The 61751-nt window shown below is 52.3% G+C and overlaps 1 protein-coding gene and 1 long non-coding RNA gene across 3 annotated transcripts; one reads left to right on the top strand and one right to left on the bottom strand.

Annotated features, from left to right (window-relative positions):
* Positions 1–2863: 2863 nt before the first annotated feature.
* On the bottom strand, positions 2864–13508 carry PHB (prohibitin). 2 transcript variants are annotated; one of them, XM_032321468.1, is made up of 7 exons: positions 13419–13508; positions 12058–12172; positions 10325–10486; positions 7872–8014; positions 7615–7731; positions 5287–5382; positions 2864–3964 (listed from the first exon to the last, which is right to left on the bottom strand). In XM_032321468.1, the coding sequence occupies exons 2-7, from the start codon at positions 12143–12145 to the stop codon at positions 3752–3754; spliced, it is 819 nt and encodes a 272-aa protein (XP_032177359.1). In that variant the 5' UTR covers positions 12146–12172; positions 13419–13508; the 3' UTR covers positions 2864–3751. The 2 variants fall into 2 exon arrangements, with proteins under 2 accessions (XP_032177359.1, XP_032177360.1); XM_032321469.1 differs by lacking the exon at positions 13419–13508 and adding an exon at positions 13253–13274.
* A 24710-nt stretch (positions 13509–38218) lies between these two features.
* LOC116578251 lies at positions 38219–43508 on the top strand. The gene is made up of 3 exons (XR_004280791.1): positions 38219–38352; positions 41531–41932; positions 42396–43508. It is a non-coding gene; the product is annotated as an uncharacterized LOC116578251 (long non-coding RNA).
* The last annotated feature ends 18243 nt before the right edge of the window (positions 43509–61751 follow it).

The following is a 61751-nucleotide window of genomic DNA, read 5'->3' as shown; positions in this document are numbered from 1 at the left end:
GACTGGGGGGAAAGATTGGGCAGTGGTTGGGGGAAAGAAGAGGAAGGGGGAATGCTTAGTCATGAAAAGGTCCTGCCCTTTTTAAATGTAGAGTAGGACAGAGAACACACACCACACACTACAACCTGACGCAGAGAGTGTTAAATGCCTCATGGGTATGTGGATAGGAACCCTGGCAAGTTAAGGTAAAGAATAGGGGGCAGAAGTGACTTCGCAGATGATCTGTGGAAGAGAAAGTCCTGGATGGTGGGGATATCTGGACCCGTGAAATGTGGGGGGAGGGCTCTCCGGTTGAGGTGACACTGAGCCAAGAGGGTGCAGGGAAAGCATGGGCGAGTGTAGACAAGAACTCAATCTGTGTTTTCACTGGGGGAGGGGTGTTATTGGCATTTCTTTGGGGGCAATTCTTTAGTAGGAGTCTGTCCCATACAAAGTAGGTCTTGTAGCATTCCTGCCACCCTCCTTCCCCAAAACCACTAGGTGCTGGCGTTCTCAACACTCCCCACTCCACTGGAGCCACTAAGTTGGTTTGTGAAGGCAAGTAGGAAACTATGAACTTGAACTAGAAAGGTAGTCCGTGGTTAGCAGGACCAGGGAGGGCCTTGAATGCCAGGATAAGAACTTGCACTTTATGAAGTGAGCAAGGAGTCACCACTGAAGGTTTTCCAGTAGGGAGGAGAGAAGGTCTCCTTTAGAAGAATGAAGTTTAGGGGTGCCTGGGTGGCTCAGTCATTAAGCATCTGCCTTTGGCTCAGGTCATGATCCCAGAGTCCTGGGATCGAGCCCCGAGTTGGGCTCCCTGCTCAGTGGGAAGCCTACTTTCCCTCTCCCAACCCCCCTGCTTGTGTTTCTGCTCCTGCTGTCTCTCTCTGTCAAATAAATAAAGAAAATTTTAAAAAAGAAAAATGCAGTTTGGAACAATGTGCAGGATGAATGGAAGGCCTAAGAAAGGCAGGAAAATCTGTTATAACCTCTTAGGACCTTTTCACCCAAGTTATTTTTAATCAGGGTGGGCTGCTTAGCTCACAATTATTGGTGGATGTCAAAGGTCAAGGGAAAAAAAAAGAAAAAAAGGTTAAGGAGACGTCCTAATGGCACGTCCCCCCTGCCTATCGCTGAAATGGCCTATTAGAATAGCACTTGCTAAATGAGGATTTGACTACTATTCCATTGCCTCTTCCTGTCTTTCGGATCAACCCACCTGGGCATGCCCACAGTGCAACTCCTCCTCCCTTGGTCCACACTGGCAGAGTTTGTGTCAAACTAGCAGAAGGAAGGAAAAGACAACCCTTTGAGAATTCTTCTCTCCCCTGCCTATCCAGGGTCCACTGCCGCCTTAGTAAGCAAGGACCTCTCAGTGCCAGAACAAGGAGGCAATTCAGCCTGACCCAAGGAGAGAGGGAGGACAGCACTCCCTAACTCTGGCCCTTCCCTGGCTGGGACAGGACATGGCTTTTGATCCAAGGCCCAGAGAATCCCAAGCTGATAAAGGCCCATTGTGGCAGCTTCTGGAGAAACCCAGAGGCCATCAGGGGGCTCCGGGACTAAGGAGCCAGTTAACATCACTTGAGCATTTGTGGAAAGAATGACTTGGCGGAAGTCAAGGCAGAATGAGGCCCCTGGGCTGCCAGCGGCCTCCTCCGTCCACAGGCCAAACCAGCAGGAACCTGTCTGCAGCTAGAAGAGCTGGCCTGGAGGCGGAGGGGACCCACAAGCTGTGGAGGGCTCCCCTGCAGACACCTGGAGGAAGAAACCCAATCTCCCACTAAATGCAAGAAACACAACTGCTCTTTTTATAAAGTGCCTGGAGGTGGTGGGGAGGGTCTGCCGCCCTGCCCCTTGCTGCCTTCTCCCCCATCCCCCAAAAGGGGCGTCCACAGCAATAAACAGCAGGAAAGGAGGAAGCCTTTCTGGAAGCTATTTAGGAATTCGGCTCTCTGCTCGGGGTTGTGACCTGCTTGGAGGGCAGGTACCTAATTTGCAGGCCTCACTACTCTTACAGCAAGAAGCAAGTAGGAAGAGACACCCGGAGACAAAGGGTGCCAGGGCAGGTGAGGGAGTTGGGCCAGACAAGGGTTCATGGGTGTCAAGCAGGACCAGGCTTTGGGGGGAGGGTTAGCTAGGCCCATTGCACTTTCGGAGTGCTCCAGGGGAATGGGAAGGGACTGGACCCCCACTCGAAAGCCCTGGGAGGGGAGCAGGTGCAGGAATGACCACTGACTACTGACCGCCGGCCCCCCCTCAGGGAGAGGGAATGTGAATTCAGGTCAGAGACCCGGCTGCAGAGTCCTCTTAAAAGACCGCTGTCCTCGGCCAGGTGGGGAACCCAGGGATTAAACTGAGCACAGGGTTAAAGCCGTCCACTGAGTGCTCGCTGCACTGTGGTTTCTGTCTTGCTCCTGGAAGGATTTTTGGTGGGAGACTGGTCCATTTCTCAGTGGTGGGTCTGCTTTCCCTCCCCATCATCCAAAATGCACCAAGTTCGCCCCCTCAAATGCCAAGTCATTTCTAAAACAAGGCAAAACAGAGTAAGCCATATAAACCCACCACAGACACCTGAAGCCATTTACGGAACATTGAACTCGTGGGCACTGAACTGCACGTGTACCCCGTGCCGCTTGCCCCTTCCTGCGAGGGGGAAGGCACAGTGGTCCCAAAAGCCACACACAGTGGAAATTCATTTCAGGCTGGGGAGGATCTAGAACACAGCACAAAGCTAGATTTTCTAAAACCAAAGCATTCTCTGCCTTGCTGGAGATTGTCCCAGCTGGCGATGCAAACATGTGCAAGTGGAAACTGCTAGAATGCTCTGTTCTGAGCCCACGGCTCCCACAAACAAAAAAGCAAACCCATAAGACTGAGCTAGAAGGTTCTGGGTGTCATTTATTGACTGCAGTTTACACACATTTGTTTTCTTCCCATGACCATTTCCTTCCGAGCACACAGAGCCTCCTGGAAGCCGCGGTCTCTGAACGAGAGAGCCAGGAACGCAGGACGCACACGTCTTTGGCAGGCGTGTTCAGACTCGGCAGGATGCGATCCTTCAAGCTGGAATTCCGTCGGGTGTTCTGAGACTCCAAGGTTGGGGGTGGAGAGGAAGTCTTCAACAGGACTCATGTCTCTGTCCAGGCCTGCTCGCTCGCTCTCCAAGTCCATCCTGGAGGCTGGCCCCTGGTTGGGGAGTGCGTCAGGGCCACCCACCTTCCCAAGGGCAGAGTCTCCGGTCTGTGCCCTGCTGTTCACACCTGCTTCCACTGGCCCCGCAGTTAAAGAGAATCAGCCTTCTGGTAAGAGACAGATGACTTCCTCTCTGACCCTGCCCATCAGCTCTTCAGCTGGGTCTATGGAGAAACCGCTGGGAAACATGGAGACCTGTGCTCTCTGTACAGCTGCGTGTGCCAACTTCCTCACATCTCGCATTAAGGACAGACTGGCGGCTCCCAGTGCTCCCGGCCCACGACACCGCAGCCCAGCTGATCTCCTGCCGACCACCGCCGGTGCCTAGGTCCGAGCGCCAGCGGGCCCCGGGCTGCGTAGGCACTTGGCAACTTGGGGGAGGGAGGTGGATCAAAAAGTGGACAGAAATGGGAAGAATGAAAAAGCTTCATCTGATAATTAGAGATCTGAAGTGATTTCACTTTTATTTCCTTCACTTTAAGCCAATCATGAAATTTCACAGTGATTTCTGGGGCGGGGGCAGAGGGACGGCGGTGCGGAGAGTGCTCAGGGCTGGGCCCCGGGTGGCCGGGCCTCACTGGGGCAGCTGCAGGAGCACGGACTGCCCAGCTGGCAGGTAGGTGATGTTCCGGGAGCGCGAGAGCTGGTATGCGATGTCCTCTGCGGCCTCCAGCTTGCGCAGCTCAATGAGGCCGTCGCCTGCAGTGGCGAGCGAGTTGGCAATCAGCTCGGCGGCCTTGGAGTCGCCCTCAGCAGAGATAATGGCCGCCTTCTTCTGCTGCTCAGCCTAAGGCAGTGGAGGTGGGGGGAGACCAAGATCACACTTTAGGGTGCTGCCTGCCATCCAGCAGCCTTGGAAGGACCAGGCTACACGCCCTCATTGGCTCCCGCAGGAACTCTGGGAATCTACCTTCATCTCCACCAGACAGGCTCAACAAACACTACCCACCCAACCCTCCTCTCTCCTGCAGCACACTGCCCACTTCTCGTCCTCCTGGTGACACATCTCTGTCGGCTGCATAACTGTCTTATTTCAAAGTCCTTGTTAACGTGAACAGCAATCCCGCCCAGCCGCCTTACTCTGAGCTAGGAGGATCCAAACCAAGGAAAACAGGAGAGAGAGAAAAGGTAGAAGCCAACCTCAGGCTCGCCTGCCCCTCCTGTCCCAAGTCCAGGAGACATTCCTCTAACACACCTAAGGAAACAGCAGCTGAACAGGAGCTGCAGGCACATGGGACGCCCCACCCGTGAGCTGCCCCTGGGTTAAGCTGGTTCCTGACTAGGAACCCAGGTGACAGAATGAGATCTCTAGGCTCTCCCTGCCCGCATCAACAGGATGATCTCCTTATGTGTGATGCACAACTCAGTCATGGGAGGAAGGTACCAACAAATGTTAACTGAGCATCTACTAAGTATTCCCAAGTAAGATCTTTGACATGTTCTAGGCTCTGGAGATGGCGGGTGGGGGGATGTGGGGGAAGCAAGGAAGTCCCCGGCGACAAAGAGTTTACCTTCCCTAAAATTAAATGTTGGCCGCCCATATATCGCTCTTTTCTCTGCTTCAGAGGACCAAGGGTTCTTGGATGAGAACCCAAGAAAAACTAGCAGTGGGAAGAGGGAACAAAAAATAACACTTTTGCAAAGACCAGAAGACTAGGCTGCTGTGCAAATACAGCGTGTCCCAGCACGCTCCACCACATCTGGATGGATTTAGGGCTTGAAAAAACCCAGTGACGATAGTGCATCTGGCACAACGTTTGATCCTTTTTGCTGTCAGCTTTCACTGCGTGACCATGGTTAAAAATGACTTTGCAGGGAAGCTGAAAATATTCCAGGAGAAAACATTTTTATTTGCAGGAGAGTGTTTTTGATCTTAGGGAAGTGGAAGAAAAATGACCCTTCGGTGATTTCGGAACATAACTCCACATATCCCTGACTAACCCCCAAAGACTCTGGAACCAATTGCAGGAGGACGGTTCCTTCAATCCCCTTCCGATGATCCCGGAAGGACAGATGACAGATGATGAATTTCCAGGCCACCCAGCAAACCAGGAGGCTGAGCACAGGAGAGAAGGGAAAGAGGCTCCTGCCATCTGGTTGAACGCTCACCTTTTCCACCACAAATCTGGCCCTTTCTGCTTCCTGCTGAGCCACCTGTTTGGCTTCCACCGCTTCTGTGAACTCCTTCCCGAAGGTCAGATGCGTCTAAGGGGAGAGAGCGCGCGCGCGAGATGAGGCGGTGTAATTGCTCCGGCAGCGCCGTCGTGAGGCCCCCTGACCCCCTGGCCTTGGGAAGGAAGAGGCTGGGAATGGCTCTAGCAGCTGGAGGCCTCTGGAGGCCAGAACACCCTTCCACCTCCACATCCGTGTCCAGACTGAGCTCACACCCCAGAAGCCTGGGCTGCCTCCACAGTGCCTGCAAGTCACTCTGTCGCCTGCGGCGTGGAGCACTCAGGCAGAAAATGGCCCGTGGGCCCCAGAAGGTACCTGCTCGATTGACCACCTCCCCAGGGGAAGAGACTGTGGGTTCTCGGACCCCCACCTCCAACTAGGGCTCATCCAAGGTCCTTTGCTGGCCTGTTCTGAGCCCTCAGAGAGGCCAGATGGAAAACTGAGCCCCTGAGAGGGAAGGATGCAGCTGGTTCTCAGGGATTCAAGGGTGTGATGTTCTCTGCTTATGGCTTAACCAGTCCACTCCCTTCTCACGGCAGCCCCACCGCAAAACAGGAAGAGGACACGGGACGGTGGAACGCAAATCATGGTATTATTCCCCATGTGTGAGTGCTTCTGGTAAAGGGTTTAAGAGAGAAGGCAGGGAAAGCTATTGCTTAGGGTGAGGGTTTACAACTCTGACTACCCACAGACCTTCCCCACTGACACGTTATCACTGAGACTTGGCTGAGGCGATGGTGTGCAGTGACAGCGGAAATGGGACAGAACTCAACTCCTGATGCCTGGTCTAGAGCAACTTACTCCTTTATCCAACATTACATTAAAAAGGAAGAAATGCAGGGAAGGGTGGCACTGGTTTTGCTATCAAAATCTATTTGCCTCCTCTACTCCCCGACCCTCCCAAACTCGGCTTTAGAAAAAAAAACAACATAAGCCGCCCCAAAACTTCTCCTCAGGAGTCAATCCTAGTCCCACTGTCTTCCACAACTTTTAACATGCCTCGCTCTTAAACTGCAGCTGTTGTAGCTCGCCTGTTCCATTTCTGGACTCGGGTTCAAAGTCTGGGGAGGAAAATATAGTCCTGAGAAATAAAAAATGAGATGCGTAATTATGGAATAAAGTTTCTTTCTCAAAAGGCCAGGTGAGGGCAGCAAATTCCCCATGAAATCTAATTTTCTTCTCACACCTCTTAGATACGGTTTCTTGCGGTCAGCCCACATTTCCCCAGAATGGAGCATGTGGTTAAAGCCTAGCGAAATGCCAAGCTTCTCCTCAGGTTTTTACTTAGGGTTTTCTCACAGCCGAGGTGTTTGGGTTCACAGCCCGAGGAATTGCTCTCCCGGGAGATGAGCGGCTGCAGCCTGGCCTCCTGCCAGTAGAGGGAGCCCGGAGGCCCTTCTGCCGCCCGCGACTACCACAAGGTGGACCTGGGTGGGCGTTGGGTGTCTGGATGCCGTGGAGCTCGGCTGTTTAAACAGCTGCAGAGATGTTGGGGGGGAAATGGTACCTTTCCCCGGCGATGCACAGGAGAGCGAACAGGAAACACCCCACCTTGCTATCCGAACAAATCACTCCAAGTGATTTTTCCCAGAAAATCTAGAAACACGACCCCTTCCCCTCCCTCCTTGATCTGAAACGCTATCCTGCCTGTACTGCGTTCTGAGTTACGGCATTCAATGTCCTATAAATACACACACTATACAGTCTCCGGAGGCTACCTCACACCTCAGAGATGTCCCTTGCCCCCCACACCAGGCGTTGGGGAGCAGAACCACTCATTCACACTCTATCACCTTTCACCGGGGGTTCCCAGAACTCACTTCACTGAGTTTCAGACCCTAAGTGTCAGGAAATTCCCGAGGGTCAGGCTGGAGGTCTGCACTGGGGACAAAGACTCTCTGAGCCCTCTCTAGCCTCATTAGGTGGTTTCTTCTTACATCAAACGGGGCTAGCCAGACACTGCTTCCTAGGAAGCTCCGGGGAACACTCACAGCATTGGGAAGGTGGAAAATCTAGTGCTTAGGGATCCTAGGTTGGGTAGGGCTGGAAGTCAGAAGAAAAATGGGTGTGGCAGAGGAGAGCAAAAGAAGCCTCATTTGCAAACAAAGCCGAGAAGACTGCCTGAGAGTCGAGAAGGTTCTGCATTTTCGAGCCTCACATCTAGGGAAGTGAAAGGCCGCACCAAGAGCGTCCACCCAGAAATGGAGCCAAGCCCCTGAACAAGAACCGCAGCCCCTTTTCCCACAGGCTCCCTGCGGAGATTACCAAGGACACGTCGTCCAGGATGAGCCCGAAGGTTGCTGCTCGCTCCGTAAGGTCATCGCTCACCTGCCTGGACACCAGCTCTCTCTGAGTTATCAGTTCGCCAGCATCAAAGCGAGCCTGGTTCCAAAGAAGGGCAGAGAAGCTGGTTAAGAGGACGACGAAGCAGAGAGGCCACGAGAACTACTGGCCAGTGCCACTCTCCTGCCCCCTCGCCATCTATTGGGGGCCGGGCTCCAGGCCGCAGCCCCGTCACTCACCACAACGGACTTGAGGATCTCTGTGGTGATGGACGGCAGCACGCGCTCATCGTAGTCCTCCCCAATGCTGGTGAAGATGCGGGGAAGCTGGCTGGCAACGGGCCGGAAGAGGATGCGCAGGGTGATGTTGACATTCTGTAAATCTGAGGGCGGGGGCAGACACTGGCGTTACAAGTAACAACCACAGTGGCCTTCTAGAGGACCTCTCCTACCCTCAATCTGCTGTGATTTGTAAGTAAAGTTGCTGCTGTTAAGATCCTAGAGGGCAGGAGCCCTGGGCATAGCTTCCTCGGTACAGAACCCAGCCGAGCAGCAGAGCTAGAAATTCCTAAAGGCTTGTGGTGATGACAGCTTTTTGTTAAGTACCCGATGCCCTCTGATAGACGCAGTCCAGCTTCCGTGTCTGAGAGCTAGCTACCACGTGGTGTTTGAAACAGCAAATGTTCTAAGGAAACAGGCCAATGGCAAGAATTTTCTGGTGAAGACTTTCCAAGGCCCCTGTCAGGAGGATGCCTTGGAGGTCATCAAAGGTCCAGCGGAAACAGTCCACTCTGGCTGGACCAGCCATCCGAAGGCCTGGGCTGCCGTCCTACCTTGCTGTTTACGAATGATGTGACCTCAATGAGCCTCAACCGATCTCAGCCTATTTCCATGCCTGTCAGAATGGGGATGATTCCATCTGCCTTCCTGGAACGTCTCGGAAGTGAAGGAGGACCGTGTCAAACGCGCAACAGCTAGAAGGGGCCGTCAGATTCTTCTGGAGCCTGCCTCTCATGACTTGGCCCAGGCAAAGGAGCAGGAGTTACAACCTCCCCCCGATGAGGCAGGCCTGCCTGAGGCTGAAGCGTGGTCAGTGTGCTTGCAGTTGTCCATGACAGAGACCAAGTGCCTACGGGCTAGTCCCGAATCAGGCAGCAGAGAAGCAGGAAATGCACGCCCGCCAGTTCCCAATCTCTGGAACTGCCTACCAACAGTTCTGAAGATAAGTAACGTATCCTTATAAGGGCTGTACAATGGCAGAGAAAGCACCACTAAAGAGGAGGAAAGCTTAGAACTACGCTCCTAAGTTAAAATTTTATTTTTCTCGATTAACCCCACTCCACCTTTGAGCTCCTGTGGGAGGCCAGCCAGACCCTTGACCGGCCAGGTTGCTCAACGCCGGCTTACCCCTCCCCGCCTCTGCCTGAACCGCAGGGCCGTCCCAGCCCAAACCCAGGTCCTCCCAGGTGCCTGCGCAGCTACCCGTGGGGCTGGTCATTCTCTTCTCTGCTCCCCTCCGCCGCACACCCTTGACTCTAGGACTCCCCGCACACCCTTGACTCTAGGACTCCCCGCGCTCACTCTAACTGCGCATTCATGTCTACGGCCCTAGGGGGACTGAGCTCCCTGAGGCCCCCGCTTCAGGTATCTTTGAACCGCCCTCCTACCCTGCAACCCAACACAAAACCTGACGGTCTCAGTAAGCACACATATGTCGGGGAACAGCCCTGAAGGCATCAAATGTTCCCGAGATAATAAACCAATATCCACACGACCCTCGCCTCTTGCAGCGCAGTCACTGCTGGGCCACCGCCTGCTACGTGCATTTCTCTCTGCACGCTGGTAGGAGACTGGTGATGGCAGTTCGTTCTGGGCTCCCTGGCAATCCAGTGGCACGTCAGCCAAGGGTCTGCTCTCAGGGACTCAGGCCACTGCCTATGAGATAACAGTGCAAGGGGCCCTAGGGTGGTGCAGTCCCAGCTCAGGTCATGATCTCAGGGTCCTGGGATGGAGCGCTGGCTTGGGATCCATGCTGGGCATGGAGCCTGCTTAAGATTCTCTCTCTCCCTCTCTTTAAAAAAAAAAAAATAGCTGTAAGTGACAGTGTGAGGCCAGCACTGCTGGCAACAGAGGCCTCAGAGAACAAGGCAAAGGGTAAGTGGGCTGTGAAGGCGCACAGAAGGGCTGTAGCCCGGTTACACAGTCACTGCGGGGAATGCGAAACGGGAAGGGACAACCGAGGGAGCAAAGGCACTTTTAGATTTAAAACTGGAGCACTGGGGCACCTGGGTGGCTCAGTGGGATAAAGACCCTCCTTCAGCTCAGGTCATGGTCTCGGGGTCTTGGGATCAAGCCCCACATCAGACTCTGCTCAGCGGGGAGCCTGCTTCCCCTCTCTCTCTGCCTGCCTCTCTGCCTACTTGTGATCTCTGTCAAATAAATAAATAAAATCTTTAAAAAAAGAAAAAAAAAAAAACTGGAGCACTACACAACTTTTGAAATAGACCTTTGTGTATTTCTCTAAATCCGTACAGCTGTCTGTGTGTCCACCTTGGGTACATATTTCTATGAATCTACGTTAAAATTCTCCAGAAAAAATATGCAAGGAATTCTTATTAGGGGAGGGTCAGCTTCCTCGGAATCCTACAGCAACCCTCACACCCTCCTTTATGTGGCCCACAGGCAAGACTCACCTTTGCTACCAGTGATCACTGGCACATTACGTGGTCGAGAGCGGCAATCAAAGATAATAGGCTTCTGTACCCAGGGGATGAGAAAGTGAGTCCCTTCTCCCACCACAATGTCCTGGACTCCACGGAACCGGTCAAAGATGACAGCTCTGTGCCCAGCATCCACTAGGAATGAAGGATAATGACAAGTCGGCAAAATCTCTTCAGGGGCACCTGGGTCACTCCGTCATTAAGCATCTGCCTTCGGCTCAGGTCATGATCCCAGGGTCCTGGGATTAAGTCTTGATCGGGCTCCCTGCTCAGGAGACAGTCTGTTTCTCCCTCTACTGTTCCCCCACTGCTTGTGATCTCTCTCTCTCTCAAATAAATAAAATAAAAAAAAAAAAAGAAAAAGAAAATGAAAAAGAAAAGAAAAGAAAACTAAAAATCCCTTCACCTTTTAACCAAAAGGCTATCTGTGAAAGTACCTTGGTGCTTTCTGTTATTAAGTCTCCCCTCTCCTGCTCTGTCTTCCCACACTTGTGGGCCCTAGCAGCTTCTAAATAGCCACAGAACTCAGCAGTCCCCTCCCATTCTAGGGTCTTCCCAAGGACTCTGGTAAGAGGAGCTGCTCTTCAGCATCCTTTCTCTTTGAAACAACTTGATGCTGATTTTCTGATTAACTATCCCGTCCCCCAACACATGTTCAGGAAATCGCCTCCCAAAACTTCTTCCTAAAACTCACCCAGGTCTTCACTGTTACTACATTCCATCCTAGTTCCAGTTTAGGCCAGTGTTTCCAGAAGCAGTGCCCTAACTGTGGAAATCCTAAAATTTGGAAGATCCTGCTCTTTCCAAGAACTTGGTTTCTCTCGGGTTTTAAGGGTTAACAGAGCTGTTCTTTTGATTCAAAAGGAAATCAGTGCCAGTAATTACGGTCTAGTTGTGCGGAGTGGCTAAAAGATCAGAGCACAGAGCCGTGCCGTTTAAACCAAGTAAGCTTTTCTCGTCAGGGGCTCTCTGTCTCTGCCTTACTGGACTTTAGAGTTGCTCCAAATATGTTCACTCTCAATGCAATCCTCCTCTTGCCAGTCACACATGAGGTAGGTCCATTTATTGCTGCTTTCCAACCATAAGAGCCAGAGACTACCAGAGTTGGAAGATAAACCAGTTCAGTCCTACCGCTCAATCAGAGAAGCAGCTGAGACCTCCAGAGGGGGAAATAGCTTGCCTAAGGTCACACAAGAAAGTTGGAAGGAACGTCAGCTTAAGCCACTGCCACGCTGTTAAAAGCTGGGCAATGCACCTTGAAGATATTTTGTCTGGAATGACCCACGTGCAGCAGAGCAAAAGCTCCTGCTTGGGTAAAGGCACCAGAGCTAAAGCCCTTGCTGAGTTACTCCACACAGAGGCAGAAGGGAACAGATGACCTCTCCTTCGCAGCTAGCCAGTGAGATCCCTGACACAAGGGAAGTTGCGGCTTCCCTTCAAACCAACAAGAGCAATGGGGAATGTTTCATTAACAAGCAGGCTGGGAGGCTCTTTGGGAAGAAAGGCTCTGAGAGAACCGATGGCTACAAGGAAGGACAGAGGCCCGACTGACAAGGCAACCATATGGTGTGGGATGGCAGCAGGTGACCCTTTTGGTCACAAACACATTCACAGACAGCGGCTGCCACCAGAAGTGTCGTATGGGCTGTGCAAACCAATGGGAATCCTCCAGCAAAGGGCAGTGACCCACTACCCCAGTGCCTCACCATTATACAAGGCAGAGTTCACTACTCCTCCTGCAACAGCTAAGGCAAGGCCAAACTTGCCGATGGACTCAAACACCTTGGCAGCCATGTCTCCTTCGGCTGGACCCACTCACACCTATGGGAATAAAAACAAAACAAAACAAAACAACTCGATCCCAAAATTCAAAGAGAAAACCCTCTCTGAGACAACATATTCACTTCTCACGCTGGCTATTTCTTTCCCCACTTGTGAGAGCTCTAAATCATGCAATGAAGGACCCCCTCATAAGTAACTTTACAGCTTGGAAAAGTGTAGTATCGATTCTTCTGCTTTTCACAATTTTCCACTTCTTTCTTCTTTTTCTACCACTAAGGAAAAGCGGTCTGGGGCACCTAATTCAGTAAGGGGAATGAGGCATGGGCTGGATATCCACGGAGAACTCCGCACCACACTAAACCACCCTTCCATTTGCTGGACAAGCAGGACCCCAAGATGAAGGCTGTGTGGTTGGTTCTGGACAATTCTGGTTTGGGAAAGTAACTCAAAGAATGCGCTACATGGTGATTCCAACAGCAAAAATAACACTAACAGCTAGCTTTTATTCCAGGAGGCAATCCTCTAAGGGTAATTACTTTATCCTCACACCAACCCCTAAGAAGCAGGTTCTTACAGGGGAGGAAACTGAGGCACACAGCAAGGTTACAAGAGAAGCCAAAGACCACACAGCCATTCCATGGTGGAAGCAGGATTAGAACCTGGAGGTCCAAGTCTAGCAGGAACGACTTAACTCCTCACCGGAGCGGTTCTCCACCATCAGCTATTAAGAATAACCCGTTATTATGGAAGTAGGCGGTGGGCGACATCCTGGGACCAAGATATCAGAAGAACCAAAGGGGCAAACAGGCTCTCTCCACAGCTGCACTGCAAAGAACCCTGGAAGAGGTGGGAGGGCGGGGCTGAGGCGGGGGGGGGGGGGGGCGGGAGCACCACTGACCTAACTAGAACCTACTCCCGCACTGAACTTTTTAATGCCCCGCCCCAGCGTCGTCTCCCCTTGAAATCTTCCCTTCTTCCCTCCCAGACCCGAGGCTTCCGTGATCTCTCCCGGTGCACTGCAGCGTTCCTTACCCGAGGCCGGGGCACACAGTCCGGACCCCTCAGTCTTTCCATTTCCAATAGCTTCTGGATTATTCCTCACCCCGCCCCCATATACACCTTCCTTACTCGAAGCAACCCCAGGCTCGTCCCGGGCTCACCGCCTCTCCCGCTCCGACGCGAGGCAGACCAACGCACACACCCCACCCGCCCAAATTGCGAATGGGACACAGAAGGGATCTGCAGAGACGCCGGACGTCGGTCCGAACCTTCCCTCGATTCTCACCTGCTTCCACTCTGACCTCCACATGAATTCCCCAGCCACACATACCACGCATGCGCTGGGCAGCTCCTTCTCTTCCCCGCCCCCTTCCAAGATTCGAGCCTCCGATTGGTGAGAAGGAGCGCTGTGCATTCTGGGAAGGGTGGCTTGTGGCCTTATCCTTGCTCCCGGCTCTTGGCAAATGAACTACAATTCCCAAAAAGCCATTCAGTGCCTGGCCCGCGCTGAAAAGCCTTTCCTCTTTGGTGGGAACTGACGAAGGGTTGTCGCAAGGCCTATTGGGGGTTGTAGTGCCTTGGGGTTAAATACACGTGCGGGTCCTGAATAGGTGTTGGACCCTGCCAGGAGGTGGGCCATAGGGCTTCCGTAAAGAGTGGCTGGTGGTGACAGGGATGGGCCGGGCCAAGATTACGGCTGCTGAAGGGAGATAGGTGGGCACCCTGGAGAAAGTTGTGGGGAGGTAACTGGTGGGCTGAGAGACCTTGAAAGGAGCAGATAGGGCCGTCTTTCCAAAGCCCTGTCAGGAAATAGGAGTCCTGAGTCTTGGACATTGATTGCCAGAGCCAGAAAGAATCTTAGAAACCATCTGGACTAGAAAAAGAGGGCTAGAGAGGGGAAGGGATTCATTCACGCTCATGCACCAATTGCGCAATTTCTCTGGGCTTAGAGTCTGTGTCCCCTGGACATGAACGCGCACACACAAACTTATTCGGAAGAGTGGCAAGAATAATACAAAGAACACATTATCTCCTTTACTCAAATACGTCTATGGCTAACATTTTGCTCCATATACTTTATCATTTGTTTTCTCCCTCTCTCATCCCATCTTCTCTCTCTGTATTTTTCTAAGAATAGGGGCATCCTCTTATATAACTTAAGTTTATCCCCTGCATTCCAATTTTATCCACTGACCCAATAATGAACTTTATAGCAATCTCCACACACTCCCACCCCCATACAGGATGCAGTCTAATATTAGGTACTGTATTTATTTCTCATGTCTCTTTAATCTCCTTTAATCTGAAAATTGTCTTCAGCCTTCCTTGTATTACATTAAAACAAACAAAAGGCGTATTTCTCATTTTGCTTTTGTCTGATGTTTCTTCATGATTCCATACAGGTTTTGAGTTTTTAACTGGATTACTACCTAAGTGGTGTATGGACACTTAATTTTAACAAAACTAGATCCATTTCTGGATTCTAGTAGGACTGGATTTTTGCAGCTTCTTTTTCCTTCTTTTCCTCTCTTCTCTGCCCCTTTCTTTGGCTCCACTTGGTGCAGTCAAATGACCAGAGATAGCCACAGTGGCATCCTTCGGATGGTATGAGTCTGCCCTAACCAACCACAGTTTTTTCCTCTGACTTCCAGAATGCAAGCTCTATGATAGCTGAAGGTTTAGCTGGCTGTCTTCAATGCTCCGTTCCCAGAACATGCAACAGTGCTTGGCATCTGGAGGGTCACTGTCTTGGAGAGAAACCTGCCACTGGATGAGCACTCAAGCCCATGAAGCTTCTGACCAACTCTTCTGTGCTTGAGTTACTTGGGGTATTAGTGAGATGAAGGAGCAGAAGGCAAGCTGAAGACAAAGCAGAAGCGGACACCCCACAACCTCCCTGCCACCTCCACTCCTGGGTTGACATGTGTGACATTCTTCCAGGAATCGCTGGACTGTCTTGATGTTAATGTCTTGCTGGAGGGGAAAACAGCCTTCACTTGACAATGGCAAGGCCACAGGTATCTTATAGGTCCTCTTTAGTATATGAAAGTTCTTTTGAAATCTCCCTTTTTCCTTACCTCCCCCAATATTCATATATATAAAAATAATCAGCCACGCCTCACAACCCCAGGGCAGCAGCTCTCTCTGCCCACGGTTGCTGTTCTGTCCTTTAATAACCCACCATTTTGCACCAAAAACGGCTCAAGAATTCTTTCTTGGTCTTAGGCTCCCAATCTCACCTATATTCCAAAACCACATCATTAGTTAGAACAAAGTCTAAGTTGCTGTGTTAAGGAGTCACCCCCCCCCCCAACTACAGTGAGTGGACTAAAGAAGTTAGAAGTTAATTTCTCTTTGCTCCATGGGCCATTCACGGGCCTAGTTTCCTTTCATCTCATGGGTTGGCCATCCCCTAAAAGATTGTCTTTACCTAACCTAACTGGGCCATCTGTGTTGCAGCCTGCAGGAAGGGAAAACAGGAAATTTAGGACAGTAGTTTTGTTGTTAAGCAAACGAGCCAGAAGAAGCACATATAAATTGTATTCTATTTTATTGATGAAAACTTGGTTACGTGACCTCATCTAGTCACAAAAGGGGCTGGAAAATGTATTCTTTAGCTGGGTAGCCAAGAAGACAGGAAGAAAGGATTTGAGGGCTAACCAGCAGTTCTGAGTACCTTACTCTCAAACAGAACATTCAGAAAGTGACGTAAGTCCAAATTTGAGAAAAGCCATAACATGAGAGAGAAAATCCAGACACAAACAGCCAAGAAAAACAAAACAAAAGCCGCACAAAGAAAATAGTTGGCAGAATCATAGACAAAGCAAGGAGCATGAAAATGCTAAACAACATAACCCTAGAAGGGAAAGATCCAACTACCCACGAACCTAGAACAAGATGTTATTAAGTAAGATAGGTAGAGATGAAAGGCTGAATGTTTTCCCCCTCAGAGTCAAGAACAAGGCAAAGCTGCCCACTCTCACCATTTCTAACCAACATTAGGAGGTCTTAGCCAGTATAAGAGCCTACAATAGACAAGAGAAATAAATAGGAAACTTTCTGCGTGGGCACTGAGGCCAGAGGGCCATGTGAAGCCCCATTGCAGGGCAGGCAATGCTGGGTGGCAATGTCCATAGGCCACCCACTGGGCTCTTTGAGGTACAACACCAGCCTATGAAGTGAAGGTGAATGAAGGTCATCTTGATGTTTTCCAGAAACATTTCAGAAGACAGCTGTGATCAAACCAAGAGGAACACGGCTGCATGTAACAAACGAATACCAGTGGTTACGAGCCAATGAATGTTCAAGTCCCCACCTATTGTGGTTAAAAATTCTTCACTGCAAAAAAAAAAAAAACCCAAAATTTAAAAAAAAAAAAAACACTTTATTGCCTCAAAAGCTTGCAGCTGGAAGGTAAAACGAAGAATTGGTCAAGAAGACCTGAACTGAAGCAGATGATGAAAATGAACATTTTATTTAACATTGGTCACCTCACAGTTTAAGTTATGTAGGAAAATACATGTTTGAATACTTCTGATGGCTGGGCAGTAAAGTCTGTTATCTTTTTTAAGCTTTTATTTTATTTATTTATTTTTTTAAAGATTTATTTATTTGGCACAGAGACAGAGAGAAAGGGAACACAAGCAGAGGGAGGGGCAGAGGGAGAGGGAGAAGCAGGCTCCCTGCTGAGAGCAAGGAGCCTGAAAAGGGGCTTGATCCCAGGACCCTAGAATCGTGACCTGAGGTGAAGGCAGACAGCCACCTGAGCCACCCAGGTGCCCCTGTTATCTTTAAAAATATTTTTTAAAGAGCATAAGAAATAACATGGAGGACATGGGGAGATGGAGAGGAGAAGGGAGTTGGGGGAAATTGGAGGGAGAGATGAACCATGGATGAGGGAGAGATGAACTATGGACTCTGAAAAACAATCTGAGGGTTTTGAAGGGGTGGGGGGTGGGAAGTTGGGTGAGCCTGGTGGTGGGTATTATGGAGGGCATGTGTTGCATGGAGCACTGGGTGTGGTGCATAAACAATGAATTCTGGTACAGTGAAAAGAAATTTTTTTAAAAAGCTGATGAAATATTATACAGAAAAAAAAACCACATATAAATCTGATTGTGTGTTATAGGAAGAGGAAGACTTGAATAAACAGTGGTTCCTAGGACAAAAGAAAATATTTTTATTTTTTTAAATTTATTTTATTTTAAAAGATTTTATTTATTTATTTATTTATTTGACAGATCACAAGTAGGCAGAGAGGCAGGCAGAGAGAAAGAGGAGGAAGCAGGCTCCCCGCTGAGCAGAGAGCTGGATGTGGGGCTCCATCCCAGGACCCTGGGATCACGACCAGAACTGAAGGCATAGGCTTTAACCCACTGAGCCACCCAGGAGCCCCAGAAGAAAATATTTTTTAAAAAAGAAAAAGAAATAGGCATTTAGACTAGGAAAGAAGAAACAAAACTATATTGTGTATGAAGAAAATCCTTAAAAAATGATTTAAAAAAACTATTAGAACAAAACAAAACAAAACAAGCCTACTGGAACTAATAAGTGAGTTTAGCAAGGATGCAGGACATAATGTTAATTTATAAAAATCAGCAATAAATATTTGGAAATTGAAAGTTAAAAATACCATTTATGATAACATCAAAACCATGAAATACTACAAACATTGGGGTATGTGGATGGCTCAACTCTTGAACCCAGCTCAGGTCTTGAACTCAAGGTTTCGAGCTCAAGCACCATGTTTGGCTCCATGCTGCACTTGGATCCAGCTTCAAACAAACAAACAAACAAACACTAACTACAAACATTGCTGAGAGAAATGAAAGAAGACTGAAATAAGTGGAAAAATAGACACCATATTCATTGAAGAGAAAATTCAATATTGTTACAATGTCAATTCTCTCCACACTGGTCTATAGATTCAAAGCAATCTTAACCAAAATTTCACCAAGCTTTCTTTTATAGATGTTGACAAGTTAACTCTAGAATTTAGATGGAATTGCAGAATTGAATCAAAACAATTTTGAAAAAGAGAACAAGGTTGAAAGGTTTAGTGTACTTGAAGGATGTGTTCACTCATCCATAAAACTACAATAATCTGGAGTGTTGGTATTGGTTCTCAGCAGAACAGAACAGAGAATCCAGCAATAAACCTGCACATCTGTGTCAATTGATTTTTGACAGAGCTAACAATGTTATCCAATGGCGAATAGATAGTCTTTTCAGAAAATGGCACTGGAGTAACCGATCATCTGTATTTGAGGAAAATAAAGTATTTGACCCTTATCTTATACAATACACAAACATTAGCCTGAAGCAGATCACAGACCCAAACATAAAAGCTAAAACCATCAAACTGGAGCGCCTGGCTGGCTCATTCGGTAGAGCATGCAACTCTTGATCTAGGGGTTGTGAGTTCAGTCCCCATGTTGGGTGTAGAGCCTACTAAAAAGTAATAATAATAAAATAAAACTATTCAACTTCTAGGAGAAAAGCAAGAGAAAATCTTCATGACTACGGTAAAAATTTCTTACGTAGAACACAGAAACAGAAACCGTAGATCTTAAAAAAAATGTGATAAGTAGGAATTGCAGAAAATGAGAACAGAGAAAACAGATGATCAAATAAGTAATATCATGAACTTAAGGACATGAACTTAAGATTAAAAGATCATTCCCGGGTGCCTGGGTGGCTCAGTGGGTTAGGTGTCTGCCTTCAGCTTGGGTCATGTTCTCAGGATCCTGGGATCGAAACCCACATCGTGATCCCTGCCCACAGGGAGCCTGCTTCTCCCTCTACTCCCTGCTCATGTTCTCTCTCGCTCACTCTCTCTTTCTCAAATAAAGAAATAAAATCTTAAAAAAAAAAAGGTCATTCCAAGTATAACTTAATGAATGAGAAAGGCTGATGCCAAAACTCACCATCCTGAACTCTCAGAACAACGAGGACAAAAAGATTTTGAATGCCCACAAGGAGGAAAGAACCAGAGTCAGGATGACCCGGACATCTTACCAGCCCCACTGGAACTTAGATACGAAGAAACAACGCTTTCAAATTCTAAGGAAAACTGCCTCGCTACCTAGTTTTGTATACCCACCCAAATGATCAAGTGAGATGCTAAAATCAAGACATTTTCAGAATACAAGGTCCCTAAGAATTTACCTTCTATGCATTATTTCTCAGGAAGTTACTTAAGGATGAGATGCAGCAGAAAAAAGAGCAAAAAACTAAAGATAAGACATAGGATTCAGGAAGTGGATGATCCAAACATGAGAGAGGCAAAAAGAGGGCCTAGAGGACCCTAGAAATCACCCAGACCAGATGGGAACAGAAGGAAACAGGGTTCCAGGAGGGAAAGAAAGAAAGAAAAAAAATTTTTGTTAGAAAATACTGACAATTTCAATTACTGTCGGAAAATGTGGGGAGTAATTAGCAACAAGTACATAGAGAAGTAAGCATAATTTATTTATTTTTTTAAAGAGTTTAAAGAGTAGCATGTTCCGTGTACTGTGCCAGCCAGGTGCCCCAGTAAGCACATTTTAAAAAAGAGAGACAGGGGTGCCTGGGTGGCTCAGTCGTTAAGCATCTGCCTTCGGCTCAGGTCCTGATCCCAGGGTCCTGGGATTGAGCCCCTCATCAGGCTCCTTGCTCGGTGGGAAGCCTGATTCTCTCTCTCCTACTCCTCCTGCTTGTGTTCCTTCTCTCACTGTGTCTCTCTCTATTAAATAAATGAGTAAAATCTTTAAAAAAAAATCACTTTAAAAAAATAAAAAAGAGAGACAAATATAATTCCAGGAGAAGTGGAGTTATTTAAGATAGGAAATAGTATCATAGTATACTACGTGACTCAGTTATGAATAACATTTTCACAGTCATAATAATGTAAGTACTTAATGATCTCATAAAATATAAGATGGCAGCTCTAGGGGAAGATGGGGGAAGGGAAAGATGGTGTGTACGTGAGTGAACTAAATCTCCATCTTCCATTCCAGGAAGACAGCAAGTAATATTTACAGCCAAAAACTTACAGTTGAATAAAGCATGTGACTTAGAAACAACGGAGAGAAATACCAAGAGAAATAGATTAAAAAAAAATTGCAAGTGTTGGCCTCTGGGGAGCAGGAATTTGGGTGAAAAGAGGAATGGGAACTTCTGGTTGTCTTTTTAAGCCTCCTGGAACTCTTTGAGTTCTTTAACTGTATGCATATGTATCTTCAATAAAAAATAAAATTAAAAAAGAGACGGAAGATAACTTAAAGGAGGAAGTGGATACATGAGCATACCAGAACATACAGCAGAAGTTAGCTCCCTGAACTGCTACAAATAATTAAGATGATGAAGGCCATGATAATGTGGCAGTGTAAGAAGACATCTATTCTTCCTAGGCAGAAATACAACCAACTTTTTTTTTTTTTTAAGATTTGTTTATGATTGGGGGGGGAGGGGCAGAGGGAGGGAATCTCAAGCAGACTCCTCATGGAGCGTGGAGCCCCACACAGGGCTTGATCTCAGGACCCTTAGATCATGACCTGAGCCGAAATCAAAGTCAGATGCTTAACCAACTGAGCAACCCAGGCAACCCCAGAAACACAACCGGCATTTAGCCAGAGGGAGAAGTCTCTCCTCTTTTGTATAATATTTCATTTTTTTCAAAGGATTTTATTTATTTATTTGACAGAGACAGTGAGAGAGGGAACACCAGCAGAGGAGCAGCAGAGGGAGAGGAAGAAGCAGACTTCCCACCGAGCAGGGAGCCCGATGTGGGGCTTGATCCCAGGACCCTGGGGCCATGACCTGAGCCAAAGGCAGATGCTTAACGACTGAGCCACCCAGGTGCTCTGATATTTAATTTTTGAATCAGAAAATGGAAAAATGTATTCACGGTAGAAAAAAGCAAAAATGAAAAGCATACAAAAGCAAATAAAAACCACCTCTAACTTCAACATTCACTGAATAATTGCTGTTAGAATTTTGGTCTTTCTTTCATTTTTAATATAGGAATAATCAGAATCAGGGTAATATGCACCTTTGTGTCTCGCCTTTTTTCTGAATTAGGTCAGACCCTAAGGAAACGAAGGTGAAGTAAGCATGGTTCTCACACTTGAGGGGCTCTTAGTCTGGTGGAAAGCCTTTGCATATGACTGTGTGGGATATGGGTCCTGCCCCTCATCGGCAGCCATGGAAACACATCCATCATGACCCAAGACTCTGGCCTGGAGAAGACAGTGTCTTGCTGGGGTCAAGCCTCAAGAACGAATCCTACAGGGGCAGGCAGAGTATCTGTTAGGGACTGATAACTGGTACTGGGCCCATTTTGGAGATTGCTCAGAAGGAATTGAGTCCCATGCCCCGCGGACTCCGACTCCAAACTGACCTGGGACCAGGAACAGTGCTCTTTATGGCCGCTAGGAGGAGCCAGCGTCCTCAAGCGGGCTACAGGGTGGTGCTCTCTAGGGATGGGGAAAGATGGCATCAGGGGTCTTCAGGCCTCTCCCAAACACCTCTCCTTTGACCCTGGGCTAGCTCTTTCTCTGTCACACACATGGTTGTAGTGGGGAGTGGGGTTCCAGGTTCTATGAAAATAGGCAGCTTGTGCATAAATCAAAACCGATCAACACTACAACTTACCAACCCAGATTATGAGCAATGTAGGGGGGCAGTTTTAGCCAGGGCATTCTGCTCCATCCCGGCCTCAATTTCCCCATCTGTGAGATGATCTCTGAGGTCCCACACTTCATTTAAAGCAAGGATTCCATAGCCAAGGGGATCCTGCAGTTTTCGGGTTCCCAGCACTGGCCTCTCCCCTCTCCTGCCTCCCCCATGGCCCTTCACGGACCTGCAAGGTGCGCCCTAGCCCTTCCCACTGCCAAGCTACCTGTCCCCTTTCCTGCCCCCCACCCCAATTTAGGGACATTACACTGTGTGTAGAGGTAAGAAGTAGAGTCTCTGGGAGACTGGTGACCTCTATCAAGATCAATGCTCTTGGTATCGCCTGGGCCTCTCAATCCATAGTTCATTCCCAGGTACAGACAGGGTTCCCAGCTTCTTAAGCAGGCTCTCTGCCTGCACATCTCTCAGGCACCTGCACCCTAGCACACAGTCCGACTCCAGACTGTCAGGGGTATTCATGTCAGGGGTAGCCCCGGCACCCTCCCAGTGAGCCAAGACTGAGGTCCGGGTATTAACAACCATCCCTACCATCTCACACTTCTGCCTCCCTATCACGTGACCCAAAGTCCGGCCACTCTTACCTTACCTTGGGTGTCCACTTCTCGCTCTCTGGCTGTTCCTGCCCTAGTTCAGGGCGGCATCATTTCTTTCCGGAACCAGTTGGTCTCTCTGACTCCAGTCTGTTCTCTCTCCAATCTATCACCCATCTGTGCTGCTACCAGAGAGCTCTCTCTAAAACACTAATCTGATTATGCACATCTCTGCTTCAAAATCTTGGCTGTAGCCTTGTGGCCGAAAGATAAATCCAAAGTCCTAATGAGGCTTCCAAGTGCATTCATGATCCAACCCTTGTTTCCCGGTCCAAGCTCACCTCCCAGCATGCTCCTTGGTCCACCCATGCCACCCTTTCCCCACCATGTCCCCGATCAGCCCATGTTCGTTCAGGGTCATTGCCTTTGCAGACATGGTCCCCTCAGCCAAGAATCCTGACCCTGAGTTTTGCTTGGTGAACTTGGACTTCTCCTTGAAAACAGAGCTCAAGGCTGTGAAGCCTTTCCCAAGTATCCCATCATACTTCTCTCCATTCCTATTATCTCCCCTGCTAGGCTGTAAGCCCCTGTTGCGATCTTGTCTCCATATCTGATCAGTGCTTGATGGGTGGTAGGATGCAACGCAAGCGTTTGAATGCATAGCCTGGGAAAGTGCACGCTGGGTTGAAATCTTCCCTTTTGCTCTGCTGGAGCCCACTGAGCCGGGGAAAGGCCAGAGTGGCAGGAGATGGGTGGGGACAGTGGGGGAGACCAGACCAGCTGAGGCCTTGCAGACCAAAATAAGGAGGTTGGCTTCTTCTTTTTTTTTTTTTTTCCCTTTACTGGATCTCAGGTACCCAGATTTAATCAATGAGCTTATACCTCGGAGGCAGAGGAGGGCTATCATCGTCCTTGTCACTGCCATTGGCCTCAGACCATGTTCTCGGTGTCTCCCTTTACACACGGTGAGAACCCCCAAACACGTATCTCGTGCAGATCTTCCGGCTACCTCTACTTATGGGAGAGTTAGGCTTGCATTCTTGGAGCAATGAGAAGTCTTTGGAGGCTTTTAAGCCAGGGAGTGACATAATATGATTTTCATTTTATAAAGATTGCTGTGTCTGCCATGTGGAGAATGCGTTGCAGGGGGCAAAGTGCGGCTGGGAGACCAGACAGAGGCTACTGAAGAGGCACAGATGAGAGATGGGGTGAGCGGGAGGGCTGGTGGTGGAGAGAGAGGAACTGGATAAGTGGTGTAGGCTTTGGAGGGAGAGCAGACCAGCTTGGCCAGTGCGAGTGATGTGCGGATCAAGAAAGAAAAAGATCGAAGCAATGAAGATTCCAGAATTTCTATATAGATGGGCTTGGGGGGCAGTCACTGGGTCAGAAGAGGGGTCGGGGAAATTGCTAGAAGCTGTGTGCATAGCAAGCACACTGTTTTTATTTAGAGTGCATTTTTTACGGAGCAGGCAAAGAGGGATGCTTCCGGGCATCATGGAGGGGGAGGGTTTGTCCCTCCAAACCACTCAAACATGACCACAGGCCACAGGTCCTTTGCACGGAAGGCTCTTGCTTTGCTGGGGGCCTTGCTGGAGAGATAACTTGTGGCCCTCTCCCGACCATCACTTGCTTCCATACCCTTAACTTGCTTTGTTGTACTTATCCAAGTGTTGGCCTAGTTCCCTGGGGCAGCTCCCTTCTAGAGCTTTCTCTAGAAAGCTCCAGGGAACTTGGCAGGTTTTGATGGAGAGAGAAGAGCTGAGAACAGAGCCCTTGTGAGGGGGAGGCTGAACCCCAGAGTGGGAGAAACATGAAGGCCTTAGACTTTCAGGCTGGAAGAAATCTGGGACCCAGGAGGTGGTAGCGTCCCCTACCCTTAGTTTCCCCTCCTCCCCCAGCTCAGCCAGCTGCTGGAGAGGGAAGCTGGGGAGGAAGGAGGCCGGGTGATTAAGAGCTCCGGTTGTCAGGGCTGGGGCCAGAGGGCACGCCCCCTGGGTGACATTTTCTCGCATTGTGTCCTCTGAACAAAAACGAGTCTTATTTGAGGAGTTGGAGGGGGGCGGGGGCGGGGGGTCTAGGCGGCGGAGTGGAATCGTGGCTCCAGGGAACAGCGATTACTCATCAAAGGCCAGAGCAGCCCTCGTCTTTGTGTGCCCTCCGCAGCCCGCCCGTGCCTGGCCACGGGCCCCTAGCCCTAGACTGCCCCCCACCCTTCCCAGAGACCCGCTCTCCCCAAGAGCGGGGCTCTAGTGGGGGAGGGGCAGGATCGTGTGTGGGCAAAGGACTGCAACAGACCCAGTGGGGGGAAGGGGAGACCAGGGCGGGCTTCCTGGAGGAGGAGAAGCGGAAGGACAATGGTTGTGAGCTATGGGGGTTAAATGGAGACAAGGGGGTGAGTGCAGGGGAGGAGGAGGGGACAGAACCTCTAAGGTGTCAACTCAGCCCCCGGATGCAGAGTCCTGGAGGGGTTTTGGAAGGGGGGCTGCTTCCTGCTAGGACAGCTATTTTGGGGCCTGAATCAAATCAAATCCGCCGCAGCCCCCAGAGCCCCCAGCAGCTGCGTAGAACAGCTGTCCAGGCCGAGGGCGCAGAGCGGCTGGGACCTCGCTTCCTGCCCCCCACTGATCTCTCCGGGCTGCCTGGGGGGTGTGGGCTGCAAGGGAAGGGGGAATAGGAGGGGAAAGGCTTTGGTGTGGAGTCAGAAACCTGGGCTAAAGTCTTGTGCCCTTTCTTCGCTTGAGCTGTGTTACCTGGGGGCAGAGACAGCTTCTCTGGGCCAGGTTTTGAGGGGCTCCAGATAAACGGGAAGGAGACCATTCCTGAAGCTCTTTCCTATACCCTCACCCTCTTTTGAGCCCTTACTAGGTTATGTCCCCAGGCCCAGAGAGTCCCTGCGGCAGGTCCCTGCCCAGCCCCACCCTCCCCTGCTCCAGGAAGCCCTCCCAGTCTTCTCTTTGGGGGGTGGGCCCTTTCCTCATCTGTTCCTCCTCCTCAAAGCCTATTCACTGGGTTGCCTTGGTCTCTGTTCTTGGGGGGGGGTGTGAGAAGGCATGAACCCCGAGTGGACAAATTCCCCCACAGCCAGACTGACCCTTCCTTCGGTGAGGGGGGTGCTCTCAGAGTTGGGGGGAGATTTAGCTAGGAAGGGAACTAGGATTGAGTCTCTCATTACATTACGGCTCCCAGGGAGACTGTGGACACATCTCCTTCTCTCCAGCTCAGCTCTCTGAGGGCAGGGCAGGGCGCTCTGTCTTCCAACAGATCTGGCTCTGATTTTTCCTCTAGCTGAATTTCCCACTTTTCTACTTGGGGTCGACCTGCAGGCACCGGAGCGTTGGCACTCCAGGAGACAGGTAACGTGCCCATTCCGGCTCCTGCTTGCACTGAGGGGAGCCCCGTGCATGCAGGCCAACCAGAACATTAGAACCAGGGAATATCAGGGAGCTTGGGGAGAGCACTGGCCCCCTCCCCCAGGAAGCCTTCCTGAGGCAGGCGGGAAGGAGAACCTCTCTTTCTCTTTGGTCTACTCTGGCTCTAGGCCAGGCAGTGTCCACAAGTGTGACCAAGACTGGGGGTGTACCCTAGGGCAGTTCTGTTTCTCAGGTCACAAGTCGATGACAGGGTCCCTCGTGCCCATCTTGTGCAGAAAGAACCCCATTGTCCTGGGGGCATAGCTGAGGGGTGAGTTCAGAGCCCAATGATGGTCGGTTGACCACTGGGCTGGTCCTGGGCTTTCTGACCACAGCAGGAGGGAGACAGGAAAAATCGCCCGGCTGCTTGTTGGGGAATGGGCTTGGCACAGCTACCCAGCCTGAGCCAGAAGCCCAGACAGACATGGGCATCCTCACAGAGGCCCATCCACTCCCAGGCACGTGAGTGCGCAACACACACCTGCCCTGGGTACAGCCCCAAACTGATGACAGCTCCTGGCTCTTCCGCATTCCTGCTGGCAGGTGTTCCACTCTTTCCTCCCCAGAGCTAGTGAGGCAGAATCTCCCCACCTTCCGGGGCTCCGGACATAGCGCCAGCAAGGGGAAGCAGGGTGGTGGCACCTGTCCCTGGGGGCAGGGGCAGCCCCTGGAGTCCCGCCCACACAGGGGATGAGAGCCCAGGGCGCTCTGATCTCCTGTGCCTGCTGTTTGTGGTGGGGCTGCCAAGGTAAACAGAGGCTGGCAAACCAGGTCTTTTGGCCAGGTTTGCGTTCCTAAACGTGTTTCTAGATCTGGGTCCTCTCTTTCTTCCAGAACGCCCTGCCCTACTGAGATTCTCTCCCCTCACTGAGCGCCTCACCTTATGGAACCACTGGGTCTCCCTGAAGTCTCTTTCCTCACTAAATTCCTCCCCTCTGCCAACCCCAACTCTGAGACCCCTCTCTGGGAGAGCAGCATTCTTTCCTTCTCATCTCTGCAGGCCCCAGAGGGTCTTGTCTACAATATGGACCCTATAGATGGTGCCAAGACATGTTACACTAGTCTGCCTGTGCCCAATGCCCCCAACCACACACACACACACACACTCGCGCGCGCGCGCACAGAGAACACCCACCACCACCACCACCACCATGAGGACCCAGGCTGGGAAGGCTCATCTGTGCTTTTGTACATTGGGAAGATTCAGTCACCAGCATTTCAGCAGGCCAGATCATCTGCTTCAAGCCGACCAGCGACTAGAGAGACGTGAATGATCGGGGGTAGTCTAGGAACCAAATCCTCGCTTTAGTTGATTTGGGTTGAACTTGATTTGGGCCCTGGATCTGGATGTTGTGGGGTTTTATGATTCACCTGCTGGATCGTTCACACAAATTCCTTACCCCTGAAAGCCTTCTGAAGTGAGGGGCCCATCCCCCACCCCTACCTTCTCCCACACAGGAATGGCTCACCCCAGAGTGGCCAGGCCTTGGTGCTCAGGAAGTCCCTGGACTCTGGATCTCAGCTCTTCCTGCGGGGGCGGAAGTGAGGCAGGGATCACGGAGTGTGGAGTTCAGGGAGGGAGGAAAGAGCGAGATGCAAAGAAAACCAGAGAAAAAGACAGAAAGCCCCAGAGGTGAGCACCAGAGACAGAGGAGGTGAGAGGGAGGGGAAGGAAAGAAAGAAGAAAAACTGAGCAGAGGGATGGGATGGGGGTGTAGGGGGAATGGAGGCTGAGAGGGAAGAATGTGCAGCCGAGAGATGGGAGGCAGGAAGCGATCTGCGCACCCCCTCCCTCCTTCAGCCCCCACTCAGTGCCAGGCAAAGCTCCAGACACAAATGCATCCCACTGGGTGTCTGGCACCTAACTGCTCTGAGGTCCTCCTGGGCTCATCCAGGCAAGGGTGTCAGGGGACCCATCACCCATCACCCTGACACAAGCGAGGACCCCATGCTGTGAGCCCCACCCAGAGGAGGATCCTGGGAATCCAAAAGAAGAAGGCAGATCTGCCCCAGTGTGCCTAGGGGGCTCAGCCCCTCTGTCTCTTGGAGCCCCCTCCCCATACCAGGACTGCACTAACCACTAGGATCCCAGGCCTGTTGGCGGGGACAGAGCCACCCTCCACCCCCTTCCGCTCTGCCACGCCAGCGACTATTTGCTGACTGTCTCTTTCATGTCGCTAATCGCCCAGCCCCATCTAATTGGTAATTAGCCTTGAGAGCCCAGCCTGTGCTTGGCTAATTGCTGTTTGTCTCACCCTCATCTCCGGCAGCGGAGCTGTGCCAACACCACCGCCTGGGCTCTATCCGGGTTGCTGGCATCCCTGCCAGCCTGGCGGGGGGCAGGGAGCGGTTTCGGTAGCCCCACCCTGCTCTACTCCGGGGTGGGGAACTGGCTGCAGGGTACAGCCTCTCCCGGCAGCAATCTCTGCCCCAGAGTGCTCCCCAGCAGTCCTCCAGGCGGCTGCCCCGGAGTGCTCCCCAACAGTCCTCCAGCTTTGCATCCATAGTCCACACTCAGTTATAGAAGCAGACAGCTCTGAGCAAGCCATGTCTCTGCTCTGGAATGGAGTCTGGGAGGGCTTCAGGCTCCGGGAGAGTAGCAGAACTGGGACCTGGGGCATACCTAGGATTTAACCATCAGAGAAGGGAGAGAAGATGTTCCAGGTGGAGGGACAGACAGGGGGCTGCCTGTAAAAGAAGGCTCCAAGCCAGAGCTGCACAAAGGCTGTTCGAGGACCTAGAGGTGGTTGACCTAGTATGACCGGAGGGTCTGGCATGGGGAAGAGGAGTCTGGAGAGGCGGGTGGGGGTTGGATGGTGGAGGACTGGATTTGGGTGCCAGGCTATGGAGTTGGGTTTTCCGCTCTGGGCAATGGGAGCCATGGAAGGCTTTTGAGCTGAAGAGAGGCATGAACTGATCTGCTCTGAGAGGTCAACAAGGTTTGCTGAGAGGAGAGACTGGGACTGGGAGGGCACCACGGCTTTGATGCTGGAGTAGAGAAGAGGGGGAGGAGTAGAGAGTTATTTTAGAAGGCCCTCCAGGACTTTTGGATGGATTAGAAGCAGGAGACATCGATGGGGACCCTGGGCTACGATGACCCACAAAGGGTCATCTCCTTCCTCGGTAGCCCTGTTGGGGAGCAGGGCGAGATGCATCTCAGATGTTTCCCATGACTCGCAATCCCTTGGGGACTTCTTTTTGAGACCTAACCCTTCCAATCATTTTTGGAGCCTCTTAAGGAGATGGTCTTAAGGAGATAGCATTGTCATGAAAACCGGCACCAACTGGGCCCTGATCACGGGCCGGTTGCCAAGTGCCCATTTCTCAGTTTACCTTATTTCATGCTCCGATAATTCCAGGAGAAAGTCACTACGACTGTCTTCATTTTGGGGATGACGAAATTGTGACTTGAAGAGATGAAGCCACTTGCCCCGGGCCCTGCAGCTAGCGAACAGCCCAGGCTGGATGCGGACTGGGGCCCCACTGCTCAGCCAGAACTTTCAAGTTGGCTCGAGAGTAGCTTCCACCGTCGTGTGACAGCTACTCTGGGCTAAGGTCTGCTTTATTGATTCACGTATCTGAATCAAAATAGCACCGACCAGCTTGCCTCCTCCACCTGGAATCCTTTTCCCGTTCAACACTGTCCATGTCCCGCTCAGCCTTTTAAACCCAAGGCAAAGCCTGCTGCTTCTAGGAGGTCACCCTGGATTTTGTAAGCCTTCTCCACACATTGGAAATAATCTGTCGGTTGTCCTTGATCTTGAACCTCATGGCAGCACTTCTCTACTCTGCCCCCCCAACCCCCAGAGTCCCCTAGATGGGGCAGTCCTGCCCTGTACGAGGCCCCATACCTGTTGTTCACTTTGCTCTGGATCTTTCCCTTCCCATTGCATAGTGGGAGTCCCGGACTCCTGGGTCCTCTTGGGGCCACCTCCTCCACCACCCCAGCCTGGCACCATGCCCCAGCTAAGTAAGTGCCCAGCTAAGTAAGGGCTGTGTGCTGAATGACACTGGCCCGCCTGAATGCGGGAGGCACCTCTCCATCACCACCCTTGCCCCCAGCAGCTCCTGGAGGTTCCCCAAACTCAAGCTCACCCCTCATACAAAGAGCTTTTCCTTTGTCCAAGACAGCCAGAGGCCTGAGGGAGTTAGCTGTACACTGGAGCTCCCCAAAATGATGGGGGGCTACTGGGAATATTGCTTTGGAAAGGACCACATGTGATTCGATGAGTGAGTCCTGGCGTTTTTATTGAAACCATCAGTGACATCTTGTGCTCTCCTTGAAGGCCTTTATTCCCTCCAGCAGTGCTGGCTTCGTGCCCCAGGAGGAAAAAAAATGCACTAGTGCTTTCCACCCAGCCTGAAGGGGCTTTGGTAGAAGCCCGAGGAGCTGCAGTAAAGGCATATGAGCCCATGGTCCTTGGCCCCTAAGTGGGCCCAAGACCAAAGCAACCTAAAAACCATGGATTGGAGACCACACTGAAAGCACGATCCTGGGAAAAGATCCAGAACAGTGTCCTCTGCTGTGATGGGGAGAGGTTGTGGGGGCCTTGGAGGTGCCTTGGGAACTGCTGAGAGGGGTGGATGGGTCTCATCCTTCTTAGTCTTCCCCTTAGTCTTCCCTTCCTGGCTCTCAGAGTCGTGGTGGACATGGGCTCTGCAACTAAGTTGCCTGGGTCCGGCTGGCTCCGCCCCTTACTGCCTGTGTGACCCCTGATGGCTTTCCTAACCTCTCTGTGCCTCATCTCCCCACCTGCGATATAGGGGTGACGATCACCATCGCATCTCCTTCGCCAGGGGCTATGATGGTTTCGACACCCCTGGTATGCTGCCCGACTCTCAGTAGGACTTCCTGACATGAACTTGCATTATTTTTACCGTTTGTTTGTTTTGGCATTTAAAAAAAAAAATTCTCTCTAGCCTCTCTGCCAGGCCTAGGGAACAGTTTGGCACAAGGCAGACAAGGGCAGAGGTTGTCCTAATATCTGTCCCACTTCCTGGAAAGCCTTCTTTCCGGCCAGCCCAAGCTCTGGGCAGAGAGGCAGAGAAGAGCCAGGTGTCCCATGGATTAGTCCTTCCGGGAGACCCCTCGGCCTTCCCACCTCTGAGAACATTAGGCCTTTGAGACATGGCCCCAGCCTGCTCCCAACCCTCCCGGCCTGACAATGGGGGCCTCAGAGGGGATGGGTGGCAGGACACAGCCCCCTCTGTGAACTGGAGCTGACCGCCAGGCTGGTTGAGCCTCAGAGGACACATTCCTCAAGGGGCAGGGAAGGACGAAGGGAGGAGGCTGAGCGCTGGCCCCTCGGCCTGGCCCTGACCCGAGGAGTGGTTGTTGCTGGGGGCTTGGACAAAGGTCCCCTCTTCCTGCTCTCTGTCCTCTTGGTGCCCACCAGGGAATGGTGCCAACAAGGATCTGTCCCAGGGCCAAGGAGGAAGACAGGAGGCTGGTGTGCGGCAGGGGTCACCTCCAGGTTAGAAGAGAGCACCCACAGGGGTGTGGCAGGGAGGTGAACATGGGCCAGGCAGCCATCCAGGCATCCTGGCCTCCTCCCGGCTTTCTCAATCCTCAGCCTCTGGACCATCTCTTGGACATCACTTCCATCATTCTCAAACTTCTCCTCTCTCCCTCTGTCTGGTCTTTCGGAATAATCAAGGGGTTGGCTTCCCTTGGCTCCGCTGTGTTTTAGCAAAGGAATTCCATAATGTTTGAAAACCCTCCCCCCTCATCAAGGTCAGGGTGCAGATAGCCACGTTCCTTACCCTTGGGCAGGGAGAAGAGAAGTCTAAGCCAGAAACCCTAACAGCACCATCTCCCCTGGGGCCCCAGCTCGCTAGCTAACATTTCCCCAGCCATCACAATGCACCAGAACTTCTGCGCATTATCTCATTTAATCCTCTGATGGTCCCAGGAGATAGGTGGAGGGATTATCTCCAGTATATAAAACCGAAGCTTAGGGAGATGAAGCAACTTGCCCAGGGTCCTACAGATAGGAAGGGGCAGAACTGGGATCTGGACCCAGGCAGTCTGCCCCCTGAGATTCATTCGTCTAAAGCAGAAGCCAGGGAAGGATGTCCTAATCTCTATGACAGGCCAACTGCATCAGGACCCATGGCGGTGTGGCTCCCACAAAGGATTCTTGCTGATGAAGGTAATGAGGAGGACAGAAAGATGGGATTGATACCGAAAAAGAAGAATGTGTTGATGAGGATGTAACTGTAGGAAATTCCTGCCTAGGAGCGATTAAGCTGTTCATTCATTAATTCCATCATCCATAGAATGAGCTCAGCAGAGTACAGTGGAAAAGAATGTGAGCTCTGGATCCTGACAGGCTGAGTTCAAATCCCTGCCATGATTCATTGTGTGATCTTGAGCAAGTTGCTTCACATCTCTGAGCCTTGGACTCTGCATTAATAAAACACCCTCACAACACACACACACACGTGCACACATACACACACACACTCAAATACATATGAACACACATACTTATGCACATATATATTTATATACATACTTGATTACTTTGTAACATAGTATAGCAGCCAAAATTTAGGCTTTGGTAATAGACAGACCTAAATTGAAACTTTGTGACCTTGAGTTTTAAGTAGTCTCTGAGTAAATCTAGAATATCAATAGTATTTACCTTAAAGAGTTGCAGGAGTAATATCGGACACATTGAGCTAGTCAGGGTTCTCCAGAGAGACAGAACTATGTGTGTGTCTATGTGTGTGTGTGCATGTGGCAGAGAAGGAGATTGAGATTTGTGTCAAGGAACTGGTAAATTAGGGTGCCTGGGTGGCTCAGTGGGTTAAAGCCTTTGCCTTCGGCTCAGGTCATGATCCCAGGGTTCTGGGATCGAGCCCCACATCGGGCTCTCTGCTTAGCGGGAAGCCTGCTTCCTCCTCTTTTTCTCTGCTTGCTTGTGATCTCTGTCTGTCAAATAAATAAATAAAGTCTTTAAAAAAAAAAAAAAAAGGAACTGGTAAATCTAAAAGCTGCAGGGTAAGCTGACAGGCTGGAGGGAAACCCAGGGAGGACTTGCCATTCAAGTCCAAAGGCTGTTTGCTGATAGAAGTCCTTTTTGCTCAGGGGAGGTTGGTCTTTGTTCTTTCAGTGTCTTCAACTGATTAGATGAGGCCCATTCACATTATGGAAGATAATCTGCTTTACCGAAAGCCTATGGATTTAAATGTTAAATCTCATCTAAAAAAAAAATGCCTTCTACAATACATCCAGAGTAATGTTTGGTTGAATATTCTGAGTGTTGGGCCCAGCCAAGTTGGCACATAAAATTAACCATCATACACATGAAAAAGACTACTTAGCAGTGTGCCTGGCACATTAAAACAAACAAAAGCAGTGATGATAAAAGCAAGGTTGTTATAAATACCATAGGATATATGACACAGGAAGTGGCTTGGTTGGTGCTTAGTACAGAAGGGACATTCAGTAAATGTTAGCTATTGCTGTTACTTCTCCTCCCTGCCAGGGGCTTGGCTAAGGTGCCAAAGTCCCAAAGATCAATGGGCTGCCTCTTCCTGAAACTGACTAGTAGGAGAGGCAGACACGGACAGGCAGTGTAAGAGGTTCTGGGAGAGGAGCCCATGCAAACAGCTTTGGACACATTTACGGTGCCTGGATGTTTAAGGAAGGCTTCCTGGAGGAGGTGACCTCATTTGGGACTTGAAGGATAAATAGGGGCCTGCCAGGGAGCTAGGCAAGGAAGAGATAAAAGCCATCCCAGCTAGGGAACAGCAAATGTGAAGTGCTTTAGTGCAGAGGAAACAACATCACGGGGAAGTGTGTGTTTTGCAGCCGGGAGGTACTGGGTCTGGCTCTAGTGTTGGGTGTGGGGTAGGGATAGCAGCAGGATGTGAGGCTATATACAGGGCCAGCACCTCTGAGATACTGCTGGGCCTTGATGGTCCTCCAAGGACTCCAAGGTCCTCCAAGGACTCCAAGACAGGGGGAAAGGCAAGGACTGAATTATATATAAGACATTCTCCATGAAGCAGATCCTAAGAATTTAGGTTTGACAGGAGAAAGAATTTTTGATGATTGGGGACCCTGGGGACTTCTTACAGGACAAATAGGGGAGACTGTTGTTCATGCTCTTTGGTGGGAATGAGAGCTGAGCACCAAAAGTTGCTCCTGATAGGAACAGAATTTAGCCATAAGACTCGATGCACATTCCTGAACCTCTCCGTGCATGGCCTGTGGGTAGTGGAGATCCTGATTACCTTGGGGGTAGGGGCTGTGACCTGGGATGTGAGTGTGTGCATATATGAGGGTGAGGACATGTAGGGGAGTGAAGGAGGGAGGTCATCCCTCCACAGGGAATGGATCTCAAGAGCCCAGAATCCTCTCCTGAGAATAAAGCAGAGACAGGGATGGTGAGCACCTCTTGCTTCTGTAGCCTGATAGAATCTTTTGCTACTCAAACAACTGGGAAATACAGGCCTGGAGTCCTGCTGGCTACTGTGGAAGATTCTAGAATAGTGATTCTCCAACTTCATCCTGCATTGGAATTCCCAGGGCTTCTTGCTAAAATGCAGATTCTGATTCAGCAGGCTGGAACGGGGCCTGAGAATTTTCATTTCTAATGAAATTCCCCCTTCCCTGTGATGCTGATCACCTAAATGCTGATGCCGCTGACCCGGGGACCATACTTTGAGTGGCAAGGATCTAGAACAGTGGTCCACCATCCACATTATAGTCACCTGGGGAGATTATTAAAAAAAAAAAAAAAAAGTATACCAGGACCTCACTTCAGACCAATTAAATCAGGATTTTTAGGGATAGAGCCTGAGCATCTATGGTTTTAAAACCCCCTAACTGATCGTGATGCACAGTAAGAACCTGAAGGAAAAACTGCTCCAGAATGTGCCCATTCAGGCTGGGGTAGGGGATTCAGAGTCCTTTCCCAGCAGATAATCTAGAAATAGCATGCAAACCACACAAAGTCCTAGCCCATGGCCCCATGAACAGCATTCCTAGTAACCCCAGAAGGGCAACTGAGGGGTATCCATTTCAGGAAGGGGAAGGGGCAGGAAGGGCAGCCCCCTCTCAACTCCATCCCCACCAGCCCCTTGGAAAGTGGCTTTGTCCAGTGTTTGAGGCACAGAGCTAAATATAGCCTGGGCTGGGGGCTGAATTCAGGCTATTGAGGGAGCAGGCCTCTCTGTGGCCCTGCCGCAGGCCCGGGCTGCAGAAAGCTGGAGAAGAGGAGGCTGGGAAAGGAAGGAGTAAGGGTGAGGAGACAGAGCATGGAAGACAGAGCAGATGGGTGGGAGACGGTTGGCTTGTCGAGGCGAAAGCGGAAATCCGAGCTCTTGCATCTTCAAAAATGAGGGTGCAATGTGGGGAAAAAAGAGAAACAGTCCCCACCTTGTGCTATAGCCTGAGGGGTGGCCCCCCATTCATTTGTTGAAGCCCTAATCCCTAATGTGAGTGTACCTGGAGATATCTATACTTAGCCTATAAGGAGGGAATCAAGGTTAAATGAGTCATAAGGGTGGCGTCCCGATCCCATAGGATTAGTGCCCTTGTAAAAAGAGCCACAGATATCTTGTCCCCTACATGCCCCCCTTGCACGCACACAGGGAAGGAAAGGCCATCTGCAAGCCAGGAAGAGAGCTCTCACCAGAAACTGAAATGGTCAAACTGAAATGCTCTTGGACTTCTAGCCTCCAGAACTGTGAGACCACTGTTGCTTTAAGCCACCACATCTGTGGTATTTTGTGACGGAAGCCTGAGCTAAGATAACTTAGAAGCACCACCTGCTTGCCCATCCCCTTACCATGCTTCCTCCACTTCTCCTAAGGTAAACTTCCCTTCCAGAAACTTCTTCAGCAAGGAATCTTTCACTTCCCTAAAGGATGCTCCCTGTGGTTTTCCACTCAATGCACGGGAGGAAGTTCTTCTTGTAGTCTAACCACCACACAGCTGCAACCAGATGTGTCAGAAAGCACAGTCGTGCTCAACCTCCCAAGCCATAAAAACACATTTCTTTGTTGAAGTTCCTACCGGAGGCTTTGGATGGGCACAGAGGTGGGGGTGGGAGACCCAGCTGGTGGGGGAGTCCCTCACGGAGGGCGGGGCCAGCCCGAGCCTCATGCACAGCCACTCTGCTAGACAAAGCCACTCAGGCAGCCAGGCACCCCTGTCCCAGGTCCAGCATCCCCAGTACTCAGCTAGGTACCAAACCCCGCCCTGAGGAGTGTGGGCTCTGTGGCTCATCGCCACTGGCCCGGAGTGTTTAAGTGGTGAATCTGCACAGCGGCGAGGCTAGAGGCACATTAAGGATTAACTTCCTGGCTGCAGCTGGCCTGGCTCAGCCTTCCTGTTAGAGGAGTCTGTGGGCAGCCTCCGCCCAGAGACATGGTTCTGCAAAACCACAGCCCCCTCCCAGGCCCGGGCTGCCACCTATTCGCCCACCGAAGCCCCCACCGGTGCCCAGGAAGGAGCTGTTCCCGCACCTCTTGCCAAGCCCTTTCCAGATGTCTTGGAGCAGCTGCCCAGAACCTTGAGGGGGTCTCAGGCTGGGGGGAGGTGCGCAGAACCTGGGCTTTGCTGTCTCAGCACCTGGTAGGGAGGCTTAACACAGTCCAAAGGGCACCGTTGGTCTAATTCCCTTATGGATGCCCACCCCCCACCCCTCCACCCCCTGCTCCTCAAATCTCAGTCTGGATTTGAGCATTTGGGGAGTGAGCTCATGAATTCAAGCCTCCCCTGCTGCAGAGAAGATAGATAGTCCCTACTGCTCAGGGGGCCCCAGGCTTGGCAGGGGGTGGGTGGGGGGGTGGAGGTGGGGTGAGATGCAGTCTCTGAGCTCAGGGGTCCCAGTCTAACCAGGGAGTGTGGCTATCCTCAGGATGGGTGAAACGAAGGCAGGAACATCAGGGCTGGGGGAGACAGGGAGGTGACAGCTCTGCTGGGCTGGGGCAGGTGTGCTGGGGACAGTGGGTGGCTGAGAGATGCCGGGGAAGAAGAGAGTGTGGTGACAGGGTCTAAGCTGGTTCACTGCAGACTTCTTTTAAAAGCCACCAGGAGAGCCCCAAAGGTAGGATCTGTGCTGTCTCCCTGGGAGGCAAGGGAGGGGAGCCCCGTCTTGTGCACTCCAGCTCCTGAGAGCCTGGCCAGGGCTGCTCCTCCCCTGCCCCCCTCAACTGACAGACAGGCTTCCAGACCGCCTTAAGGCCTGACTTGCCCAGACTGGCTCAGCCTGTCTCCAAAGAATGTCCGGCTGGGCCCTGGGTGTTTCCGCTGTCCCCTCACTCTGCTCCTCTAGCAAGGACTGCCTTCTAGCCCCAAGTAAGCAAGAAAAGCCACCCCGCTGGGGGGTGGGGGTGGGTAGTGAGTGTGTGGAGGGGAGGGGGAACCATTAGGGAGCTGAGCTGCTGCAGGACTAGAGGGTTCTAATCGATGGGCTCATGTTATATTTATCAGCCACACTACTTAGGCGCTGCCCTGAGCAGGACTAATGGCCTCCCCATTGGAGACGCCATTACAGGAAGTGTAGGGGGAGGGGCCGGGGCGCTGAAAGGAGATGGGGACCTGGCAAGGTTTACTTCTCCTGGTGGCTGCCCCCAGCCCCTACCACAGGAGTAGCTGTCCTACACACTGCAGTCCTGGAGTGTGCTCCAGGCTCTTCCTCTCCTCCTCACTAACTGGGAGGAATTACCCAGAATCCTCAACCAGAGGTCACCTCTGCCATCCCTCTGCATCCCCTTCACTGCACTCTTCTGGACCCTTTCCGCTTTCCTTGAGCGAAGCCACGCCTTCTCCACCCTCCGCTGCTTGAATGACAACCACGTGGGCCAACCAAGTGGCTCAGCCTTTCCTGGGGCGGAACCAGCCGTGGTTGCCATGGCGGTCTTTGGGGTGGTGGGTGGGTGGGGGGGTCTGGATACTTCCTGTAACAGCCTTAATTGCTCATTTATTTAGGGCAATTAGTCCCTGGCGACCCTCCCTTCCTTGACCCCAGTGATGACTATTCTCAGCTCACATAACATTCCACCAAGATGGGGTGGGGCCTGGTTCAGCATGAATGGGGAGGCCAGGCGGGGAGACAGGGTGCTCCCAAAGTCTGAGAAGCTCCCGGAGTCTGAGAATCCCTATTTAGAGGCTGACCTGGTCAGACCATTCTGTGCCCTGTCATTGGCCCCTACTCCCAGCATGCTCTTGGCCCTCTCTGGCCGCTCATTGAGCTCCGAGGGTGGGTGGACCCACCCCTCCACACTCCCAACGTTGGTGGCCTCTAGACACTGCCCTCTTCACCAATGGCGCTACTGTCTTCCTGACCAGCCCTCCACCCCCACCTCGATCATGGTTGGTTCCTGGCGAGCTTTGCCCCCTCCCTCCCCACAGGCAGCTGCTCCAATAGCAGAAGCTCTCAGGGGGGCCCTTCCTGTGTCCCGCCATGCACCTTGTCTCATCAGGAGGCTACAGAGGCCTCCTCCTCCTGTGCTTCAGATCTACGTTCCTGTGCCCTGCTTCCTAGAACTTCATAGTTAGGGCTACTAAAAGTTTGGCTCCAGAAGGATCTCATTGCATGGAAACTGAGGTTCCAAGAGAAGAAAACAAGCCCAGGGTTCCCGGGTGAGTTAGAGGCAGAGTGGGACTAGAACCCAGTGCCCTTGATCCCCAGCCTAGCGCTCAGCGACACCAGGACCACATCTCCTTCAGCCTCCTTATAGACCACCCCTTCTTCTGGCCTGTCCCTCTTATCACCGTTACCCCATACTGACAACAGAGCCTCCTGAAGGCCTCCCCTCTCAGCCCCTCAGAAACTCTCTGGTTGAGACAACAGCTCTGCTGTTCTTCCAGACTGTGGACACACTCCACCCCCAGGTTTTCCTGGACTCCAGACTCCTCCTCTGTGGAGGAGGTGCTGGGACAGCATCCCCCCCAAGGCTATACCTGTGGGGACTTTCAGCTCAGCCCCTTTTCCCAAAGACCTGTTGGTCAAAAGCTGAAGCAAGCTACTGGGGGTTCTAGAATCAGATTCCTTAGTTTTGCCTTTTGGGTTTGGAACCAACTTTGTAGGCCAAGCTGCAGGAGATCCTGGAGAACTTCGTGAGGCAGGGTCGCCCTCTAAACTGGGGACTTTTTCTCGGCCCCCTTCTCTGGGATGTACCCATCCCAACCCTTCCTCACCTTTACCGATGCCCACTGCATCAACCTCCTTCCTGGTTGGAGGTCCTTCTTATACTCCCCCAGGGGTGCAAGCCCTTCTTTGCTGGGGAGGTGCCACAGGCTTAGGGACAGGGGGTAGGGGCAGGGACTGGTCTCGGCCTTGGTGTCTTCTTGGCTGTGGGACAAAGAGAGCCATGTTGGGGGTGACCTCACCCTTTGGGCATCCTCCTGCTGGACAAAGGGCCCGATTATTCCCTAGCCTGGAAGTGGGAGGTAGGAGGATGACACTTCAATCCTCGGACCCTCTTTAGACACCCTGCACTTTTGGCTGCTGTGGGCTCTGCGTGGGGGTTGGGGGGCTCATGCGGGGAGGCAGTCATCTCTGAGGGAGGCTGACCCAATTTGGATGGCAAGAGAAAACCTTGGAACGTCTGTGAAGTCCATCCTAGAAACTCACCTCCCTCTCAAAAGATGCCAAAGCCCACAGCTCTGAAGGTAGAGGCAGACATGCTCTGCTTCCCTTTTTTCTAGCAGTGATCTCGCTTTGTGGGCTGAATCAGGGGCTTTTCTTCTGTTCCTTGGAAGAGACGTAGTCTTCATTTTTTTCCCCCCAATAGTATCGGGTGCCTTTAAGTGAAATCTTCCTAGAACTCTGATCAGTAAAGCAGATGAAAGTGGGAACTACTTTGGTTGAGGTGGTGGGAAGGGTGGGGGAGAGGCAGAGAACTCCCAACCCTCTTCCCTCTTACCCTATGGCAGCATCTAAGGGGGGGGGAGCCCACAAAGCATTGTTTAAAAACCACTGCTTTATTTTTATTTTTATTTTTTTTAAAACCACTGCTTTAAACAATTGTGTTCATTGCTGCTTCCTGAACATCCCAGGGCCAAGCCCCTGTAAGTACTTGAAAGCTAGTTGATAAATAAATAAACTCTGTCCCCTCACTTATGGGCTGGGTTCCCATGAGGGCCCGGGCGGGGGCCTCTCCTCCGTCTCTGATCTAGGCGCAGCTGGGATCCTGGTGTGTTCATCCCCAGTTCAGGGGTTCCCTCTCAATTATGCCAGAGCTACCCTGCGTCCCCAGAGCAAAGGGCATCCATGGAGGCTGCTGACTAAGCAAGCAAAGTAGGGACGACTGTGCAGAGGTCGGCTGGACCCTGTTCCACACACATAACCTGCCAATAGCCCAGGCACAGATAAATCCCGAAGGCTGAGCCTGAAGCATCACAAAGCAACGAGGAACTCTCCACCCATCCCCACTTCCTCCCTCATGAGACAGGGGCTCCAGATTCTAACCCCGGCTCTACCATTTACTGCCATGGACCCTCGGGCTGGTCACTTCCCTTCTCTGGGCCTCAGTGTCCTCCCCTGTGAAGTGGAGAGAGTAGGGCTAATGGGACCCTCCAGCCTCCAGGGTTCTGAACTCAGCTCCCAGGCTGCATAGGGGTTGGGGGCAAAGCCCGGAATTGGTTGCCAGGAAGGGGACGTGATAGAGAAAGGGAGAGATATAATTCTTGTCCAGAAAAAGGTTCATCAGGAAGTCACAGAAGAGAAGCATGGTGAGACAGAGGCTGGACCTTCCTACAGAGTCCCCTCTTGTACACTTGGTTGCACAGCTAGGCTCTTGGCTTAGATGTTCTCCTGGAGCCGGATGAAACTTCAATACTATTTGTCCCCCTGCTCTATCATCCTTTGTCATCTTGCCCATAGATGTTCTATAGTCCTATCTCTCCCTGAAAACGAACTTCCCTCCACCATACCCATTATTTTCTCATCTATGTCTCCCTGCACTTTCATAATCCTCCTCCTCCTCCTCCTAGAGGTCCTCTCTGATCTCCACTTCATGTCACTCCCCCTTGGTCTAGGTTCAGAGACCCCTGAACTGAGGGCTGTCAAGGCCCTCCCTATGTGTTGTCATCATCCTTTCAATTAGAAGCTTTCAGAGAATAGGGACCTTGTCTTTCCATCCCAGAACGTCCATAACCTGGCTCACAGAAGGGCCTTGTGGAAGGAAGGACATGAATGACCCAGAGGGAGGCACTCAGTTTGGGACTGGGTGAGGCTGGCCTTGTGTGCGCTTGGCCAAGCAAACACTCCAGACCATCAAACATGCCCCCAAGCACACATGCATCGAGACAGCCAAGCACAGACACACACACACACACACACACACACACACACCCGCAAACCAGCACCCTCTCGTGCTGCAAGCCCCCACGTGGGGTGGTGTGGGATGTGGGGGGAGGAGGTGGAGGGGACTGCCCTCCAGATGTTGTTGGAAATCCAACACGTCCCCTCCACTCCTCCCTCACCCACTTCCCGTTCCACTTCCCCCAAATATTTACTGATTTTTATTTACATTCTTTGCCCGAGGTGCCCGGCCCCTGTCAGGTCCCATTTGCTTGCCCTGGTTCCCTCCTGCCAGCTCCCCTCCTCCTCCCTCAAATCCAGAGCCAGGAGCTGTGTGTGGTTGGCAACAGTCTCCCCCAGGCCCATGGGTGTTGGGGGTGGTGAAGGCCGTGGGCTGGCAGCTCTGGGCAGAGCTGTTGGGGGCGGGGGGTTCGGGGACAGGAGCAGCTCACCCACACATTCCCGCCTGCCCCCAATCTGGGATCGTTTTAGCCACCCCTCCTTGTTTCACAGGGACTTCTGGAAGGGACTGATGGATGCCAGATGCCAGGAGCACCGACACTGAGGGAGGGCTCTGAAAAGAGAGGAGGGAGAGCTGGGACAGACGTGACAACGAGTGGGACAGGCGTGCTGGGTGACTACTCATGAGCTGACCAAGCCCTCTGGGCCCCCTTACCACCAGCTGATCAAAGAGCCTGAAGAAATGATTTCCCACTCCATTCCCAGGCTACAAGCACCTGCTGCCCGCCACTCCTCTTGGTTATTCAAGGGGTCTACATGGGGCACCTACTACGTGCCGGGCACTGTCCTAGGTGCTGAAGGGACAGCGGCAAACAGCAGACGAGGTTATTCTCGCCCCGTGGAGCATGACTTCTCCAGAGAGATAACGAGTAAAAGGAGTAAATCATTGAGTAGGTGAGGATGTTTTAAGGGCCATGGGGAAGAAGGAGCAAGGTGAAGGGAATGGGGAGTGGTGGTGGGGGCTGGGGAGGGGGTGTGATTTTATAGGACATCCTCAGGGGAGGCTCCATGGAGAAGGTGACATTTGGGCAAAGCCTTGTGGGGGGTGAGGGAATGATTCGTGGGGCTGAAGAAAGCCAGGAGGAGGGAACAGCCTGAGAAGCATGGGGACATGTTTGAAGACCAGAGAGGAGTGTCTGGACGAGTAGTAAGAGTCAGGGCAATGGGGATAGGAAAAAAAGGCAGGGAGCAAGGTCTTCAGTTTTTCTGAGTGACATGGGGGGCCTCTGAAGGGTTCTCAGGGGACAGTGACACAACTGGACATATTAAGGCAACACAGTGATTCTTGCCTCCCTTGTATGCTCTCCTACACTCTGGTTACCCCCTTTCTCCTTGCCTGCTGCCTCCTGCTTTGCAGCTACCCCACCAGGCTGCCTGTGGCTTCTATAAAGCTCCTCTACTCCAGGAAGCCCTCCAGGATTGCTCAGAGGAGACTTTCCGGTTCTGTCTGAACAGTTCATGGCCTTTTCATTGTCTCTGCCCTTTCCATGAGAGAGATGCTAAAGAGGAAGATTGTGACATCCACTCTGGGGCACCGAAGGACCAGAGAGGGTGAGTCGCTTTCCCAAGGTGTCTCCCCAAATTGTCAATATCCTGCCTTCCATGAGCCCTTCTCCTGTCACCCTAGGCTTTCCATGGAGGCTCTGTCTTCTCTTTCCTTCTTTTCCAGCCTTCTCCTTCCCACCAGATCTCTGCCTTCTTGGCAAGGGACTGACGTCTCCCACTTCTCTGTTTTGGGACAGGCCTGGAGACCACCATTGCAAAGGTGAAGGTGTAGCAAGCACTCATTTCCCAAGGCCAAGGGCAAGGCTACTGAGCGCAGGGGTTGGGGGGGAGGAGAGCAACAGCAGAGACTGTGATGCAATTCATTACTCTAGCCCGCAACCCCCTCCACACCCAGTCCCTGGACACTGCTTGCTGTGTAGCGAACTTTTTTAAAATAGCGACTGATTGCTGGCCAGCAAGCAGAGAGATGGACAATCAGGCATGGGAGCATAGCTTCCCCAGCTAGGAGCCAAGTCCCTGGTCCCAGCTTGGCTAAGGCCTCACTTGGTGACTTTCCACCAGGTGCATCACTCATCTGGGCCTCACTCGTTCGTACCACAACTGTTTATTGAGAGCCTTCTACGTGCCGGGGACTGTGCTAGCCTGAGGATACAGAGAGCGCAGAGCCGACTTGGCTCTTGCCCACATTAAATAGCCAGCCAAATGCAGTGAAAGTGACAACTGTGATCGGTGCAAAGAAAAGGAAGAACGTAATGCCTTGAGAGTATATAGAGAGCATTAGAGCAGTCAGGGAAGCTGAGCTGCTTCCCCCAGGAGGCGATGCCCAAGCTGATCCCTGAGGGAATGGAAGAATGGTCCAGGCAGAGATGACACTATATGCAAAGGCCCTGTGGTGGGAGGGAGCCTGTCCCAGGAGTTGCAAGAAAAAGGACATGGCAGTGGTGCGAAGAACAAAGGGGATGAATACAGCAGGAGGTGGGCAGAGGCTGAGCATATGGTCTTCTAGGTCATGTTTAAAACCTGATCTAAGAGCAGAAGCAGCCCCTTGGCATTGTGGGGTTGTGTCGGGGGTGACAGGAGCATCTCAGGTTGGCTGCAGGCTGGGGGTAATGAGAGTAGAGGTGGGGAACCTGTCATGAGGTGACGGCAGTGGTCCAGGTGAGGGCTGACGCTGGCTTGAACTAGGAATTGGCAGAGGATTCGTGAGGGGAGGGGGATGGTGCTGAGTCTGATTTCTGGATCCCTGCCTGCAGGCTTTCCCACCTGTAAAGAGGGAAGAAGCAGCTTTTCTTTCTCCTGGCAACAGAGCTAATTCATGGAGACAAAAGTTCTCCTCCCTGGGAAGGCACCAGAGGGGACTATAGGAATAGCATAGAATATTCCCCCGAACCAGATAGTTCTACCCTGGATCTACCCCCCGGGGCCTTCAGGCTCTGTGTGTCCCTCCAGAACCTGGCAGGTAAGAGGACGTGCCTGGAAAACTGTGGTGAACATGATTTAGATTAGACTGCTGGCTGCCAGCAGGGCTGGAGGAATGATGTTGGTAAGAACCAGGGACAGGGGATGAAAGAGGAGACAGGATCCAGGCAGAGGGCCATGTGCCAGGAGCACAGGAGAGAGGCTGTAAACACCTGCGGAACAGTCAGGATCTGGTGCAGCTGAAGGGCTCTGGAGCTGGTGCTGCCCCCCACTCCCCAGATGCAGGAGAGCTGGGGTGGGGGGCGCTTTAAAGGACATTGGTTCTCTGTACCTGCAGGGTGGAGGCATTCTCCAGAAACCTCCACAGTCTCACCTGGAGCCCCTGCTCGATGGAGGAGATAGAGCGTGGCCAGGACACCAAGAGATGCGGTGTGGGAGTATAGGAGCTGGACAGACATACAGGGAACATGCCAGTGGCACACAGATGATCTGAGGAGTGTTTCTGGAGGAAGGGGAGGAGGAAGGGGGAGAGAAGGAGGAGGAGGGAATGAAGAGGGAGGAGGAAGGGGTACTCAGAAGGGGTTTGGGGATGGCTGGATTTGTCAGCTCTCTCTGGCTCAGCTGGGAAGTGCTCCCTTTTTTTAAAGATTTTATTTATTTATTTGACAGACAGAGATCACAAGTAGGCAGAGACAGGCAGAGAGAAGAGGAGGAAGCAGGTTCCCCACTGAGCGGAAAGCCCAATGCAGGGCTCGATCCCAGTGCCCTGAGATCATGACCTGAGCTGAAGGCAGAGGCTTTAACCCACTGAGCCGCCCAGGTGCCCCTGGGAAGTGCTCCTTTAAGCTGAAGGGAGTAGGGTGTTGGGTACCTTTGCCCCCCTCGCCCCCCACCATGCAGCACCTCCCTCCAGAATCTCATCTCGCCTTGAGTTCCCAGGCTCCCCCGTGGAATGATGGTGGCCTCCTCACTTTGTCCCCTGGCTACCGTCTTCCTCTCTTACTCTGGTTGCTAGCCCCATTGGCTTTGGAAGAGCTGCTTGGCCGCCCCAGGGTGGCCTCCCGGTCAGCATCTGCTTGGTTGGTGGTCCAGAGCCTACCTTGCCTTTGGTTCACACATAGGCATCTGGGGAGAGCCTCAGTTATCCCGGTCCTCCCTGAGCATTGCTCCACTCAAAAGAGGCCCCCGGGAGGGACCAGCCTTGGCCTGCAAGGTGGGGAAGTTGGAGCACAGGAAGGATTTCCTGGGCTGTGAAGGCGGACAGCTGAGGGGCTGGAGTTTGGGGAATCAGTTCATGTGCAGTCTGTTGTGTGGAAGGTCCGTGGCTGAGGACGCAGCTGGGGAGGGTCCGGGCCGCGGAGAGGACTGGGGACCACCGTGACAGACCGGCAAGCAAAGGCTATCAGCTCCACGCAGCCAGAATGGACATCTGCACGGCACTGTGAACAGAGCACCTGGCCTAGAAAAGGCCTTCAGTGAATTCCTGCGGACAGAAGAGAGTTTTGTTCCCAGGTCAGTTTTCCATTTGGTTTTCCTGAACCTCTAGTTCCCTGTCTACAAAAAAGAGTAGGAACCCCCATACTTCCTGTCTCATCGCATGTCATGGGGAACAAACAGAACAATGATGGCAGAAGTGCTCTGTGAACACAATACACAGGGAGGAGCCCAGCACAGTGCCTGGCCTGCTGTGGTGGCTCTGTATGGAGCAACCGAGTCAACAATTCTGTCTCCACCGGATGTGAGCTCCATGTAGACAGAGACCTGTCTCGTTTTTCTTCTGCGTTGTTTCCCCAGTGCCCGGCACACTGTAGGTCCCCAGTAAATACTCAGATTGAATGAATGAATGAATGAATAAGTGAATGATGAGACTGAATCCTACCCTTAGAAACTTCTAGAACTTTGGAGGTAATGAGACAAACCACGAGGCAGTGAACACAACCAGCTTGAAATCAGCCGTTATTTCCTTACTTTCTACAGGAGGAAACAGGCTCAGAGAGACTGGATGATTTAGCCAAGGCCCCACTTACCCAGCTCCTGGTAAGTGGGGGACCAGAATAGGAGCTCAGGATTTTGCCTCCAAAGCCTGTGCTTTTCCTCCCTTAGTAAAGTTCTGGCTGCAGCTGGTCCACTGGGACAATGGCCTCTATGACTATCTACAAGCTGAAATATTCTTTCTGGGGGAGAGCTCACGATTGCATGCCATCTCAGGGACCCCTGGTTGGGGGCTGCTGGCATCAACGAGGAGCCAAGATCCATTCAGGGTGTGACAGGCCCAGAAATGCCCACACTCTCCCAGGACGTTGGGTGCAGATGAGGAGAACACCGTCGGAGGGGAGCTGTGGGTGGGCTCTCCTGGCCCACAGCCATGCCTCCTTTCTGGCACCCTGGGCCAGTGTGGCTCCCTGAGGGCTCCCTGACTGCTTCTTCAGGCAGGGACTTCTCTTGTCACAGCTGCCCTTCCTCTCCCTGAATGGACTTGGGGCTTTACCATTCAGGTCCCTGCTTCCCAATATATGTTCCATGGGACTATTTTTTTGGCTGTTGATAGGTATTTCTTGTAAAAAAAAAAAAAAAAAAAAAAAAGAAAAGAAAGAAAGAAAGAAAGATGGTATATGATGGAATAAGTTTGGGAAAGCTGGGTCAAACAGGTTAACCTGGTTGTAAGCTAAACCTGTAGGACTTCTCTAGGCCTTTAATTATGCTCATGTTGGAATGTGACTCTCCAACGGGTAGGGAGTTCCAGGAAAGAGCATCTTCTAAATTTATTTAGCCCCCAAACTGTTTCTTTAGGTGCATCTCTTGGGACTGATGTGTTCCAGGGGACACTTTGGGGATTATGGCTGTTGCTGTGATGAGTCCTTGAAGGCACATAAGCGGAGTCAGAAGATCTGACTGGTGTTTCAGAAGACCACTGGGTCTCTGTTCCCAGTGAGCTTATGGTTGGGATGGGGTGGGAGAGGCCAAGGTCCCACCAGGAATTCTTCTCCAAGGCAGAAGAGGCTAACTAAGTGTGGTAAGCATCCCTGATCCAAGAAGACTGGTGGCTTACTCAATAGGCAACTTAGGTCTTTGGCCAGCTCTCTCTCCTGTCTCTTTTCAAGAATCAATAAATTATTTGAGATTAAATCAGGTGGCCTTTTGTTGCTTTTTCACCATCCTTGGTGGGGTTGATGGTCTAGGCATTCATCCCCCGAAGTTACATGGGGTCAGCCTACCTCCTCCTCACTGGGGCATGGAAATCCAAGTCGTGAGACTCCGTTCTATGGTGCAAGTGGCAATTCCTAGTTTATTTTTAGTCTGTCATGCTGTCAAAGGTCCAGTCCCTCAGCACTGAGGCCAGCTGAGGTTAGGCCAGGCTGGGGCGCGGGAGACAGTAATCCCAGCATCCTGCTTTCTCACCACCTCTGCTCTATTTCAGTCTGGCTCTGCAGCTCCAGTTCATAGGGAAATGGGTTACTGCTACGCCTCTTCCATCTCCCCTGGCAGCTACCAGGTCCCCAGAAAAACTGGACGAGAGCATAGACTCCCTTGACTCTCCCAAGAGTTAATGTGGAAGACAGTAAGTTCTGCTTAAGTCCCAGGATCCAGCTTGGACATTTGTCTGGCTGTTGTGGCTGCTGGGATTCCCTGCACCCAATGTGGACAATGGACATCTGGGTCTTGTCTTCCAGTTTGCTGAGATCCTGAAGCCCTCTTCTCCTTCAAGGTCTTCTCTGGGACCCCAGTTGGAGGTGTTAGAAACTCCGCTTCCTCCCTGTGCCTACAGGATGAATTTGAATAGAGAATCCCCCTACGCCCCCATCAAGGCTTTCCTCTCTCTTTGGAATCAACTCAGAAAACAGGTCCGTTTTTTGCAACATGAAATCTGATTGGGTCACTCCCCTCTTCAACAACTTTCAGTAGCTCCCTATTGGCTTCAGGATAAAATTATCCTTAGATTGCCATAAAAAGCCCTGTTTACTCTTAAAGCATCTCTCCTGCTTCTCAGCCACTTCAGGTTCCAAATTTTTGGATTGATTGAATGAATGAATGATGAGACCTAATCCTACCCTTAGAAACTTCTAGAACTTTGGAGGTGGTGAGACAAACCACAGGGCAATATAACTCAATGAACTCCTGGCTTTGGAGGTATCAAGATCTTAGCTTGGGCCCTGAATCTCACTGCAATTATCCCCCACAGTTCTGTGGCCCACCCCCTGTGTCTCACTGTTTTTTCCTGCCTGGAACACTTTCCTCCTCCTGGTTTACACAGCAAATTCCTATTTGGCCTTCAGATCTAGGCTCAAAGTCTGACTCTTCTGGGAGGCTTCCCCGGTTTTCTGAGCACTTCCTAGGTATGTCCTGGCACTGTGCCAAGCACTCTCTATGAACCACAATTTCATTTTCATAATCCCACCAAGTAAGTGCTATAATTGTGCCTACTTTACAGATATGGAAACTGAGGCTTAGAGAAGATAAGCAACTTGCCCATGGTCAGTGAGCTGAGCTGTCGGGATTCAAACCCACTTCTTCCTGGCCCCAGGTGCCCAAGTGCCCATCTCCTTCCCACTTCCATCCTGTCAGATGACAGCTTGCACGTACCCCCCCCCTTGAAAGTGGTTCTGGTGCTCTCTGCTTCTCCTGCTTGTGTGTCCATAGTCCCACTGAACTGTCAGTTTCTCGAAGGCAGGGACTGTGATGATTCGTTTGGAACGTGCCGTGCCTGACACAACAGAGGTGTGCCGCTAATGCTGGGGGAGGAAGGAGAGAATTTGAGGGGAGCGTTCATCAAGGTCTCCACTCCAGCCAACAAAGCCCTGCGTGATTAGTACTTAATGAGTAATGAGTTTCCGATTGCTGGGTTGCTCGTTACCATAAATGCAGTGACTTTAAAACATGTAAACCCAGGTCAGAGGTCAGAAATCTAAAATGGGTCAGCAGGACTGGCTCTTTCTCAAGGGGAGAATCTGTTTCCTTGCCAGTTTCAGTGACTAGAGACTGCCTGTATCCCTTGGCTCCAGGTTCCTTGCTCACATCTTTCTGACCTCTCTGCTTCCATTGTCACATCTCTGTGACTCTCCTGATTCCCTCTTTCCCTTATAAGGACTCTTATGATTGCACTGAGCTAATTCTAGAACATCCCAATCACAAAATCCTTAATTTAATCCCAGCCGCAAAATCCCTTTTGGGATTTTTTTATTCACGGGTTCCTGGGATTAGAACATGGACATCTGGGGCAAGGGGGAGGTCATTATTCTGCCAGCTACACCCTGGAAACTGAGAATGGGTCAGTTTGAGTCGAAAGAGGGTTTTTGGATTCTCAAATGAGACCCCTGCTTGGCCTCAGTTTCCTCATTTGTAAACAGAGAAAAGGAACTGCGGGACCCCCAATGTACTCTTAGGGGACATTTTATGAACCAAAGATTCTACCTCTGAAGCAGGAGGGGACACAGAACACAGAAGGACCACTTCCTCCTGCCACAGGTGATGCCGATCTATCCACCTTTAACTCTGACTCTCCCCAAAGCCCCCTCCACACCCCCTCCCCCGACCTGCTCCTGAGACCAAGGTTGGTGCTGGAACCACTCCCTCCCCAGTGCCTTTGCCTTCTGCTCCTGGGGCAGGATGGAGGGCTCTGTCTGGCTGTTCTGTGTACCCATGGAGCCCTGACACGTGGCTCAAATGGGGGCCCAGGCTACCCCTGGGTCTGCTTCAGGTGCCTTCAGTGGGCACAGCCATAGGGTAAAAATGGCACTGCTTCACCCTCAAAGATTTTTCAGGGAGAAGTTTGTAATTTAACCGGGAGATGAAATGTTTTCATAGGGAACAACAAGGATGCGATATGGAGTAGAATACAAAATTGGCCAGAATTTTGGAAACAAAACTGGAGAACCCATCGTGGGGCAGGCCCAAAAGGAAATGCTGGGGGAAGCAAAACAGAGGCCCCTACTGGGGGCCCTGGAGGGGCCACATGGAGGAGTTGAGAGAGAAAACAGGTGTGTGCTGGGGGGAGCCGGGAGGGAGGGAACAGAGGAGATGAGGGGCTGATCTGTGTTGAATGGGGCCCCAGGGAGGGGGTGGATGAGGAAGATGTCCCTCCCACTCTTTCCATCCGGTGCCCCCGCTCCAGCTCTTGCCTCCACCGGCTCTTTCTACAGAGCTGCAGCCTGGACATCAGGCAGAGCAGGCAGATGTTTCCAGATGAGGCCAGATGCTGAGAATCGTGGAGCGCCTGGCCCCCGTGGGCTTGGAAGGATGGGGGGATGAAGGAGGTACAGGAAATGAGCAAGGAGGGAGTGATCTCTAGCCAGGGGTCTCAGCTAAGCCTCACAGCAACTGGGGAGGCAGGGGTCAGGCCCATTTTACAGATGAGTCAAATAAGACTCAGCGCTACCATCACAGGGTCTGAGATTCCCCACATCCAACCACTCCCCACTGAGTCTGCACTCTAAATGGACCAAGCACCCACAGCCCTCCTCCAGGCCCCTTTCCCTTTCCTGTTCTCACCATAGACCCTTCCTCTTTTTCCTTGGCCCTGCTGCTCTGTCCTCACTTTGCCCCCTCCTCCAGGAAGTCCATCGGGGGCTGTCCTGCAGCTCTGTCCTGCTGGATAGTCTGTCTCTTCAATCTGTCACATGCATGCACCCCCTCTTCAGATGGGAAGCACACTGTGAACTCCAGCTACCCCCCCCATCAGATCACCTAGCTGCTGGGAGGTTGAGGGTAGCTCGCTTCTAGTCCCGTGCGCGGGGGCCAGGCTGGTGTCCACGGCAGGCGCCAGGCAAGGGGAGAAGTACAAAGGCAGCCGCCTGGGGCCCCAGATGAGGTGAGACTCTTGGCTGGGTCCCCAGGCTCATAAAGAAGGATGTTAACGGCCTCTGAGGGAGCAGGCGAGGGTCGATCAAAGGGGTGTGCTGGGCGCTCACTGCTGAGGGAATGAGGCAACGGCTCCTTCCAGGTTGGGGATCAAGGCTAGCACCTCCTTTCTGCTCCAGCAAATGGAGTATTTCATCCTAGGAGGCTACTGATCAGAGGAGAATGATTTATTCCAGTCTCCTACCCTCCCTTCCTCCCTCACCCCCCACCAGGGCTCTCCTGGTCGCTACCACCAACTGGGTCCACCTCTTCCCCTCCCCACCGCCCCCCGGAAACCCAGCAGCTGTTCCTCTCCTGAGCAAGGAGAGAGGATGGGGCAGTATCAGCTGAGAGATGCGGAAAATGAAAGGGTAGGAGGTTGGGCTGACTTACAATACCCTGTGCTCCCACCAGCCTGACTAGGAAAATCAAAAGCAATCGGCTTTGCAGGCTGATGGATTCCAAACCAGGATTTTGCCGAGGCTGGAAGGCCTGCTTGAAAGTAGGAAGTAGGAAAACTATGGGGAAGGGGCTACTTTGGAGAGGAGTGCAGAAAAGCCAGCCAGCCCAGGGCCTGGGTAGATGTTTGGGTAGAGGGTCAGAGGTGGTAAACATGGGGGATCGGGGGGCCGAGGTCGCAGGACCCATGGTGGGGCCATGGAGTTCGGAGCCAGGCCCATGGCCCCTTAGGGGTGATTAAGAACAACCTATTATTTTTACAAATGAGGAAAAAGAGGTTCAAAGACAAAAAGGGACTTGCTCAAGGTCATACCACCCTGACTCTGGCAGAGCCAGGACTAGATCCCAGGACAGGATTTGAGCTTGCCTGCCAGGGAGGAAGGCCTTCTCTCTAGCCCTGCGTGTTGGCTTCAACGAGCAGCAACGAGGTTTTCTTTATTTTGCGTATGAGGACTATTTTCATTGCACCACCAATCCTCCCTGACCTTCCCCCCAAATTCTGATAACAGGCTTTCCCCTTGCCTTGATCCTTCCGTGCTCTCCAGCCCTCCAGGCCTTTGCTCTGAGCCCAGTAAGGCTGGGCCAGCCCCGGGAGTGGATGCAAAGGATGCTGCTCCCCACCCTATTCATCCCTCAGGACTCTCCATCCCCCAGGTCTTTTCCTGTCCCCTGCCTCTGGCCAGGCCATTGATTTCCATAATTAACTGAATCACAGCAGCTAGGGCCAACCTCTCTCAGCGTGGGGCTGCCCGACCTTCTCTCCCACTGATCCCGCCTTCTCCCAGGAGCCGCTACTGGGGATGGTTGCTGGTCTGCTCTGGGCAGCCAGCCCCTGAGATACAGCTTTTTCTTCTCATTCCCACACCATCCACCCAGGGCCCTCCACGGGCCACGGCATCATAACCCAACGTATTTGTACAGCATCCGAGCTCGAAGGGATTTTAGAAATATCCTCTGCCTCTACCCAAACTCTAACTGGACACAAGGACACCGAGGCTCACAGAGGAGAAGTGAGTTGTTCAAGGTCATGTTCTTCGGCTCGGAATCTGGATTGCCTGACTCCAGTCTGTGTTTTCTGGTCCATGTGGTTCTCCAGATTAGGTATTTGCAGTTCCAAGGGTCACATAGACCTTGGCCAACTCCCAGGATCGCCTTCCATAAGACTCCTTTAACTGGATGGTTTCTGGCCTTGGGAGCGAGGCCAGAAAAACAGGAAGCTGGAGGATGGAGAAAGAGGAGAGAGAGGGCAGGCCATGCATCTATCAAACCTTTATTGACCATCCCTGATGTACCAGAGCCCATCAGGGGAGCGGCACTGAGCAGCCCATGGCCCCTGCCTCTCAGACTGAGGGGAGGGATGCGGTGGTGGGGGGGGGGAGACCCCCACTCACTGCGCGGCTGGGATGGAAACACCAGGCTAGCAGTTTGAGCAAAGTGCCGGGGGTGCACGGAAGAGGGAGCAATTCATCCTGCTGGGGCGGGACAGGGGAGGCTTCATGGAGGACATGAATGACATTTACCTGATCCTGGAAGGGGGAGTACAGGTGGGCTGGGTAGGAGATGGGGAAAGGGGCATCCTTGGCCGGGGGCAGGGGGGGCGGGAGCAAAGGCTAAGATGAGTGAAAACCTTGGTACAGCGTGGGGAGGTGAACAGCCGCTGTGGCCAGTAGGTCACCAGCTGAGAAGGAAGTGGCCAGAGGTGGTCTTACAGAGGTGTGCCGGGCATCTTTGTGGAGGCCTTGTAATGCTTTCTCTTGAAAACAAAGATCGTATTTGGGGAAGCAGACTGGTGGGACTGAGTGGGAGGCCCGCTGGAGGAGCTCTGGGATTGTCTATTAGAGAGAGGCCCAGGGCTGGAGTGCTTCACCTGTCCCACAGCTGGGAAGCGAGGAGCTGGCGGGGGGCCCATTTCACAGACAGAACAGATTCCACACTCGCACACCTGGTCAGATACAGAGGAAGAAAGGGAGGTGGGGGAATGTCTCCACCTTGCTGGCTGGGGTGGCCAGTGGCTGGAGGCACCTTTTACAGGAGAGCGGGATGGGCTGGGAAGGAGAGAGGGATACTGAGCTTGGGGTTCAACACTGAGTCAGAGGCCCCAGGGGCACAGCTGTTTGGTGATGTCATCTAGGCAGTTGTGTGAATGAGACTGAGTTCTGGACAGAATCAGAGTCGTGTGACTCAGAGGTTATCTGCTCGGAGGTACAGAAGTCCACCAGACCGGGGATCAAATCCCAATCCCAAGTTCTTGTTCTGGGACCTTGGACAAGTCCCTGAACCTCTCCAATCCTTAGTAACCTCCTCTTAAAATGGACAAAGTAATAGTGACCATCAAAGAAGACATTTGGCCTACCCTTGTCGTGTGGCTTCCGAAGTTCTGGAGGTTTCTCCCTCCACCTTCTCTGTGTCCCTCACTCCAAACTTTAGTCCTCCTACAGCGATCCTGGGCATTTAGAATGGGGTGGGAAGGTGGGGTTGTGGGGGTGGGGGTGGGTCACGCCCTTCACCCCACTGCTGCTGTCCAGCAGGGACTCCCTGCCAACCATGGACCAGTCACCAGAATCGAACTTTGGGGCATCCATTCGGATGACAACACAGAGGCCTCCAAGGGTTCGGAGTGGTGGCTCTAGGCCCTGGCAAGGCTGATAGGGTGCATCAGCGGCTGCCAGGCTGAGTGGGTCCCTGACCAGACGCTTACCTTCTGTGGGCTTCCTCTCCCTCCTCTGTCAAGATTGGCAGATTTGGGTGATGGGGGCTGACGTGGGTGATCCCTGAAGCTAGGTGCACCGCTCACATTTGTAGCACGAAACCACCCGGATTTAGCCCTCTGTCCCTGCAGCCTGAGAGAGGGCCTGGCTCTGGGGTCTCCCACCACTTGTTTTCTTAGGTCTGATGGGGTGAGCTGGTGGGGTGGAGGGGACGTGTCTGGGGGCGTCCAATGCCCTCCCGCCATGCAGATGACATGCAAATGACCACGTGTGACACGCCCCCCCCCTTCTGCGACAGGACGATCTCAGATGTTCCGAGAGAGGGGCTGAGAGAGAGGGGCTCTGGGAAGGAGGAGGTTGGCCGGAGAGAGGAAAGACCCCGCTCGCCCACCCCCCCACCCCACCGCGACCCCACTTGGGTGGAGGGGGAGGAGCGAGTCCGGTCCCACTAATGGGCTCGTGATTCATCGCTGGGCTCTTGTCTGCGCTAATTGGCTCTGCCGGCTGCCTGATTCATGGCAGGGAGCCGGGCTCTGGGGGACCCCCGTGTCCCTCCCCCGCCTCCCGCGCAGGATGGCTGCGTGAGGCTTTTAGATCCAGGATCCGTTCCAAGGGACTGCTGCGAGGCATCCATCACCGCTGGCAGACTGGGGCTCCGGGGTGGGGGCGGGGACGCCGGGCCCCAAGCTGCCCGAGGATGCCTCCAACCCCACCCCAGCCACTGAGGGGCATCCGAGGGCAGCAGGAGCTTGGGCTGCATCTTAGGGAGCCACACGGGGTTATTCAGGCAGGTGTGAGTGGTGAGGGCTGGTTTTCTAGAGCAGGGGAGGTGGCAATCGGTGGGCAAAGGGAAGAACGGCAGGCTGAAGAAAAGACTTGGAAGCAGGTGACGGTGGGGCTGAATGGGAGCCGAGAACTGTGACAGGTGAGTCTGGTGCCTAACAGCAGAGATGTGTGGCATAGAACTCACTCTGAAGCTTCCTCTAAGGCTGCCCAGAAGAAGACTAGAGACCCTAGGCTCTGTCTGAGAAATTGCTGTGCAACCTACGGGGAAATCACTTAACCCGTCTGAGCCTCCACATCTCAGGACCTTTTAGCAGGAGACAAGGATGCCCAAGTACTGGCACTCTTGGGGCCTTACCTCTGGCAGTGTCTTGGTCTAGGCATCCAAGATCCCTAGGGGTATTGTCTGTCATTCATTATAATCCTCAATGACAAAAAGTGTATGGTGCTGCCTGGCCTCCTGCCTGCAGGGACTGGTGGGGGACAGTACTCCCTGGACAGGGACATCCACCCCCATACCATCGCCACCAGAGCATCTCAGCGCACAGAGCTTTTCAAGTTGTCCAAGGCCTCTGATGTCTGCCCACATCTGAGTGGAGGTCCTGGGTGAGGCCACACCCACCAGGCTCAAGGCCACCCTGCTATCCACCCTGAGTGGCAGAAGCAGGCTGGGCGCTGGGCAGGGGAGGCCTGGGGGCTGGAAGGAGCCTAGCCTGGAGCTTCAGAACTATGTCCTGCAGAAATTCATGAATGAACAACTGTCCTGCCGCCTCGGCAGAGGGAGGCCTGGGCTCACAGCCGGAGATGAATGGAGGAGAGTCCGGTGCAAGGCACCAGCGGCGTCTCAGCTGCTCCAGCCAGAAGCCCAGGCGTCGTCTCCCCTCTTTTGACCCTCAGCCACATCCAGTTGTCAGCGGGGCCTGTTGGCTCTCGTTCTAAACCAAACCCGTTTCGGGTTCTTCTGTCTGTCTCCACTGCCGCCAGCCCGGGTCCAGCCTCCCCTCCCAGCCCCGACGCTGGCACCTCCAATCCATTCTCCACTCAACAGCCGGATCTTTTAAAGACATAAATCAGATCTCATCCCTCGCCTATGCAAAACTCTGTCGTGGTTTTCTATCACATTCAGCAGAGAATTCAACCTCTTACTTTACCTTATGAGGCCCTTGGTGATCTAGCCTTTGGCTACTTCTTGGACCCGCCCCTTACTCTGGCCTTCCTGTTCTAGTTCAAAATCTAGCCACTTTATTTCCATCTCAGGGCCTTTGCACTGGTGTTCCTTCTGCCCAGAATGCTTCCCCCCACACCCCCGCCCCCCGACACACCCTCAGTTCTGCACACGTCTGGCTCCTTCTTTTTTTTTTTTTTTTTTTAAAGATTTTATTTATTTATTAGACAGAGATCACAGGTAGGTAGAGAGACAGGCAGAGAGAGAGGAGGAAGCAGGCTCCCCGCCGAGCAGAGAGCCCAATGTGGGACTTGATCCCAGGACCCTGAGATCATGACCTGAGCCGAAGGCAGCGGCTTAACCCACTGAGCCACCCAGGCGCCCCCGTCTGGCTCCTTCTTGACCTTCAGGGGTCACCTCAAATGTCACCTCCTCAGAGAGGTCCTCCAGGACTGCTCCATCTGTCATAGCCCCCAGGCATTCTCTACCTAACATTGCAATCTTATTGTCTTCAACCCTTAAAACTACCTGATAAATTCTCATTTATTTGTTGAACTGCCCCTCAGCCCCCCTCCCCACCCCACGAGTCCTGTCTCCTGAAGTTTCCCTGCCCTGGCCACTGTGTTTCAGGGATGACTGGGGATCTGCTAGCATTCTGAGGCTTGAATGAAGGACTCATGGGGCAGGCCTTGCCACCAGCTTTTCCCCATGGAATGTTTTTCTTTCTGTATGTGGAAAAGTCGTCCTGCCCGTGTCCTGCCCCTGTAGCTGGACAGCTGGCTTCATCTTGTTTCTCCCTACCTCACCTCGCCCCACTGCCACCCCCTGGCAGGAAATCTGGGGTCAGAGCTGTGCTGGGAGGACAGTCACAGTCACGGGAGGGCAGGGGAGTCCCCCTCCCCTCCGCTCAAGGTCTCTGTGGCTTTGTAATGGGACAGGTTGCTTGTGGTTTTGTGAAGCTGGTGGGAGAGGCATCCCAGCAGTGTCCCAGAGCCTAGCACTCTCCACCATGCCACACCCTCCCCTGCGCGCAGGGAGGAGGAGCAAAAGGAGACTGTCTGGAGAGAGGATCTCTGTCCCAACGGGGGTGGCCACGCCTAGCAAGGTCACTGCCGACTAAGCCAGGGAGTCCTTCTAACCTAGTATCCATCCACTCTGCAATCTGAGCTCTCAAATGACCTCCTGAGTGACTCTAATCCTCACATAGGATTTATTTCCCATCCCTGGACCCCGTCATGGAGGAGACTGGAGGTCAGGGGTCAGGAGAGAGGAGGCCAAGTTCGTGTCCTCAGGGCTTAGAGGCCAGGGCCTACAGGGAAAAGCTCTGATCTATGATTAGCAGTACGGCCAGACTGGAAAAACACATCCCCATTTTCCAGATGGAAAGACCAAGGCCTGGAGCGTTCCTTCTACCTGTCTAAAGCTGGAGGACCGAGTTCCACCTGCTGCTCCTGCCTGCCCCTCCCCCAAGGGCTCCAACTTCTTCAGGCTTCCCCTGTACACCCCACACCAACCCTGCCTTCCCAAGGGGATGTCCCTGAGATTTCTGTCCCCCTGTGCTTCTTCCTCCTTCTCTCTCTCCTCACGAGGGTCAGGCTTTCTGAAGAAACGTGGACTATTTGAACCCTGACGGTGGCCACTGCTGTCTCGGCCCAGTGTAGACACCTGGGGAAGGCTGCTTGGCTCTGTGGCTGACTCATTGACACCTTGACACAAGCGTTCCTTCTCTGAGCCTCAGTTTCTCCATTTGCACATGGCTCCAAGGATGCCTTCTAGTTCTGGGAGTCTTCCTTCTCTGAAGTCCATCTAGCTGGGGTTGTGGGGGAGGGAGGTCAATGCGCGTAATGGGGGTGGGGTGCGGAATGCTCATGAAAAGGGACAGTCGGGGCAACAGAGACTGTTACCCACCGTGGTCACTCTCTGCTCTCTCTGTAGTCTCTGTCTTTTTTTTTTTTTTTTTTTTTTTTAACCAACCCTCTTCTTCTCTAATTGGGAGAAAGGAAACCAGGCAGAGGGCTATGGAGGAAAGTAGCAGAAGGATCCTGATCACCCCCCATCTTGCTCTAGCTGCCAGCCAATGACCTTCCCCCCGTCCCCCACTGTCCACTGAGGAAGGAGGTGTGGCCCCACCCTGGGGGCTCCCACTGATCGGGACACACAGACCCTGCCCTTGCAGGAACCTCAGTCTAGTTGGGGAGGCCCAACCCCAGCCCTCTGGTCCTTTTGAAATCAGACGTCTCCGGGGCCTAAGGCAGCTCTTCCTCAAAGTCTTCTGACTTCAAGACAGGAAGACTGAAGTTGGGCCAACACAAGGAGAGACTTGGCAGCCGCCCCAGCTCCTGGGGGCTCAGAGAGGGTGAGACAGGGGTCTGAGACCACCCTGTGAGTGAGCCACGAGGGCCAGGGAGGGTGGGATAAGCCTACTCTCGGGGGCACCAGGAAAGGGGCAAGAAACCCAACAGGTTGAATTTCTGAAAAATGCACCAGGATCGCGCATGTTTTCCCAGCCTTCCGAAGTGTGGTTTTACAACGGGAGACACAGCCCATCAGGGCAGAAGCATGTTTAGACGAAGAGAGCCCTCTCCCTACCCCCCCTCCGCCTGGAAGCTTTCTTTCTGCCTAAGCGAACATGTGATTATATTTATTTCACAGGCCTGGGAGGCCTGATTGTCAACCCTCCCCTCCACCCAGCTGGGGGCAAGCAGATCTAGGCTTCCCCACCAGTGGTTTCTTCTCCAGGAGCTTGGGAGTGGGGGAAAGGGGCTGGGCTCAGAGAGGGGGGAAATCAGGGGTCAAGCCTCTGCTTTGGGTGACTGGAGTAACTCTGGGTGAGCCTCAGGTTTCTGTATCTGTAAAATGGGGGTGATTGGCTGTCCTGGGGCAGACAGCTTCTGGTGTGGTCCCCACGAACCTCACCTCCTGGTTGTCATGGTCCGAGTCTCCTCCTACATGGAACAGGGCCAAGGGGTGTAACCAGTACAATCTTGCAGAAATGATAGAATGTGACTTCATGTGACTTCTTCCTTATTCTCTCCTAGATCACTTACTTGGGGGGAAAACTAGCCACTATGTTGTGAGAACAGGGGAGCAGCCCTGTGGAAAGGCCCGAGGGTGGAGCTGCTGAGGCCTCCAACCGCCAGCTGACCGCGACCTTGCAAGAAACCTTTAGCCAGCACTACCCTGCTAACCTTCTCCCAAATTCCTAAACCACAGAAACTCCGTGGAATAATGAGTGGTGGAGATTGTCTGTGGCCTCTAAGTGGTAGGGTATTTTGTTATGGAGCAGTGGATAATGAACAGAGTCTCACAGTCCCTTTCCCTTCTGGCAGGAGCTGCACCAGCAGCTGCCCTCCTTGTCTGGGAGCCCTGGGTCCCTTTCTCCATCTTGAAACCCCTCCCTGCTAGAACCAGCCGTCTTTAGCTTTCCTCCCCTGTTTCTTGAGCTTGCCTGAGCTTAACAATCAGCTCAGACCCTTGTTAAAAACATTAAGTCCGGGGTGCCTGGGTGGCTCAGTGGGTTAAAGCCTCTGACTTCGGCTCAGGTCATGATCTTAGGGTCCTGGGATCGAGCCCCACATCGGGCTCTCTGCTCAGTGGGGAGCCTGCTTCCTTCTCTCTCTCTGCCTGCCTCTCTGCCTACTTGTGATCTGTCAAATAAATAAATAAAATCTTAAAAAAATAAATAAATAAAAACATTAAGTCCCCTTAGAGGATCTAGGTCACCCCAGAAGGCCTTAGGACCCAGCAACTCTGGAAAAATCTAACTTGGGTAGAAGCTCTTTACCCAGCTCTTAGTACATGGCAATAATTCAGTAAGTATTTGCTCCAAAGTTCTGTTCCTACCGGTATCCTCTCATGGGATGCGCCATCATGAACACACGTGCCACGGAACAGGGGCTGTGCTAAGTATTGACCTATGTAATTCTCCCTCCTCTGAGCAGGGAGGTGCTAGAAAGCTGTGATGCTAGCATTTGAACCCAGCTTCTTCCATCTCTGAAGCCCACCTTAACCACTCTCCCTCATGAAGCTCACTAGGTCTAGTGTCTCTCCAGAGTGCCGTCAGAAGCTTCTCTTGCTGTCATACCAGTTAGCTTATCCCACTTTGGCTCTGGTCCAGCCAGTACAACATGCTGGCACCTCCCCCGTGCCAGGAGAGCTCAGCCTGTCTCCCAGCCACTGCCTCCCTATTTCCCACCGGTATTCCCTGCCTCCACCCCTCTTCTGCGTCCCGACCAAACTCATGGCTCCCTCTGCCAGGAAGCCAGCCTGGGTTGTCCCTGCATTCTCTCCTCTGTTTCTGAGTCAGAGTCTGGGCTGCCCACCCCAGCGGGCCATCTGTCCGGCTGCCCCACCCCACCCCTGTCTTCAACCGGGGCGGAGACTCTGTGTGGGGCTTACACAGATCAGATGCTGCCCTAGCTGTAGATTAACATTGGGTCAGTCCCTCCTTGATTTCTCTGAGCCTCAGGCTTCTCATGCTATACTGGGCATCTAAAATCTGCCTTGCACTGCTTGTGGTGAAGGTGTGAGGAGATTGGGACTTTGAAAAGCACCCTACTGATTGTAAAGTTCGGTATAAATGCAAAGGGTTAGTAAGTATGAGCGTTTTCCAACCCTGCCTCTGCCTGCCCCACCATGCACAATCTCATACCCTTTGCTACAGTGCAGAGGTTACGTTAGTCCTCCCCGAAACACCCCCAGTTCCTTCTGCTGCTTCACTACCTGGAAGACTCTCCCCTTCTGACGCTGCCTGGCTTTGCTCCTTCTCAGCCCAACTTAAGTGTCTCTGCCTCAACAAAGCCCTCTGCTTCTCTCCCTTGTGGAATTAATGCCTTCCATCCACTCCATGGGTGCCTTTACTGTCCTATTAGCCTGCTCATGTCTGCTCATATGTCTGCCTACCCCCAGTGGACCATCTTATTCACCCCTGTATGTGAGCATGCAGCAGGCACTCAATAAATGCACATTAGCTTTGCATTCCCTGCTATACATTCCAGTCCTACTTAATAGCTGCCTGCTGCTTTTCCTTGCAATCCACAAACACTTCCTCTTCCAAATAAGTCTTTAGGATTCACTCCCCACCTCCCCCCCGCCACAAAATCTCTGTCAATTACCTGCCTTCCGCAAAAAGGGACCAAAATGAAGCGTGACTATGGTCTGGCACTCAGCCTCTCTCCTAGGGCCTGGAACAGACAAGAAAGGCATGGGGAGGGGTGCGGGGTATGTAGGAGGCTCCAGCACCCCACCCCCACCCAAACTGTTGTGCGGATAGGGTGGGGGTGGGGTCAGTGTTTGGTTTTCTGGCATCTCATTTATGCCTTGGAAGTTGGTTTGGACTGTCAGGGGGTCTGGGGAGGGGAGCCAGGCTGGTGGCAGGGGGTGGCTCCAAGAATGGTTTCTGCCATCCCATTGGCTTCCTCCCTGTGCTGAGGGCAAGATCAAACATCAAACGCGGCCCGGCTGGTGCCTGGGCTAATGGAGCTGGACAAGCGTCTTCCAGATGTGTGCAGCTGTTTTCTCCCACTCCCCATCCAGAGTCTTGAGTTGGAGACCCTGCGGCGCTAGGTTTGAGGTTGGAGAGGCTGGCCTTGCCTTCTCCCACCTGTGACCACAGTTTTCCACTGATGGAGCCTCTCTCCCCTTCTTCCATTCCTCTCCTTCCTTCCAAGGAGTCTTTTCATGGCACTGGGAAGTCCTTCTTGCTGTATAATGTTCCTCCTCCCGGCTCTTAGGGACTATCTCCTGGGACTGGACAAAGGTAGAGGCGGAGCAACTCTCTGAAGCAGAGAGGAAGGAAAGAGAGATGCTCTGGATGATTCAACAGGGGGAAATGCGGGGA

Source organism: Mustela erminea, chromosome 18, assembly GCF_009829155.1.
Source record: "Mustela erminea isolate mMusErm1 chromosome 18, mMusErm1.Pri, whole genome shotgun sequence".
Classification (NCBI taxonomy): Eukaryota; Metazoa; Chordata; class Mammalia; order Carnivora; family Mustelidae; genus Mustela; species Mustela erminea.
This window is presented reverse-complemented; position numbering and strand designations above follow the sequence as displayed.

Excerpts from the sequence above, each read along its gene's own strand:
- PHB (XM_032321468.1), bottom strand. The coding sequence starts at position 12,145 with ATGGCTGCCAAGGTGTTTGAGTCCATCGGCAAGTTTGGCCTTGCCTTA. Across the intron at positions 10,487-12,057 it reads GAACTCTGCCTTGTATAATG|TGGATGCTGGGCACAGAGCT; the intron begins GTGAGGCACTGG and ends CTTCATTCCTAG. Across the intron at positions 3,965-5,286 it reads CCAGATTTGTGGTGGAAAAG|GCTGAGCAGCAGAAGAAGGC; the intron begins GTGAGCGTTCAA and ends CCACTGCCTTAG.